The following is a 72089-nucleotide window of genomic DNA, read 5'->3' as shown; positions in this document are numbered from 1 at the left end:
ACATCTCCCCATCCTGACATACTGTGGTCAGGCAGTCAAATAGTCTATCATCCACAATGTCAGGGAGGGGGCCACACCCATACCTAGAAGCTTATCTTTCAGTATGGGAGGCCATATGGTGTTGAAGGCACTGGAGAAGTCAAAGAACATGATTCTCACATAAGAACCAGGCACTTCCAGATAAGTATATGCCCGATGCAGCATGTACAGAATCGCGTCTTCCACTCCTATGTGTGGTAGGCAAACTAGAGGGGGTCAAAATCCTCAGCAACCTGCAATCTCATGCGATGAACAAGAATGAACATGAACATGCTCTTGCCAAGTATCACTGTAGATGGGCTGCGCATCTCCCACATCAAAATTGTGTTCTATCAAATGTGTGTCAGTTGGAACATCATTAAATCAGCATAGATAGTCATTGATTAGAGCAGAAAACCCAGCACGCCGCTCGTTGGACAAGTGACCAAACAAAGCCTCTACATTACACAACGTTTCAGCTTTGCAACGTTACAACTTGAAACACAGGATTACCCACAAAACTCTCCCACGTGTGGCACCCGCTTCCTTACCAACAACCCGTTCTGAAGTAGAGACCCCTTCGCAGCACTCTTCACGTCAACATCTGAAAGCACCATATCAAACAACTCAATAAGTGTCATATCAGCCTGCTGCTCCACTGCCAAGTCAAGATCTCCCATTGATCCAGCCTAGTCTCTTAATAACAACCTGATCAATTCCACCTTGTCATCAGCCTCCTCAGTTTAAGCTGATGGTACCACCCAACTTGTTAATGATGTAAACCCACCGAGTGGTGGTTGAACATGTTATGCATAGTGGTGGAGGCTCACCACAATCTACCACACCAGGTAGACTCAGCGCCTTCTAAGGAAAAAGTCTGCGCCCCAACAATGAGACAGATTATAATACATGGCACACTAGTATTGAAGTTCTCATTAATGATCCTTCCGTTTCTGACCTGCACTGTGCACATCGCATACTTGATAGTCTGCTACCTTCTTAGATGATTAAACATTTAGGCCCACAGGCTAATCCCTCTACATACCTTGAGTTGCTTGACTCTGTATATGGTACGGTTGAGGATGGCGATGGCTTTATGCCAGGTTCATAAACACTCTTCAGAATGAAAGGGAGAAGCCATCTGTTTTCCTGCAGAGATTGCATACAGTGTTAAGCACCACTATGAGACATGGTGGTGTGTCTTCTCACGATTTTGATCAGCAGCTTTTAAAACAGTTCTGCCGTGGTTACTGGGAGAACGCCTTGATAATAGACCTCGAACTAGAACAGAGAAAAGGGAGCCCACCATCCTTCGCAGAGTTGTTGCTGATGCTTAGAACAGAAGAGGATAAGCAGGCTGCAATGATGAGCCGCATGAAGCAGCACTTTGCTAAGCCTGCCTATAGTGCTAGTAAGCAGCGTGCCATGTCACATCTGCAGACAACACGACCTAGATTTTGGACAAACTGACAAAGTCAAACACTACACTAGAAGTCCCAAAGTGCAGACTTTAGTCTGCAATGAAATCCCCCCCAAATGTGTGAATAAGTCTAACATACCACTAGCTGTCTCCCATTGTTGTGTAAAGAAGCCTAATTATTGAGCTGTGTCCCTTGCACCACCCCACCCCCACACAGAGGATATTCTGCAGGCCAGTAACTGTGATGTGCCCTTCTGTAAGAATCACTGGCCATAAAGGCACATAACCAAAATATTTGCCATTTTTCCACGATAACATTTGTAAGAAAAAACGTGCTGGCATTTGACAAGAGCATAAGACAAATTGTGATAACTGAAAAATAGCCTCTTTCAATTTGACTACATGGGTTTGATTATAGCTTTTGTAAGACTCAATCGGCATCATACAATTTAGCTTTGATGAAGGAAGGGAGGGGAAAGGAGTGTCGTAAAAGGTGTGAATGTTGTGAACGAGAAACAACCATAAATAGGGAATGCCTGGCATGCAGGCCCAGACTTCACAATGTCACAAACAAGGCAACCAAGAAAGATCAGTGCTCAGGAGGCTTGAAATATGCATGAAAATATTGTCACTGATTCGTCAAGTGACGAGGATGCAACTGCTCTTGCACCAGTAAATCCTCCCCTCCAAAGACGCACCAGGAGACGGGTACAGTTCAGACACAGAGGCCACGTCAGATGAGGAGGAAGACAACGCATGTCATCCCCCCTTGTAATAAAAAAACAAAAAGGTGCAGTTGTGGGCATAACACCTGGATCCACAGAGAAGGCAAAAGATAGCACTATGTGGTTTCACCACAAAGTTGGAGATTTTTCTGCTCCACAGACAGTATTCAATGGATCTGGAGGGCCAACAGAGTTTGCAACACACAAAATCACAAGTCGCCTTCAAAGCTTCCTGTGTTTGTTGGATATCAGCATGTTGCTGACGATAAGTGACTGCTTAGCCCAGGAGGGTTGTAGAACACATCCCAGCTGGCAGATGAGTGTCTTCGATCTGATGACGTTCCTCGCAATCCTTTTTCAAAGGGCTGCCAAGGGCTACATTGGTGCCATGCGACTCATATGGGCAATAGATTCGGCAACTCAGATATCAAAGCCATAATGCCCCATAACCGCTTTCTTGAAATAAAGTGTTCGCTTCGACAACAAAGACACCCGCAAGGAGCGCATACAAACGGACAAATTTGCAGCAATTTCAGACATCTGGCAGCGGTTTGTTCAGAATTGTGTGTCGTCCTACGGTCCAGGGCAACATGTTACCGTGGATGAGTAGTTATTTCCTTCAAAGGTTCATTGTCCCTTTCTGCAGTAAACTGCATCGAAGCTTGGCAAGTTTGGAATCAAGTTTTGGATTGCAGCAGATCTGGACACAAAATACATGTGTAATGCCATCCCTTACTTGGGAAAAGATCCCACTCATCCAATGAGATAGAGGCTGTCACCGAATGTTGTTTTTGAAATTGATGGAACCATTTATGGACCAGGGAAGAATTGTAACTATGGACAATTTCTTCACCTCTCTGTCTTTGGCTAACAGGCTTCTTCAACGAAAAACAACTCTGCTTGGCACCATCAACAAAAATCGTTGCGAGCTACCAGCATCTGCAAAGGAAACCTTGGAGCGCCATTTGTACTACACACAGGTGTTCACATCTGGAAGTGCCTTGCTGACGGTGTTTGCAACAAAAATCTGTTTGTCTTCTCAGTACCAGAAAGTGGAAATTGTGGACACCCAAAAACAAAAAACAAATACTGTTGTTGATTACAATAATTTCAAATGCGGCGTTGATATCATGGACCAGAAATCACGCAACTACTCGGTGCGTGCAGGAACACAGAGATGGCCCATGGCTGTTTTGTACAACCTGCTTGACGTGGCTGTCACAAATGCACATGTCTTGTACACAGCATGATCCAAAGAAAGACGGCAATTTTTCACGCTGGAGCTTGCATAGGAATGTTATAATTGGCTTTGATCTTAGACATTATAAATTTATATTCTGTATTTTCCTAAATAACCTATGTTCCTAGCTGGTACTTTTCCACTTTGCTCATACTGCACAACAGATGACCTTAAATGGTCCAAGACCTTAGAAGGACATAAACAACTGGGTCAGACAAAATATCTCTATTAGGGCAGATAGGTCTGGTACATTAGATCCACGCCTAAAACAGCACTCACACACACACACACACATTGTTTATCACATCCAAAGAACACAACAAGGACAGCAGCTGGCCTGAGCATGTCACCCAAAACTGGCCAATTATACTCTGACAAGTGTGAAAACAACTTCTGTGAGATAAAGCTGAATATAAATATAACATATTTCCGGATATCGGGGCTCGGCCTGACGGATTTCCTGCGGGAGCTCTGGCACTCCGAGTCCAGCGCTGCAATATACTTTACTTGTGACCACTAATAAATACTTTTTTAATAAACGATTTCTCCAGCTTGTTCTTGAGCTTCCAATGAAAAAATCGGGCTAACAGGAACTTCAAAACAGGCTTTTGCAGGAAAAGGCAAAAGTGGAAGAACACAAACAGCAGCGTCGTGAGATACGAGTTTCTCAGAAGAAAAAGATCCCCAAACTGCTAGATGGGAAAACTGCATGGTACATTTCTGTGCTTTGTCTAGCCTCCATATTTAGTGAGCCTGCTTTTCTTAATGTGAAATAAACATTTATTTTCTTCCTGAAGTTATACCATCTGTTTCTAGTTTTTCCAAGCTGAAACTGTTTTTTCGTGCACTAATTCCAGTCCTCTGTCCTCTGACATTGTTAGCTTGGCAGAGTAAATTGTCATTGGAATTGGGTTGTAACCTACAACCAAATTACCATTCATGAAGGATTTACTATGTCCCTTCCTAAAATGACAGGCCATTATTAAAATAAGTGTTTTTATGACAAATAGAAAGCGTTTCTCGGATCAACTGACAAAATAAGGTGAATGTGTACATCTGTTTGTTGGCTAAATAAAATTAAAAATGGTTACTCTTAGTACAACACACACAACTCAACACACAGTATGTTGAGCTGATCAGAGTTAATTCAAACAGCAGTTTGGCCTTTGTCATTACAGCCAGCAACTTCAGTAGTGTGTGAAGTGGCTGTTCACAATACAATGGAGATAGCTGGCACCTTGAGAGGAATACACAATTTTTGCAGAGGGGAGGGGGCATGCAGCAGAAGTGCAAATCTCTGGGCCTGCTTAGTGATGAATCACCTTTTAAACAAAGAGCATGCGGCATGCCCTATACATCCCAATGATATGGATGCTGTAAGAAAACATATTCAGGAAGTCATTGACTCTGAGGTCATAAGGGAATCTGAATCTCCATTTGCTTCCCCCATTGTCATTGTCGAAAAAAAGAATGGCTCAATACGCCTCTGTGTAGACTATCGGAAACTTAACCTTTAGGGTTACGGGAATTACGAATGCACCATCAACTTTCCAAAGGCTCATTGAGAGATGTGTCGGAGACATGAACCTAAGAGAGGTTTTGGTGTAGATTGACTTATAGTTTTTTCATCTTCTCTCGAGGAACATGAGCATGTCTTATGACAACTGATGGACTATGGCCTTAAGTTGACACCAGAGAAGTGCAAATTCTTTCAAACCTCGGTAAAATACTTTGGCCACATTGTCTCTGAAAGGGGTGTGAAGACTGATCCACAGAAAGTCGAGGCACTGAAAAATTGAAAAACCAACCTGAAAGAGGTCCTGTCCTTTTTAGGATTTGCTGGGTATTACCGAAGGTTCATTCAGGGGTATTCTAACATAGTCAAACCGCTTAATGAGCTAACATCAGGTTATGCACAGGCTCAGAGTATCACCATCCAAAGGAGCCTTTTGGGCAGCGGTGGACCCCACAATGCCAAGAGGCATTTGATCAGATAATCACAAAGCAGACATCAGCACCAGTCCTGGGTTTTGCAGATCCCCAGCTTCTATACATTCTTCATACGGATCCCAGTACCATCCGTTTAGGGGCTGCACTGTACCAGGTAGAGGGTGGACAGCCAAAAGTCATAGCTTTTGCCATTCGTGGGTTGTCAAGGAGCGAGAAGAATAATCCTGCTCACAAACTAGAATTCTTGACCCTTAAGTAGGCAGTAACAGAAAAGTTTTCTGACTATTTTATGGCACATAATTCACAGTGGTGACTGACAACAACCCACTAACATGTATGTTTTAACATCTGCAAAGCTTGATGCTATGGGTTATAGGTGGCTATCCAGCCTTTTGACCTTCTTGTTTCAACTCAGATATAGGGCTAGCAAACAAAACTTGGATGCTGACACATTATCTCGCCGTCCTAGTAATCCACCAGAGCATCCAGAAAAGAGAGTGAGAGACTCCGAACGTTTGCCCTTCACCACCTTGGTGATGAGGGAACTCCAGACATTGTCCATCCTGATGTGACCCACACTATCTGTGACCGACATATTGTCACCATTGTTGGAAATGCTGATGATGAGACACTCACACCTGGGTTGACATTAGTTGAGTCTCTTGCTCACCAGTCTATTGCTATCCCAGAATCCTTTCAGGCAGAGGAACTGGATGGGTCTACTCTTCATCTACTCCTTCATTTTCTGAAGATGAGTTGAGACAGAAGCAGACGTCAGATTCTTCAATCAATGCAGTAATTATCCAATTAGAAACTGACCAAAGTCACCCTCCAAATCTTCGAGCACAACTCCCAGAACTCCCTTTGTTCTTCCGTGAACTCAATTGTCTAGAAATGCGTAATGGAGTGCTTTATCACAGATGGCAAGATGGGCCCAACCTCACATATCAGCTAGTGCTCCTTGAGGGGCTGAAGTCAATAGCCTTCAAGAGTCTCCACAATGATATGGGCCACCTAGGAGTAGAGCGGATGGATTTGGCCAGAGTCAGATTTTACTGGCCAAAAATGTATGCCATCATTGAAAAGAATGTTAGAACCTGTGAGCGATGCAGAAAAATACCACCAGAGAGAGTTGCTCCACTGGTAAATATTAAGACCAATATTAAGTAAATATTAAGAGAAACTGCATAGTGATCAGGGTCCTGACTTTGAATCCAAGACTGTAATGGAGCTCTGTGAACTCGCTGGCCTGAGGAAGGTACGTATAACCCCATACCATCCAAGGGGTAATCTGGCTGAGCGGTTCAACCGTACTCTCCTTCAGATGTTAGGTACGCTAGGTCAGTCTGATAAACTTCACTGGAAAGACTTTGTTAAACCACTTGTGCATGCCTACAATTGCAGAAAGAGTCACGTGACTGGGTTTTCCCCTTACAAACTCATGTTTGGGAGAGAACCAAGACTCCCAGTTCATCTAGCCCCAGGGCTGCCAGTCAATGCCAACAAACAGACCAACTCTCAGTATGTCAGTGATTTAAAATCCCATTTGGAAGAGAGTTATAAGATTGCTGCCTTCAATGCAGGGAAGAATGCTAACCGCAATAAAATCCGGTTTGATAAACGAGTTATAGACTCAATCTTGGGAGTGGGTGATAGTTTTTAAGGTAAACATAAGAAATTGTGCTAAAAAAAAAAATTATAAAAAAAAAAGGACCAGACTCAGAGAATAATTCCCTATAATCCCTATATAAACCAGTGAGCAGTACTGGCCAACATGTCATTGGGGTCATCAGGTGGGAACGTTCTTTCATCGGTGTTACATCTAGTTGGGTCCACGACACCTCCAGGGAGCTAGACAGTGATCATTGGCATCCCAGAAGCGCTTTGAGTGGTCAGCTAGACTAGAAAAGCACTATACAAGTACAAGTCCATTTACCATTTACCAGAGTCACTTCCCTAATGCCAGCCATCACTGCTCCTCACACTATAACAACCATCTTTTTTTTTTTTCCCTACCAAAAACTACCCCAGCCAGTCATAGCTGGGTGGGGATACAAACCCTGGTTCGGGTAGGGGGTAGAAATAGAAGAGGTAAAGATAAGTAGGAATGGGATACAAACCCTGGTTTGGGTAGGGGGTAATGAAAGTAAAGAGGGTGCCAGAGGTGGAGGCAGGACAAGACGCACGAGCAGATTTAGCAGACAAATTCAACTAAACAGTCCTACAATCACTAAAAATGCCAGCAAAAACTAGGCCATACAAGTCAACTTACCTAAAATGGCCGCTTGGTTTCAAAAGGCTCACATGGGCCACACAATCCACTTAAATACATCCTGGATTTCTTCCTTGCTTCAACCAAGAGTCTGTTTACCCTAAGTGTAAACCAATCCAAATCCACTGACTGGACCTTACTGCCTCATCTAACACTTCCTCCACTATTTTCCTCACACTCTGTCCACTTATACCCAACTCCCTCAGCAATGAGACAACATACTTTGCAACAAATCCTCTACATCCTACCTCCACTGGACATATCCTAACTTTCCATCCTCTGCTTCTGCCCCCAACTCCAAACACCTAAGCTTTTTCCTTTCACATGCTTCTGCGCCTAATGCCTCCCAAAGAACAGTCAGCTCTATGAAATACAGAATAAAATAAATATTAGACATTCAAAAGACATTCAAAATAATTTAAAACAAACAAAAAAAAGATCGGGCTACAATTCTCTGGTAGGCTCTCTGGTAGAATAGCCTATACATTTTCATTTGATTTTTAAATATATCACCAGACTGGGATGATATTGTTTGATTTACTCAGAGGATGTGTACTGATGTGGATGTGGAAACAACATATCACTTCAAAGTTAATGTGATACTGGGAATTTTAACTCATGTATGAAATATAACAGGGATGTAATTTTGAAATTTAAAATCTTCCATCCATCCATCATCTGCCGCTTATCCGGGGGTCGGGTCGCGGGGGCAGCAGCTTGAGCAGAGAAACCCAGACGTCCCTGTCCCTTAATTATGTTTAAAATCATAATTACCATAATACTGCAATCCCCATATGTATGCACGCACAATAAAATAAAGTGAGGGCTGGCTTTAACGTAGTCATCCACACATAAAGTCAGCCACAGCCAGCTGAAAAGCACATATGAACGCACCTGTTCAAATGACAAGTTGCTTTATGCTATTCTCAGGGATAAACACTTTAAAACTGCTTATACATGAATGGGAGTTGCACTGTATCTTCTATGGGGAAGTTAGTGATCCTGCTACTAATATAGAATGTATATAATACTCAAAAAATCTGTTCCGGCAAACAGTAGTAAGAATGCTGATAAGCTGAACAAGTGACACTGAAGATGCTAAAGAAACTAAAAATAGCAGAAAGCCAGTTGCTCAACTCTTAGTCAAGATGAAAACTATTTGTGGAAGATTGTTGAGCTGAATAAAAGCTGAAAAAAAAATAGAGGAAAATTTTAAGATTTAGCATAAAAAAGATGCTGAACTCTTAGCAGGACTAAAAAATAAGATAAATCATAAAATCATAAAACTACTGAAGAAAAGAAGCTAAATGCAAAACAAAAAGTACAAATTTAGCAGAAAGTTTTTCACTGAAGTTTCAGCCGGGTGGCTGAAAGGTATTGTGGAAGAACCCAGAGCTCAATGAAAGTATAAACATTCTGAAAGAAAAGAAACAATGCTGAAAAAAAAGTGAAAAAAATTGCAGAAAGTTGGTTGCTAAAGTTAAAGCAGGGCTGAAAGGTATTGTGGAAGAACCCGGAGCTCAGTGAAAGCAAAAAATAGATATGAAAGAAGAGAAACAATGCTGAAAAAAATTGCAGAAAGTTGGTTGCTGAAGTTTAAGCAGGGCTGAAAGGTACTGTGGAAGAACCCAAACCTCAGGAAAGCAAAACAATTATTAAAGAAAAGAAACAATGCTGATAATATTTGCAGAAAGTTAGTTGATGAAGTTTCAACAGGGCTGAACGCTCAAAGATTAAAAACAAGTAGCAAGAACGTTGTCCAGATGAGAGAACAACATGATTTAAGTTATAGCAGTTATTTTTTTTGTATGAACGAAAGTGTTGTAGAGTTGGGAGAAAAGATTTCAATTAAAGGTAAATCCATGTGTGTTTCATATATTGTAGAAACATATTTGGTAGGTGAGGTTTATATGCCACAAGAATGTTTTGGATGGTAAAGCAGAAACCAGAACAGCTTATTCATGTTAACATTACATGTACCTGTGTGAGCTGTCAGTTGGAACAGCTTGTGTCTGTTCTGTCTGTCAGTTATGTTGCCATGGGGAACATTCTATGAGACTCTGGGCTCACAAATATATATATATATATGACAGTATATCGAATGGAATGGACTTGAATGTTTTGCTGAGGTTTTGCCGTTTACATTCACACAGACATTTGTTGTGGCACTGAACCCATCAGCTAAAGCATATGGCAAGCAGTTATGATGTAGCAGTAAAGAAAAATGTCACTGCTTCGTCACGTTTACCTCACATTCACGTGGTACAGCAGGCCGTGATGCCGTTGGCTTGCCCATACACGTAGCCAATCAGGTTACACATAGCGTAATATACGTAATACGTCCAACTTGAGTACGTTCCAGGCTGCATGGTATGTGATGCCACTGTGCTCTTGTGTTGTCTCTTGTTCTTCCACTCTACGTGGTACCTAATGGTAAAATGCTTTGGAACCTTGTGAGTGTGGCACGACTTTAATGTGGTCTGTGGTAAGAGTATACCCAATCGAAATATGTTATAAGCAACCCTACGACATATTATCAAGCTGCTAGCTACTTTTACCTTGTTTAGTGCGCTTGTTTAACATTATGGTAACTTTAAACTACCCAGTACGGTTTGTTGAATAAGCATTTAAAATATCAGCTAACTGTTGATCTTGCTGTTTAGTTACGTGCCTTTGGACATATTCGACTTGGAAAGCATACCACAAAGTTATAAACGGGGAGCTTGGCAGCCAGGGGAAGAGCTCAGTGACCTTCTCTGACAGCTGGGTGTGTGGCTCACCGCTTGACTGTGAATGGACAAAGAAATACGCCAGACCAGAGGCCTGCCATGACCAAGAATGTCACCTGCCTAACTACAGCATTGACAAGGACTCTCATTCGACACTTGCAATTGGCTTTTAGTTCACTTTTTGCCTGTGTTAACTTCGAAGAATGGCTCGCCGCTCAGTGGTGAACGTGTTTTGTCTTGGGAATCGAGTGGTTTGTTATGGCACTCACCACAACGCAATATGCAACTTCTCATCAAAACCGAAAATTGGATTTAAACCTGAAAAAGTAGCAGTGGTTACAAAGACTACACGGTACGAGTTTGAACAACAGCGTTATCGCTATGCAGGGCTGTCTGAAGAGGATTTGAAACAGTTGGTAATACTTCATTTAACTTTTACCCTAGCTTGTTAGCCCCTAGTGGTAAATATAATCGCTTGTTTTGTCAGTCGCCTTATTCTTTTTTACTTTTATCTGGTCTGTGATTTTCGTTTGTTCTTTTGTTCCCAGCTTGCCCTGAAGGGCTCCAGCTACAGCGGTCTGCTGGAACGACATAACGTTCACACTAACAACGTGGAGCATATTGTGAAGAGCCTGCAGTAAGATGTATTAGAGATTATCACAGCCCAATTCCTTAGCCAAACAGTGATGATTTACGTTTTTGCGGCTTGAACAGTTTTTGTTTATTACGTATTTACAGGAAAGAAGGCATTGATGTACAAGTTGTGAAGAGAGGAGAATATAATGAAGAAGTAGTGCGATGGGCAGATACGATTATCTCTGCTGGAGGTAGGAATTTCATAGAAGTTTAGTATTTGAATTGTATTAAATAGTTTTCCCTCTCGCTATGGACTCCTGTCTGATGGTTAATTCTCATTAGATATATTTAGATAGTCAAACTTAAGAAAGTCAAACTCACAAGCTTAGATGGCCATTATCCCAACCATTTGTTTTAACCAGTTAACGGAATAAAGTAATCATTCCTGGCATTCATCTTTTCTGTGCAGGCATGATTTATAAACTGACTTAAATTTATTCAGACCACAGGAGTGGCAAAAAAGTCCTATGTACAAAAGCTTCAGACAACAGATTAGCACACAATACAAGTTCTCTAACTGCAGTTTGTTTTGTTAGGTGATGGAACAATGCTACTTGTTGCCAGTAAGGTTTTAAGCAAGGACAAACCAGTTGTTGGCATAAACACAGACCCAGAGAGGTAAAATCCTTGACAGCACTTTTTTGGAAAGATTTTTATTGTTGAATTAATTAGGAACAAATGTAATGTAGCTGTTTGCTAAGATAAGAAAAATTCTGGGGAAGTTTTAATATATTGAGTAAACATAACGCATATATTTGGACTAATTCACATTGAGTTACAGCATTTTTTTATTTTCTATATAGGTCAGAAGGGCATCTTTGCCTGCCTGTGCGGTACACTCATGCCTTCCCAGAGGCACTGGAGAAACTCTGGCGTGGTGAGTTCAGGTGTGTATTTATATCTATACAGTCTTGTATACTATTGTGCCTTTCTTCTAGTTGGCATGCTGCCCATTCCACTTGTGTATGCTCTGACAATCATGGAGCTGTTGCTCTGTCATTAGCTTAAGGTTGAAGACAAGTTTAAAATGTGTTGTCTGTAAAAAGGAATATGCTATACTCTTAGCCTAATACACAGGGAGCTTTTCTCAAAATGGAACTTTCAGACTTGTGTAAAAGAGACCCAGACATTTTGAGCACTTGTTGGCAACTTTTCTTTCACCCAATGTTTAAACTCATCCCTAACTATCTAAGTTGGGCTAAGTTACATGACTGTGAAAGGCCAAGTCACTTAGCACTCCTTTGCTCCCTTTTGTGGTGAAATAGCCCTTGCATAGTGTTGAGGTGTGTTTGGTTAAGTCCAGTGTAAAAACAAATGAGGGCCCCACTAAGTGCAAACCAGATTTGGTGTGGTGTGTCACTGCAGAAAACCGTGATAGTAATTCTGGTTAAGTGTGACTTCGGTTTTAAAGAAATTGCTGACAGTTTTCCCAGGAAAGCCCCCAGACAACATCACACTACTTTCACCATGCATCTCGGATACATCCATTCTTAAATCTCTATCTTCAGTCCCTCACACTTAAATCCCTGCTTTTAAGAATAAAATAAATTAACAAAAATAATCATCAGTAACTGATATAACCATATAGGCTTAGGATTACTTTGTTAAACCTGTTACTTTGTCAAACACAGGGTTGCATTAATAAATGCCTTCTTTTTATGTTAAAAAAATAATGCTTAACCTTGTCAACAGGCAGTTATAAAATGCATGGACATCCCTTAAAGAGATGTCATTGTGAAGGGAGCATATGTTGCTCTAAAATCTCAGTTTACACACACGCACACACAGACATGTATACATATACAGTCAAGCCTGAAATGATTCATTCCCCTTGGCAAATTTTGACTTAAAGCTACTTTTATTCAACCAGCAAGTCATTTCTTGATTGGAAATGACACAGGTGTCTCCCATAAGATGAGACGATGTACAAGAGGCATCATTGTGGAAAACATTTTTTTCTCAGCTTTCATTACATGTGAACATAAAGTGGCATGTCCAAAATTATTCATACCCTTTGCAAACTGTCATAGTCTATAGGAAAATCCAAAGTTCTATATCATTCCAAATAGTCCAAGTTTTTCTAAAGGATCCTAATTACCCTGATTCATTGGGAACAGCTGCTTTAATCAACTCAACAGGTGAAAAACAGCAGCTCTCTGCAGTTGGTTTGTGGACAGTCGTGGCTAAAGGGGGATTCTCACTGGGGATGTAACGGCAGCGGAGAGCTGGCTTGCGAGCATCCGTATTCACGCGAGACCACCAGATCCCGCGATAATCCGGATCGTACGCGAGATCCCGCGATAAACTGTGTGTATAAAGGAAACAACAACAACAAACAGTTTAATTTGCTTCTCCGATGTGGAAGAACCTGTTGATCTGACCATCTATCCTCTACTTTTCTGCTTCTGTCATAAGTGTGCTAGTCCGTTTCTATATTTCTCTAATTGTAGTTTTATTTTGAAAGGGGGCAGAAGTTTATTTTGTTGATTCTGTGTCAGATTTCCTCTGCTGGTGCAATCTGCTCTGTTGAGCTTGACGCGGTTCAGCAACGGCTCCATCAAAAATAGAAGTGCAACGTAAAGATAGCAAGAGCCGCTGCTGAGACGTTACGCAGCGTGCCTGGGAGCGATCAGCAAGGGTGACCGCGGCGCAGCCGTTACGTCCCCGGTGGAAATCCTGGGTAAGACAAAGAAGCTCACTGAGGACCTGCGGCTGCACATTGTGGCTGCTCACAAATCAGGAAAGGGCGATCACGCCATATCTAAATGTTTTCAAGTTCCAGTGACTACAGTGCAAAGTATCATTAAAAATAAGACGTTCCAGACTGTAGAAAATCTCAGAGGACGTAGTCGGAAGCCAGAAGTGACACCTGTGCTGGCCAGGAGGGCAGTGAGAGAGATGAAAAAGAATCCAAGGATCACCACCAAGGCCATCCTTGTGAATCTGGGCTCTGCTGGTGGCAACGTCTCAAGGCAGACAGTCCAACGGACACTGCACACCATTGAGTTCCACGAACGCAGACCAAGGAGGATGCCACTTCTCCAGATAAGGCACACGAAAGCCTGTTTGACCTTTGCAAATGCTCATCTGGACAAAGAAGAAGACTTCTGGTCTTCTGTTTTATGGTCAAATGAAACAAAAATGGGGGGGGAAGAGCAATGCATCAAGATTCTCAACAACAACATCAAGCAGTCTGCAGAGAAACTTGGCCTTGGGCACCAGTGGACATTTCAGTACAACAACGACTCAAAACACACAGCTGAAGCGGACAAAAACATTAACGTTTTGCAGTGGCTCACCCAGAGCTCTGACTTGAATCCAATTGAGAATCTGTGGAGGGAGCTAGAGATCGGGGTGATGGAAAGGAGACCCTCCAACCTGAAAGAGTTGGAGCTCATTGCTAAAGATGAATGGGCAAAAATACCAGTTGAGACAAAAAGCTGGTCAGCAATTATAGGAAGCATTTGATTGCTGTAATAGCCACTAAAGGCTTTTCTATTGATTTATTGAGAAAGGTATGAATAATGTTGGACATGCCACTTTTTGTTCAAATGTAAATAAAAGGTGAGAAATATTTTTCCACTATGATGCCTCTTGTACATCTTATTATCTTCTGAGAGACGCCTGTGTCATTTCCAATTAAGAAAAAACTTGCTGGTTGAATAAAAGTAACTTTAAGTTGAAATTTGCCAGGGGTATGAATAATTTTGGGCTTTTTTTCCGTATGTTAATAAAGCCTATTTAAAAAAATCTGTTGAGTTCAATCAAATAAAAAATCTGTTATGTTTTAAGCCAAAAGTTGCTTTGAGACAGATTTTGTCTCCTTGATTTTCCTTGACTATGCTCAGGTGGCTGTGGCGTCAAAGAACTCGTCTGCACTTGGCGGGTACGGGAATAAATCCCACCCCAGTGGACCTGCATGAACAGCAGCTGAGCCTTGAGCAGCACAACCAGGCTCATCGCATCACCTCCATGGATAGCCAGCAAAGTAGGACCTGTCCCTGACCATCTCTTTGTCTGTCTCACTCTCTCTGCCTGCCTTCCCATGTGACTCAGTATTGATTTTGCACAAGATGAAAAATATTGGAGGAATAATTTGAAAGGGTATTTGCCTCCAATCTAAAATGTAATTATCTTGAATGTTTTTTCTTTATCTTCTATTCTCCTAATCCGTTGACCTTCTTCAGGAACAGGAGCATTACAACAGAGCTTGTCCGAGCCCAACCTCCTCCCTGTGCGAAGTTTGAATGAAATCTTCATTGGTGAATCTTTGTCCTCGAGGTACATCTATCATTCGAACTGCTTGAACTCCATTTAAACATGTTCAGTGCTTGTGTCTGCGTGCATGTTCTAACTCTCATTAATCCTCAGTCCCTGCAACTACATCCTGTTCATCTCTCTAGAACTCATCAGGTGACATCTCTGTCCACCACAGGGTGAAGTTAAACTCCTTCAAACCGCATGTTAACCTCTTGCTCCATAGGGCCTCCTACTACGAGTTCTCGGTTGACGATGGTCCATGGGAAAAACAGAAGAGTTCAGGACTCAGTATTTGCACAGGAACAGGATCCAAAGCTTGGTAAAAGTATAATTAATTTTCTAAGCATTAAATGTTTAACTCGTCCCTCATCCTCAGGTACAGGTAGCATTGTGGCTTATAGCTAATATCCTTATCAAAGCAAAGCCACTATTCTAAAAATGTTATGAAGAAGACTAAAGTGCATTTTAAAACATGTCAGAGGGAAAAATGAACTTACGGGCTTACAGGAAGACACCCACTGCACACTACTGAATGACTTGGTAGAAAAATGGCGTATTTCAATAAGGAATTAACCCTTTTGATTGTAACAGCCTATACATTTTTTCACCCCAGGTTCAGAACAAATTTTTTTAAATCCACGAAAAAGTAAATCTATAATTTCTTGATTCTCTACAGCCTTTATTTAACGGGCAAAATAGATAATTTTCAATGTCTTCAATGATCAACTTTATTGTATTTATAAAATGTAAAGAAATCTAAAATTCGTTGACAATGACGCATTGTGAGGTGTTTATGATGGAAGTTTATAGAACAGTAAGTGATACTCTTCTGCAAGATGCTACAAGTCCAAAAAGGTTGGGGCACTAAAATTTAAAAACAAAACCCAGAGATTTACTTTTTAAATAAGAATCATCTTAAATTTGCTAATCTTACATTTGATGGGACACCACGTCTCAAAAAGGTTGGGACAGAGCCATATTTACCACTGCATAGCAATCCCTCATCTTGTAACAACAGCTTATAAAGGTCTGGGAACTAAGGATACCAATGGCGTGACTTTTAGCTAAGGAACATTGTCCCATTATTGTCCGGTAAATTGTTCTAGCTGCTCAACACCTCTGAGTCTTTGATGTATTTACCATTTTATAATGTGCCAATGTTTTTTTCCATTGGTGAAAGATCTGCAGGCAGACCAGTCCAACACCCATACTCCTGTACTACAAAGCAGTATACTGTTTAGCACTGGCATGCTGAAATATGCAAAACCTTCCCTGAAAAAGTCCAGATGGGAACATATTTTTCTATAGAGTCTGTATATACCTTTCAGCATTGATGGTTCCTTTCCAGATGTTTGCGAGTTCAGTACCATTTCACTCGCATATCATGAAGAATACAGGCTTTTGAACTAAATGCCTGTAACAAGCTGCATGGCCCCCCTTGTACTTAGTTTGGAAGAGGCACTGTCCATTTTTTCCAAAGTGAATGTCAAATTTGAAATTGTCAATGTTCCTGAATCATGTTTACATAGCGTTGTCTTTCAATGACAAGCTTTAAATTAGATTCAATTAAATTAGGGGAAGAAAAGCATCATTGTTCCCAAAAGGAAATGATAATGTTGCAGTATTCATGCTTATATTATTGCTACTGGCAGGAATGACCTCCTGCACCATTTTGTGTAGCAGCAAAGCTGAGGAAGATTCTGACTGAACCACTTTTTTTTTTTTTTGCAACATGTTGGTGTAGACAATCTGATAAATATCCCGCCATGTTGCACAAAACTAGCAGTAGCAAACTCTGTGTGAAGTTAGCCGACTGTCACAGAGCACGGAGTAAATAAGCTGTGTTGTAGTGGCGTGCATCGACAAAGTCATCCCACTAGACGTGTGTGTAGAAAGCCGCCTATAAGCCACCCGATAGCCCCGGATAACAACAACATGGCAGCTTTCGGGTTCGGGGTTGCCGCCACAACACGCTTTGACCACCTTACGGCCACAGCTCCGGTCAGCCGCCTCAACAATGAAGGCACGGAACATGGCCCATTCGGACTCAATGTCCCCCTCCCTGCAAGAGCCCTCTCCAGTGCCTCCCCCAGGGACTCCAAAAAGGATGGGTACTCTGAACTGCCGTTTGGTGCATAAGCACAAACAACAGTCAGGAGCAGTCCCCCCCACCCGGAGGCAGAGGGAGACTACTCTGGGTAAACCCCAATGTGCAGGCACACAGCTGGGGGGGCAATGAGTACGCCCACACCTGCTCTGCGCCTCTCACCACGGGCAACTCCAGAGTGAAAGAGAGTCCAACCCCTCTCAAGGAGCCCAAGCCGTGCGTCGAGGTGAGTCCGACTACATCAAGCCGGAACCTCTCAGCCTCGCGCACCAGCTCCGGCTCCTTCCCCAACAGAGAGGTGACGTTCCACATCTCAAGAGCCAGCTTCAGTAGCCGAGGATCAGACCGTCAAGGGTCCGCCTTCGGCTGCAGCCCAGCTCACTCTGCACCCGTCTGGTCCCTCATCTAGGATCTGTTTGCCTTGGGTGACCATACCAGGGGCTTAAAGCCACAACATAGCTCCCAGAATCAGTGGGACACGCAAACCCCTCCAACACGGTAAGGTGACAGCTCATGGGGGGTGACAGCTCATGGGGGGACACTGAAAATAATTTCCCTTTGTACTTATGTCTGTTAGAAATTCAAGGAAATTAGAGATTTAAAATGTTTGAAAATGCCTCTACTACTAGCTAGATATGCCGTGTGTTCAGTTGTGACTTGGTTAATTTCCACTCACAACCTTTTTTTGGCTTACTGTTCATAGGTCATATAACATCAACAAACTTGCTGAACAAGCAGTGGAGGAGATTCTTAAAATTGGTATGTACATCTGCAGGTTTTTACACCAAAATAAACGTAGAACTAAGTTGTGAAGTAGATCAGTTTTGCTTTCAAAAGTCAACAGGGCATCACTGATCTGTTTGGGGTTTTTTTCCCCAAAGGGAAGTCCCAGACAGGTCTTGATATCCCACTTAACCAAGCATTTATTGAAAAGGGTGAGTTTAAACTTCTCCTATCATTGTTGGCTTGTACATCTTTGGATTCCTTTTTAATGTTATATTTGTATCTGTGCTTCATCAGTAACTGATCAATACAATGAGTCTCTGGTGTTCAGTCCAGACGACAGCCGCTTGTTCTACAGCATCAGGGAGCCTATTGTCAACAGAGTGTTCTCCAGCAGTCGTCAGAGAGGCTTCGCCAGCAAGTCAGTGATGCTCTTCAGTATCAGAACAAAAGTTTGATGATAGTTCACAAGTAAAGCAGCAGTAAAACTTTAGCTTTTGTCTCTTTTCTCTCAGGGTGTGTGTCCGCTCTAGGTGTTGGGATGCCTGCATGGTGGTGGATGGCGGGACTTCCTTTGAGTTTAACGATGGTGCTATCGCTACGATCAGTATGAGTGAGGAGGACCAGCTGCGAACAGTCATTCTAGAAAACTGACACACCACAACTTACTGGTCTTTTGTAATCCATCAGTGATGTGATTAATGAGAGGTATACATTTCTAGCTTGGTGCCTCTCCAGGTGTTGTTTATTTTCATACCAAACAAAATTTCTTTTTGTCAATTTTTGCACCTATCCAAATGTTTTTTTCTTTTTTTTTTTTCCTCCGTTTGCCTCAAACCGCCATGCCATTGCTGCCAGGCCATATCAGGTTATAATTCAAATTGTAGATACTGTGCCAGTATGTTACAAAAACCTGAAACCTGTAGCACAAGATGCAGTGAGCATCCAAACGAAACAATTTTATACTTGATTTGATCACAGTAGTGACTTGTGTAATCTTTTCAAATATATACTATTGCCTTCTTGATGATTAGGTATGTCTGTTTGGGAATGGGGGGGCCATTCACAGTATCTTATCATAGACAGTCCTACAAATAAGCTCAAAGCATCTGAAAGTTTCTTTTAAGAGCTTTTCATACAGCCTCTAGGAGATATTTCCAGTAAGGATTGAAGATAAAAGAGAAACTGATATATGACTGTTTTTTTTTTGTCACTAAGTTAATATTAATTGTGTGATCATTTACATGAAAACAGGACAATCATCTTGTGTCTGTTCTCCATGAGACCTGGGTAAAATGCACAGTTTAAAAGTAAATTGCCATTTCCAATTTAACTTGTTGGAGTTGATTTAAAAAGTCACGAAACCGGTAATTCAGTGAACTGGTCCACTGCTGCAGCTTACCTTGCTCTGATTCTTGAACAACTTTTAGAATTACTGTCTAACAAAAAAAACTGAAGATTGACAGGACGCTATAGTTTCACCTCTAACTAACTAGCAACGTGTAGCATAAACAGGTTTTGTGAATATGGCCCCAGATTGAAATGGACAAAAGATGGAGGTGGTTTCACACTAGTGCAGCCACTGGATAATGACTCTTACAGGTTGAAAATTAGTTCTTCAAAATATAGTCTTTCAGATTCAACTGAAGCCATCCGTGACCTGTTCTTTATTATTTTCTACATCAGTTGTGTATACTGCTCACAATCATCTAATTTCTAGAACAGCTTGTCACTCTTCTGTCGAATGTTACCCAGTATCTGATTAACAAAGAATGATATTGTGCATTTCTTTGAAATGATGTTCAGTGGATGTTTTATCCATATCGAGTGTTCCAATAAGTATTGGTAACAGCAGCACAGTGTATGTGGGATATGATGAAATAAACTTGTGTGTGCATGCGTGTTTATGGTGATGAAGAGGCATTCATTGGTGTTTTTATTTAATTTTTGAGTGCAGCATAGCTTTATAGCTTAAATTAGATCCTACAGGCTTTGAAACTGTCTGTACAATACTTGTGGGTTGCAATCATTGTTGGGTTGCATCTGTACATGAGATTTGTTAACGCATCTCAACAGAAAACAGTAGTCATAGCAGCATGTTTGGTGAATACAGATATTTTTGGAATATAGCTTTTATATTTTCTAGCTGTTTGAGCCATATAGAAATGCGATGCTTGCAAAATATAATGCTGGAGAAGAGCAAATGAAGTGCACAGAACTCCATGCTTTCAGGGAAAAAAAGTGTCTTAACATGACAGAAATATGTTTTGGAAAGTATTATCAAACTGAAAAATGTGCCTGAGGTGGAAATGCCAAACTTGTTCATGCACCTGATAGAAATAAAATTAATTTCATCTTGTAAAAGTACCAACACTGCTGAAGCCACTCGTTGATGAAAAGACTGTTACACAATTTTAAGTATTTAATTTTTTTTTTATAGATCTCTAGTAATTTTACTTTGTTAAAAAAAAAGGATTTGATTGAGCACTTTGTAATACTTACTGTATGGACTCAAAACAAAAGCTGTAATGCGTGCCATGGCCCTTGTGGAAACAGTTTTTTGTTTTGTATCTGGATAAAGTGATATGAAACAGCAATGCCTTTGTGTGCTTTTTAAGCAAATTATGGAGCCTCTTAATCCTCAACTATCCTATTTTTATTTATTTTTTAAAGTTGGAGATAAATTTGAGTGAAAATAAGGTCACTTCACTCATTTTATTTAATAAACGCTGGGGTGGCTCCATTTGCAAACATTTTTCACCGTCTCCTCACTCTTGGAACATGCCTACCTCAGATTTTCAGCTTGTGGGTTTGCAGATGGTTGTGGATATAGGATGAAAAAGCATTTCAGACAAGGGAATGGATTTTAACATCACCTTTACCTGTAATATAATTAGTCAGACTGAGTGTAGTGAGCATTAGTGTGTATTAACACTTTTCTGATAGAGGGTTTGTGACTCCAACATTATTACCTTGGCTGTTCCTGACCATCAATTTCCTCTCTACTGCACAGTTTGATGTTAAGATTTTGGATTATCTAGTTCTTCACAGATAACTGGACGAGACATTCCTGATCAGTGTAAATAGTCTTTCCATTGTACGGTGTATTAGTCTGGCCATTGAGTATTGTCAAATGTTTTTAGCGGTATAAAGAAGTTACCGATTGCTTCTGGGAATAGTTCATGTTAAAATTAAAGGCATTTTGAAACTTTCAGCACCATGTATTTAATAAGTGGATGTATACCTATAGATCTAAAGTCAACCCTGTAGTTCACCACCAGCCTGTTCAGGTTTCTAATCAATTTTCCCATCTCAGTGACACACCTGCTGAGAAAAAAAACTAAACATGGCAGCTCTAAAGTTAGAAACGTATTAGAGACACCAGTGAGCATAGCAAAATGTATTCCAGGGGCCAGAGCGGGATGTAGAATCCTGTTTGAAACTGCTGGCTAAGGATAAATGTAAATACAGTAAAACTGTTTTTCCACATCAGCGGTAATGACACCCGGTAACACCCAAATTTATGTTGCATCGGTGTGTAATTTGGCCACAGTAATGTCGGACTCCGTAGTTTTCTCTGGACCCCTGCCCAATCTGACCAGTGATGACATGTTTAGCCGCATGTTTAGCTGGAGCACACCAAAGCCAAGTTTCGGTGCAATCTATTGGTTTCCTTAGCAAGGAAATTGTTTTTGTTTTGCTTTGTATGTGTGAATTGGGACTATTATTTAACTTATTTTAACTGGATTACAATGAATTGGACTGTATCTTGGAAGTGCCCTGAGATAACATTTGTTGGGATTTGGCGCTATATACATAAACTTTAATTTAATTGAACCCTACGTTGCCTCCATTGACGGGTGAACATACTAGAAAAAAATTTTAAAAAAGCACATTTAGAACATCATCTGATGATAGACCCAAGAACACAACACAATTAGTCTAAATTTATCTTGTTTTCTGCTTAGAGTTTCAGAGGTAAATGAAATGCAGAAATGAAAATTCAAAACAGTTTTCAGTGGTTTACCTTTTCAGACTCTTGTATGGGTGGTAATAAAATAAAAGCATAGAAATCCAATTAAGATCAAAATAAAACAGGGATATGGTGCACAAACACTTGAACAGCAAAGATGTTCAGTTGTACAGGTCTAAATGTAAACTCTGTGACATGGTTTGGGTAAAAAGCTCTGAACACTTAAGTTCACCTTCCAGGATCACTTACAACAACTCAAAGCACACGTAAACCAGCATTTTAAAGTGTATCTTTTGCCATAGTTTGGTCTCCACAGTGACTCAAAACAGATTCATCAGTTTACATTTATAAAAATACACTTATCTATAAAGTATTACAGCAGAGAACAGAACCATTTACCATAATACTATTAAAATGCACGTATTTTCAGTCTTTGTACATCTGAAAAAAGTCTTTTCAACTTGGCCTGTTAAAACATGTTTCCCTTATAAATTCATTTAAATTAACACATTATTTGAACAGATTTAAAAAAAAAAAAAAAAAAAAAAAAGAAATTTCATTGAACATCACAACTCTCCCCCACCCTCCAAAAACTACAATTCTCTAAATTCAATCTAAACATAGTCAATTATTTGGGCTCTAGTACCATTAATACTTGCAAGAGCTCTGTAGCAGCAGCAAACACTGACACAGGGCCAAACCACCCGTGTCAGAACACTGTAGGACCAGACTCTGCAACAGAAACCAACTGCTTAAAAACAAGCTGTGGTAATTAGAGCCTAAATCTCAGTCGACACTTCCTGTTCCACATGGTGCAGTCGCTGGGGAAGCCGATGAGTTTACTGGCAGGTGTGGGCCGTGCAATGCTGGAGAACGGTCTGGAATTAATGCTAACATGAGGCATGTCCTTCTTCAGAGATGGCAGCTGGCTGTCCTGCACAAGGCCAAATGCATCCAGGAGACGCAGGGCGGGGAACATTTTACCCAGGTCTCTGAAAATATTGCACCAGTAAGATTTTTACCATTTAAATGAATAAAGTCATCACATGATTCTAAGTGTTCAGAATAAATCATCCAGAAGTGCATGTTTTAGATCAGAAGCAAGGAAAAACAATATGGGTGTAGCTTACATGAGAGCAGCGAGGTGGATGTGATAGCAGCGACTCAAGGACAGATGCTGCAGATTCTTCAGTTGTTTGAGAACAGGGAAGCTATCAGCTGTCAGCAGAGTGCTGTCACTGCAACACAAAATAAGCTGCGTGACCATGCAAGCCTTCTATCACAATCCTTGATTTTTGGGATCACTCAAAGCCAGATGAACAGTCAATTGTTTTCCCTACACCACACATGCAGATAAGATTTATATACAAATACATTTCTCTTTAAGATATCGTTTTGCAAGAGAAAATGTTTTTGAAAGCATAACTAATGTGTCTACAACAAAAACTAAAGCCTTTCTCACATATTGGCACAGTAAAGGGCAGTGTTCTGCTGTCTACTGACAGTTCACTTGTGTTACGTACCAAAGGTGTAACATATCAGCCCAGTTGTTGCTAAGCTACAAAAACGAGACCCCAATCCATTCATGGCGATCTCTGAAGATGTCTACCACACCTCTCCCTCTCTGCTATACTCCAGTTTCACAGATGTTTATCAGCAGTAATATACTAAGTGCTCAAAACAACCACGAGTAATTCCTTACCTTAGATCTAAAGTTTGAATTTGCGGACATCTCTCCACCAGCACCTTGACATCTATAAAATGAGAAATAACATCTCAGATTTTTGTTGCAAAGCAAAGATAAGTTTGAATTAAAAATCTGATTATATGGCTGAGGGCGAGCAAAAAAGTAAACCCGAGAACAAGACTAAGATTGAGGTGGATTTCATTTAACGAGGCCAGCTTTCCTTTGCCACATAGCAGCTATGAATGTCTACATCTGAAAGCAATGACGTGCAAGGCTCTACGATATGCCACCCAAGAGGTAGTGGGAACCTGTGTGCTCACTGATGAAAGAAACTGAATTTTAGATTAATCAGACTTGTAGTCATCATAGCAACCCCATGTGTGTCATTTTAAACAGTCATCAAGACCATTGTTCACTGAAAACCCCCACAAAAAACCCTTCTATCCACAAAAAGATGTGTATCCCTCCCCTGCCAGGCCCACATTACCACAGTCACATCAAAATAATAATCTCCATGTTTTGAGAACATTATGTTTTACTTTCATAAAAACTAACAGCCATCTTGAGCTTCCTCAAAAAGCCTGTCATGGGGTTTGTTTTAGACCCTTTAGCATGGAGGGGGCGGACATTTTTCATTGTTCAATGGTGCTTAAGTGCAGTGGATGGGAAGATAACGGAACTGTGCAAATTTTGTATGCATTCTTCCATTTTTTTCCTTTCACACCAAATCTTCTTGAAGGGGAATCAATGCATTGTCACAGCCAAGATGTTCCACTTTCTTGAGGCTAAAAATGTTGAGGTCCTATTCTCATTTGTTTTTATAAAGGATAGCATGAAACTAGATTAAATTTCCTCCAGAAGGATGGTCATATGCAGAAGAAATCAGTGTAAAGATGTTTGAGTAAGGACTCTACATCGGCTTGATGGTCTCAGAAAAAGGCAACCAATGTATTTCAGCTTGCAACAGCATCACTTAATCATTACAGATTTCTAATAATGCTGTATTTGTTTTAAATTACTTTGTATGTGTGCATCTGCAGCTTGATGCACCCATGTGATCCAACCAAGGGACTCCAGGGTGGGAACCAATAACCTAGACTTATGTCTGCAGCATATTGTCCTCTCACTTTGCTCAGCCCTTTGAACTAGTGTACTTTTCAAAAGAAGACCTGTGAAATGACAGCCTGAAGTCATCTGGCAAAGATCCACCTCTGACATGAAATGCTCATGCAGTGTATCGTGTAAAGACTCTTTGAGAAAAGAATGCTGTGCATTCCATGTACTGCCACCTGTGGAGTACATGAAAACTCCAGTGCATTACTGACAAATTCAGTAAACCCAACAATGTAAAGTAAGAGATGCCAATAGAATTTTACTCAGAAATATGACACAGTATATGTGTGTTTCTCCAAGTTGGTTGACACATCAGTGTCACAAACATTGGTAACGGAGTTTAGCCTCTACAAATACCAAATTATTATATTCTAGATGAAGAAATGATAAAGTAGTGAAAACAACAAAATATATTGAATGTAACATTTTTCTACAAGTGAAGTAATTTGCTATATATATATATATATTGTTTATGCATTTAGCAGACGCTTTTATCCAAAGCGACTTACAGGTAGGCATGTAGGGTAAGGGGGCCTTGCCTAAGGACCCCTACTGGAGGTAATACCTTTCATGCTGGGGATTTGAACCCAGGTCTCCCACATGGAAGGTGGCAATCTTACCACTACACTCCATATATATATATATATATATATATATATATATATAAAAAAAACCCAACATGGGTAATTGATTGAAGTTTTTGACAAAATGCTCAGTAATGCCGTAAAGATGCAAAGAAAAGCACACGTTGCATTAAAGTTGATTTATGCTCCTACATTTTGTGCTGATGCTCCTATTTAAAGGAAGGAACAGCAGTAAACCCTGCTGTTAGTGGAAAAGCTAGTTTAGTTGGAAAATAGATTTTTCAGGATCATTTTTACTACATACCCTCCACTTACCATCTAGGGTGAGGCTTTCTCTATAACCACTGAGGTTGAGCTCAGTAACAGTGGGGCTTAGATTATGAACGACACTCTTCACATGATCGTTGTTGAAGCTGCACCATGACACATTCAGCTGCTCTATTCTGTCAAAACACACAATACACTACATGAGTACATTGCAGGGAGAGAGTTTACGACAAACCATTCTGAACTTTACGACAGGGTTTTGACAAACAAAATGGAACAATCAGCTGACCTGGAGCAGGATTTGAGTACGTCAGCCAGAGCAGGTGCTGAGAACATAGAGCAGCCATTTAGACTGAGCTGCAACAGGTTGTGGTTCTTAGCAAGACAGCTAAAGATGTATAGAAGAAAAGAAAATTAATAGCAACCTTACAAAACAAACTCACATCGACTGTAATGTTAACAGTAATTTGAAGTAAGGAGGGATGAAGAGGCACATATTTTCAACCCGAGACCAAGCAGGAATTTGTTCCATTTCAGCAATGGAATCAGCCATAACGTCAAAAACTCACTTGAGGATGTTGTCTGAGAGCTGAAGACCTTCAAGGCTCAAATACTTTAGCAGTTTGCAGTTACACATGATGCTCTCCAGAGCCGAGGTTGGAATGATGGAGTTTGACAGATCCATTTCAACTATCTGCAGAGGGCTAGACAGAGGGAAGACAGACAGTACCATCAAATATTCCTTTACTCTCTGGACATCAATGGAGCTCTGCGGTCAGAGAGTCAAGCTTAGAATACGTTTAGTTCATTAGAATATGCTAAGTTTAAGTCAGAATCAGTTTGTTTACGTTGTTGGGTGTGCAAACAAGAAAAATACGTCACACGTCCAAGGATAGTATGTAATGCCAGAGTTTTAGACAAGAGACAAACACAGGACCATGTACAGCATCTACTGGACTCACCCTATGCCTTTGAGTTGAAGTTCTTCAACAAAGGCCCGAGGGCAGCGCAGCCTGCAGACTCCAGTCTTCAGCACCTGCTGCAAAGCTGGACCCATGTGGGTCAGCCCATCCAAATCCACACTGTGCCACAAAGACTCATCAAACCTGGTACAAACACAAGCCCGTATAGCAAGTCAACTTTGAGCCCACTAAGATTAGTGTGGAGCATGCATTACAATCAATAACATACAGTCAAATATTTAGTGGGAACAATTTTACACTTCAGATTCTTTGTTTCAGTTTTAGGCAGACTAAAATTACATTGATACATTTGATATTTTCACTCTGCCTATTTTGATAGCAAGGATACCTTCTCTGTCATATGTAAAAAAGCCGATAAGTATCCAGTACCCATTTTATCCAAGTGACATGGAGCCATTCCAGTATTTTTGAAGTCGACAACATCAGACCAAAGCTAAAGTTAAGAAGTTCTCTACCCATCTATATTAAGTTTGTAGTTATCATTTCTGTGCTATTATTTAGATGTCCAGACAACAGTAATATGAATAATTCATTTAATTGGGTGAAAATAAATGTTAGAAAATGAGTGTTACTGGAGACTCACGCCAGACGATGCCAGCGTTTGCAAACAACAGATATTCTCAGTAGGTCTTGAAGAGGAAGGCAGAAGTAGATCCTGAGGAGTAGCTCATCTGGCAAATGGTCCCATGAAATCCCTGCTAAGGGAAAGCACCAAGCATTAACCAAGCATGCTAGCATTTCACAGCTGAAAACCATACACTACAACCGCTACACGGTGCTTCAGGAGGTTCCCCACCTGATGTTGATTCTTTCTTTCTTGGCCTTCTGGCGAGAACAAAATGGTTGACTTCATTCTCCTTTCCCTTTGTCAGAAGCCGTTGGTACTTGTGTCGTGGTGAACACTGCTGAATGAGGTCTGTCGGGGTGCATTCACACTTCAGGCCCTGACAGAGGAAGTCTCGGGACTTGCGTTTGTTGACTCCGTTTGACTGAGACAACATGGAGCCTTGAAGACTCATGAAGGGCAAATCCTGCAATGGCATGCTGGATGGATGGATGGAGAAGCTCATTAGATGCTTTAATTACCAAGACGTTGGTATGATTGAACAGAAGGATATATTAGCGACATTGCTAATGAAATCGCATCTCTCCCTGCCCGCCATATTGATGAAGACGTCAGTGTCGCGACCGCGCAAATTTTAGCTACAAAGGAAATGCTAATGCTAATTTGTCCTTTGTCTTTCAAGATACATGTGCGTATGACTAAGCTGGCTTTTAGTGCTTATATTCCGAGGTTAACATACAGTTGATACTACGAAACAAAACGCTGACCGACAGAGGTATGGAAATATCAGCATGTGTTACAATAAGGCTACCCATAACCGCTATTCACATAACACCAGTCTACATAAACCCCACATATATTTGATGCCAAATAAACAAGAATAAATCAAACAGCGAAGCAGCCAAACCTGGGAAACATTAAGGTACTGTAGATCATCGTTTCATGCACGACGGTCAAGATGTCAAGTAATATTTGACATAACCTCTCGTGTAACAGCCTTTAGAAAAACGAAAAGTCAAAAAAGCATTCACAATCATACCTTTCATCAGGCGTCTCCTCCAACAAAGGTAATGTCCTGGAGACTGCACATGAACTTTACACTGTTCCTCTCCCACCAACACGTTTTAAATTCACCGCGAGCGGCGGGACGACCGAGTTTATGTACGTCATGACGTATCTTGTCACATGGTACTCATACGTCATACGTTTTCGATGACACATGTTACGTTCTTGAGGTCAGGTAAACCATGGACATTATAAACAGTAGACGCCGCATTGACCGCTGTGGCTCGAGAAATACGGCCGCCATATTGGACCGGTCATCTTACCCATACGCCAGCAGAGGATAGAACACTATTCAATATGCCAGAGCACTGTGTCGCGTATTCCTGTGCAAATCGGCGGACGATTGCGATCAGGAGTTGGGGGATTACTTTTCACAAGTGTGAATAGAATATTATTGTACTGTATTTATGTCTGCCAACGAAATTGTAGCCAAAAAACGTTAAACTAGGCTGTGTTTATAGCCGGTATTCACCCGGCTATTAGGCCAACTGAGACTTTATAAATCATATTGTTAGCCTCATAGCATAATTGCCTAAGTTTTATTTAACTGCTTTAGACTTTAGACAGGAAATTATGCTATGAGGCTAATGATATATTCCATAATACAGGCTTAGATTACAACTGACATAAGAATGCTATTGTAGAAATAATGCAAATATTGCTGATATAACATTGACCAGCAAATTTTTCTCCCGTTTTTATGTTGATGGTTTCCCAAAGACAAAAATTTGAGGAAGAACTGGGAAGTAGCTTTGAGGAGGGACGGATTCAACAATTGCCTACAAGGACATTGGAAGGCTCCCTTTGCATATTACCTCTCTGTCACCAGAAACACAAAGGGTACTTCTCAATCATGCTTTGGAGGAGCTGCATGCACAGGGCATTTGGGTGTTATGTGTCACAATGGATGTGCATGCCTCCAACGTCAGCATGTGCAACCAACTTGGTTGTTCGCTGAAGGGAAATCCACAGGAGCCACTTAAAACCAGTTTCCCGCATCCATCGACTGGTGACAAAGTATTTGTAATGATGGATGCATGCCACATGCTGAAGTTGGCGCGTAATATGTTGCAGGTAAATAGTGATTGTTGTAGACCTATTTCTACAAGTTATGTCCCTGCTGCTAAAAGTTACATCTAAATATTGTTGTGTGTTCATTTGCACAGTTATGGCTGGACGTGATAATCAACATTTTGCTGGTTGTACTTGTTTGAGTAGTGACTAAATCTTTCTCTGCAGGCGTACAGTCCAATTGCAATGACCGCCAGACAGATCAATTGGAGGTACATCAATCATCTCAATGATGTGCAAAAAAAGACGGACTGCATACTGCCAAAAAAATCACAGACAAACATGTTTACTTTGAGAACCACAAGATGAGGGTGTCCCTGGTTGCACAGACACCGAGTCTCTCTGTGTCAGTTGCTCTCCGCACAATGAGGGATCTTTGGTACTCTCAGTTTAAAGACTGTGAGGCAACAGCAGAATTCATTGAGGGAATACAATTAATAATCGTAGAACCAAGTATGTGTTTTAAAAAAAATAATTGATCAAAATGTGATATGAGCATAAGGAACAATTTGTTGATAATTCTGACTGTCTCTAAGGTCAACATGCAACTATTTTTAGAAACCATAATACTGCATATTCTTCATAAATACAAAAGTTTGTATATAACACATTTTGAATAGATGAGTATAGATTTCAATTATTTAGACTATTTAGATGCTGATATTTATTTATTCATAGATGAAAGGCTGTTTGATGCAATGAATGGACGCAATCCTCATGCCAAAGGATTCAAAGCTCCCTTGGGTGCTTTGAATTGGATGGAGAGGAAAGAATTTTTGTCAAGAGCCAGGGAGTACTTGCTCACTTTGGTGACAAGAGATGGAACACCACTTCACCGATCTAAGAGGTCTATTAAAATAGTGCTTGTTATTCATGCATGAAAAGTTCAGTGAGTTCAATGAGTTTCGTTATGCACCGAGTTCATAAGATACTACTGTTGCAATGTTTTTTCCTTGAGCTTTGTCTGCTAACGTGATGCTCTTTTATTTGAATGTTTTTCTGTGTTCAGTTTTGTTTGTTGGAATTCTCTTTTACTTAGTGCTTTTCAGGTCCTAGATGCTTTTAAATGGTATGTATTACACAACATCAAGTTTTGCAGGTGTCAGAAGGAGGGTATGTATGTTAAAATGATGTTCTCTTGTTTCAATGTTTTTCAATATGCAGTTTTGTTTCTATTTGGATTATCTTGAATTCAGTGTGTTTCAGATCCTAAATGTTTCTAAATAATATGTATTACACAACATCAACCACAAGTATTTGTCAAAATGGTACGTATTGCATGTGTTCTTGTTCTTAAGTTATCCCAGTTCTGCAATTACATTGTTCCCAGTTAGCTGAGTGTCCTGCAACTGTCCTGCGATGTGTACCGTGCCAGCTTGGTCAGAGATGCTCTACCATCTTCTAGCCCTGAAAAATAACGGTGGTCTAGTGATTCCATCAGAAGACACAGTGAAGGTGCTGAGAGCTGCAGAGAGGGTGATTCGCCAAGCTTCAGCAAGGCAAGCTCCAAAGAAGTCAACAGTCACCTACATCGTCCGGGAGGAGATTGGAACGGAGGATGTTTTTCAGCTTGGGGAACATATTGAGGAGACACAGTTTGGCATCGACAACCATTTTTCCAACTTGTTGTCATTGGTTGTGTCTGTGTTTCTAAAAATAAGGCTACACTACATTTCCAAACTCACCTCTCTTGAGCTGCAGAAAGGGAGCACGAGAAAGAAGCTCTGCAAAGAAGTACTCTTTCAGGGCTTTTAGCATATGTGTAAAATTTGGTGTGTGTGTACGTGCGTGCATGTGTGTGTGAGAGAGAGATATACATCTGATATGTATATCTATATGATATATGTATCTCTATATTTGTGTTTTTATATATATATATATATATATATATATATATATATGTATGTGTGTGTGTGTGTGTGTGTGTGTATTATATAAATATTTTTGTCTTTTGCTAAATAGCCTACCTATCATACATAGCATATCACATATCAGAATATTCTATTTTTGTATTATTATTATAGCCTACTATGAAAATTAAAATACGCCGAATCATGTGTACGGTATCATGCCTACGTGTATGACATTTGCAGATTTTTCTGTTGAGCTCACTATAAGGTGCACTACATTTATTTCCCTATATAGAGAGTAGGGAGTAGGGAATGAGTGAGTGATTTCGGACACAGCCTCCAACAATGCACAAGTTAGTCTGGTTCTTATTTGTTCCTTATTGTTGTTAATACGTTTCTGTCCTTTATTTCTCTCAACGCCAGGGGGTTAAGAAGTATGGTAAAGCGTAAAGCAATTTTTTTTTTTGCTAAACAGCACAAAATTATCTTTGTTTTATTCAAGAGTCACATTCGATTACCAATGACACTAGATTTTGGAGGGCCCAGGGGGGAACGATTTATGGCTGGCACAAGGCTTTGGTGTTGCTACTTTAAAACACTAATTTTCTGGAACCGTTGTACACTCTGTCTTTGATAAAGCACGTAATTTTATTTTACAAGTTATTACAAGTCATTAATTCTGATGATGTTAACATAATAATTATTAATATATATGGGTACAACTCCAGTCTTGAGAACGATCTTCTTGAAATGTTAGAGAATCAGATTCAGTACATTCTTAATAACTTTCCAAATTCCTGTATCGTAGTAGGCGGGGATTTCAATATGGTTTTAGACCATAACTTAGATTGTTGGCCTCCAAGAGACCCCACCTCGATAAATGAAAACTTAAAGACATTCATGTAAAAATTTGACCTAATTGATGTATGGTGGTATAAAAACCCTAACATAAATGCCTTAACCTGGCGCAATAGAAATGCCTCCAGGCAGTCTTACATAGACTTCTGGCTAGTTTCTCAACATATGAACATTGACCTTATATCAGTTAATATCATAGCAACGCCCTTAACAGACCACAGTGCAGTCTCCATCCCCTTACACTCAAGTAGTACTAAGATTGGCAGAAGTGCTTACTGGAAGCTCAATAATTCTCTGCTACAGCTTAAAACTGTCAAGACAGGTATAAAACATTTTTTATGCAATATTGGAATAAAACAGAAGCTGAAAACTCATTTTGCAGCAACTGGGAATTACTTAAATTTGAAGTTGGTCAATACCTGAGGGCATATGGCAATAACCTAGCCAAAGCTTGTAGATTTGAAGAAGAGAAGGTGTTTTCTGGTATACTTGCTTTGCTGCAAAAAACATTGCAAATATATCAGATGAGGATAAACTAGAATTAAATACAGAACAATTTAAGTTAAATTAAATATATTTGAATAAAGCAAAAGGTGTCTTTGTGGGATCATGTAAAAGATGGATTGAAGAAGGTGAACAAAAATGACTGATGATCCCAAAAAAATTGCTGAATATTGTTCTAACTTCTATAGGAATCTGTACAACTCAAAATACTGTCAAAAGTCAACAACAACTTTCCTGAACTCCCTCACAAACGTTACACAGATTGATCAATCTGACAAGGAACTATGTGATAGAACTTTTACTATGGAAGAAGTCATTTATGCCATTGAGCATTTAAAAATGTGAAGTCCCCTGGAGTTGATGGCCTTACAGCAGAATTTTACCAAACCTTTATTAATTTCTTATCTCCATTTCTGCTTAAAGTTTTTCTAGAAAGTATTGAAAAAGACTATCTCCCCCCTTCTTTAACCCAAGGTTTGATTACTTTAATTCCAAAGCCCAAAAAGGATCTACTTTTTATTGATAATTGGAGGCCTATTAATCTGTTAAATAATGATTTTAAAATGTTTTCCTCCATAATTGCTAAACATATTAAATCTTTTCTGGATCCAATTATTGATGAAGTTCAGTCAGGGTTCATGAGAAACAGACATATTTCCAATAATATCAGGCTTATTTTAGATTTGATTGATCATTCATTCTTATGCCCTAATGATGGCCTCATCATGTTTCTGGAGTTTTACAAAGCATTCGACACGGTAGAACACACTTTTATATTTCACGCCATGGATAAATTTGGATTTGATGACCTCTTTTGTAAAGGAGTCAAAACAATGTATGCTAATGGTAATAGTTCAGTCAGATTGAAAAATTGTACATCAGCTAGATTTGATCTAAAATGTGGGATCCGGCAAGGCTGTCCGGCCTCGCCATATTTATTCCTCCTTTGTACACAACGTCTTACTTGCCACATCAAAAATAGCACATATCCCTTGCGGACAGAGAAATTATAATCAGCCAACTTGCGGACGATACTACTTTGTTTTTAAAGAACTCAAATGAAGTATCAATTGCTATCAAATTAATAGAGATATTCCCTGCAGCATCTGGCTTATGTTTAAATCTATATAAATATGAACTTTTCTCCCTTAAAGACAAGGTTACATATCTAGAGATTACCATCATGAAAAATGAAGAAGTAAGGAGTACTGAGAACTTTAATGCAATTATTGATAAAACAAAAAAAAACTTAACCAATGGTTACAAAGAGATCTATCTTTAAAAGGTTGAGTGTTACTATCGAAGGCTGAAGGTTTATCCCGTCTGACTTATGCAGCATTGTCTTTGTTTGTAAACAAGAAAACATGTAACATAATAGATAAATTACTCTTTGATTTTTTTATAGAAAAACAAGACAAAATTGTTATGAATACCTATGATACTGGCAGTCTAAATTTCCTTGATTTTACCACGCTTGATAATACTTAAATTAATAAATTAATTGGATAAAACCATTTTTAAATAACCCTGCGTCTATTTGGAACTTTATACCCAACTACATTTTCTCTAAGATTGGAGGTCTTAACTTTGTTCTTTTATGTGATTACAAAATTGAGAAGCTTCCTTTACCTCTATCCATATGCTGCATAGTATGGAATGTATGGAAACTAATTTATAAGCATAATTTTTCCCCTGGAGGATGTTTCATTTGGAACAGCCAACAGATTTTGTTGGCTGATTGATCTCTTTTCTACCCAAATTGGTTCAATAATAATATGATTTTGGTAAAACTATTAATGAATGATAATTGTCTGCTGTTAAATTACTCTGAATTTCTAGATAAGTTTGGCATCCCGAATACCCCAAAGGATTTCGCCATAGAGTGCTGTTCCCTCTGGAATTTTGTCCCTATTATAGGAAACAGGAAGAATATGTTTACCAAATCTAGACCCTAAACTAACCTCAGTAGGTGGCGTTTGCCTGACTGCCTCTTCAAGAAGTAATAATCGAAATTTACGATCCTTGTTTCAAAATTATGTTACCACTAACCCTTGTTGTGTTTCCTATTGGTCTAGGTTTGTTGATAAACTGAACTGGAAAGAGGCCCGGGGCCTCGTGTACAAAGGGTGCGTACGCACAAAAAAGTGGCGTACACACTTTTTCACGTCAACGATCAGATGCAAGAGCGAAATGACCGTGGAAATGTGCGGTAGCTCACGTTAACTTCAGGGCTGACGTACGCACTTTTCTACTGCTGTTGATTTTTTTTGGCGACACTTAGAGGTGAAGTTGGCAAACTGTTATAATAAATAAATGTGAACACAATTTGTCCTCAGACGTGCACATTTGAGACACATGAACAATTAACACTGATGAACAATTAACACACCAATGTGTCTGCAATTACACGAGTGGATATAAAAGCATGTGCAAAGTGTTGCAGTCATGCCAGTGCATGCCATAAAAACATAAAAACAATGGCTGCTTTAGCTGTATTGGAAGACATTGGAAATGGTGCAATTGGAAGAGAGCGTGTGTTAAGAGACTGAGAGGATTTGCTGGCACATGATGACAACTGGCTCATCAGCCATTTTGAGGTCAATCCTCCTGGAACTGTGCGCAGAGCTGCAGCCAGCGCTGGAGCGCAACACAGCAAGGAGCCATGCACTGCTTGTGCCATAGGTAATGTGCACACTGGGGTTTAAGCAACCGGGGCATTCCAGAGGGAGCTGGCCAACCGATTGGGACTGTGCCAGTCGACCCTGAGCCGAGCCACGCCAGCCGAGTGGGACGGAATTATCTGCATCTCAGCAGGTATATCAAATTCCCACAATGCAGTTGAACAGGCTAACATTGAAGCGCAGTTTGAAGCAAGAGCCAGATTTCCTAATGTAATCGGAGCTATCGACTGCACACACAGTGCTATAAAAGCGCCATCACATGATGAATTTGTATATCAACAGGAAATGTTTTCATTCCATCAAATGTACAATTTAATGCGCAAATGCTTTGTGGGGGTGGCCTGGTTCAACACAATTCAACAAAATTGTTGGGAACAGACTACAAGCTGGCACTTTGCGCGATTGGTGGCTTTTTGGTGAGTAACTTTATTCGTGTAATTGTCCTAATATTATTCTCAGTGACGTGCATTGAGCATGTGAGCCCCCAATTTCTATCCCGTCTTCACAGCATCATAGTTGGTGGTTAAAGTTAAACTTGCTGTTTTTTGCTGGTTAAACAACAGCTTAAGATCTTTCTAACAAGCCCCTGATCGTCTCTGTGGGCAAATGTTAATAACCCTGTGCGTAAAGTATGAAATGTCTTAATTTACCTCACCTTTTCCAAGGCACACTTCTGCACTGGTTGCTGTATGAACACGTTTGTTGTGAGTTACACAAATATAGGTATTTACCTTGGGGGTAAACATAGTCACCCACACTCCCACACCCACCACCCCTGAGAGAGCAGTGTCACCCATAGTTATGCCGACTCTTTTGTTGCTTATATCATAGGACAGCGTGCCAAAGAGCAAATTTTTGCGGGCCTCCACTTCAGAAAGTAGTACCTCCATCTCGCTTTCCATTAAATTATTATTTTTTCCCGTCTTACTCATTCTTTTTTCTTTCTTTTCCGATTGTGCCGAGAGAGGAATCACAGGTGCAGGGCTCATTTAAATATGATTTGCATATTTAAGTAGGGACATGGGCAGGGAGGACTGGGGTACTTTGACATGTGCGCTCAATTCCACATTGATTGCTCCTTCTGTAACATGTCTCCTGAAACAATGGTACACCTATTTTGACTATGCCCCTACACTAACAAATTCTGGAAAGATGTGTTCCGTTATATGTAATTGACAACATTGACCTTGGTTTTTCGCTGTGTTGCAAAAATGTATTGTTTGGTTTCCCTGATGACAATAATAACAAAGCTAAACAACTGTATGAAATTAATTTGATCATTATAATGATCAAATTAATTCAACAATAAAGTCTCTATTCTGTTAAAAAAAACTAGAACAATGCAAGGTGAAAATAGAAACTCACAACCAGTGCCTCTAGAAAGAGAGTTACAACACTCTTTGAGCTAACCGACACACGGTCACGTGGTTCATGTAGCATTCAAAAGTTCCAAACATCTCAGCACTGTCAATACTTTTGAACGGGATGTAGCGCAAAAACTACACTGACTGCATTTTATCAGAGCATTATTTTTGGGAGTGGCAGAGACTCAACATTTATCACTCTTCTAAATTTTAGAGGAAAGCGAGACTGCAAACACATCATTGAATACATTTATATATTATGTTTAGTGATGAAAAATCAATGTTAGTTTATACAATATAGTAATCAATATAAGTATGTCTGAAGTGGATCGTAATAAGGTTATACACAAAAAGAAAACCAAACACGGGAGCTATAACACCCATTTTAAAGCTCTTTCTGTTGTTCTCTGCATGCTAACATGGGAATCCTATACCTTGTCCTCCTATATACTTAAACATGCCAGTGGTTAAGTGCTCTGCTCCAGCTTACCTTCAGATCTACATCCTTCAACAAAGCAAGTGATATTTCTGTCTGTTCCTGGGATTTACTTCCAAACACCCCATCTGTAGAAGATATCATTCAATCTGTCTGTTCTCTGGTGTTAGATGGAAAATGAGATGAATGGCAAAGCTGATCTAAATAAATTATTTTAAAGAAGCTTTAAATGACTTGGAGGAAAATATGTGGCTATAGATGCTTTGACTGATGAGCTGGGATGAATTCTTCTTTTCTGTTGGTATTTTTTTCTTTTCATGTTGTTTTCTGTAGGGCGCTCCAGAATGGGGATGGAGAAAGGCGCAGGAGTGTACAACAGGAACCTAAAAACTTTCAACGAATATTACAACAGGTTTGATAGTGTGGCTTTTTCCACCTCTGCTGCTGCTGCCTCCTCCCCCACCACTTCAGCTGCTTCCTCTATACTCCTTCCACTGCCCAGTTGTACTTCCACCTCAATGGTAACTCGCATCGCCAAGCTTCCTTTTCTGCCTGACTGCACCTCCACCTCTGCTGCAACTCTCACCAACAGGCCTCTTCTGCCCAGCTGTACCTCCACCTCTGCGGCAGCTTCCACCACCAGGCATCCTGAACCCAGCCACACCTCCACCTCTGCGGCAGCTTCCACCACCAGGCATCCTGAGCCCAGCTGCACATCCACCTCTGCAGCAGCTCCCACCACTAGCCCACTTCCAGCTGCACCCCCACCTCCATCTCTATGATTGATAGCAACATCACTCCTGTCGCCATCCCTCTACTACAACCTCTGTCTCTAACTATAGAGGAGGTTGGAGCTGAGCTCAGGAGACTTCTGTCAGGGAGGGCTGCAGGACAGATGGAGTCTGTCCAAGGCTTCTGAGGGACTGTGCTGGTCAACTAGCAGTCCCTCTTCAGAGGCTCCTCAATATGAGCTTTCCGATGGAAAAAGTTCCGGTGCTATGAAAAACTTCTTGTCTCATACCGGTGCCCAAATTAGGGCAACCGGTGGAGCTGAATGACTACAGACTGGTGGCTTTGACATCTCATATCATGAAGACCTTGGAGAGACTCCTTGTCCTTCGCATGAGATTGCAGGTTGCTGAGGATCTTGACCCCCTCCAGTTTGCCTAACAGAAACACATAGGAGTGGAAGACGTGATTCTGCACATGCTACATTGGGCATATGCTTGTTCTTTGACTTCTCCAGTATGACTTGTTGTGGCATGTGTGTACGGTGTACAGGAGAAAGGAGTAAAGGGACCTTGTGGAGTCCTTCAATGGCTGGACCAAAAATAACTGTTTGCTTCTGAATACCACCAAGACCAAAGAGCTTGTGGTGGACTTTAGGAGATCTAAAACTCCATACCAGTCAGTCTGTATTGATGGAGGGGAGATAGAGACTGTTCAGACCTGCAAATACCTGTGGGTGGTGCTGGATAATAAACTGGATTTATCTGCCAAGAAGCAGTGTATAGGAGGGGCCAGAGCCATCTCTTCTTCCTGAGACGGCTCTGTCTGCAGTGACATGATATGCATATTTTATCACACTATCACTGAGAGTGCACTGTTCTATGATGTTGTCTGCTGGGGGAGTTGCACTTCAGACAAAAACTGTAGGCGCCTGGACAAACTGGTGAAAAAGGCTGGTCCTGTGGTAGGCAGAAGGCTCTCAGTGCTGTGGTGGAGCAACAGATGAGGAAAAATATATATATTCTGTTTTGGAGAATAATAAACACCCTCTCCACAGCATCCTGGCAGGACAGAGGAGCAGGACTGAGAGGTTCAGGAGGTCCTTTGTCCCCACAACTGTAAGGCTTTTTAATAATGACTGCTGACATGTTCTTCTCAAATGTATTTATTTTGTAATTTATTATTATTATTATTAGTAGTAGTAGTATTCTATTCTATTCTATGACATAATTATTCTATATTTAATTTTTTGCTTTTCATGTGAACTGAATACAAAAGCCAGTTTTCTGGCTTGAAGCACAATACACAGGGCAACAGATATTCTGAGTGGTTCTGATAAATAAGTTTATATGCACGGTTTTATTACAAAAAAAAAGAATAAATCAAAATATATTCAACAAGAATCTGGTAGTTTTGAATTGCAATTTCCACGTAAACTGAGGGCAAAAACTATAAAATATCTACATGTCCGCAGTTATACTGAAAATAGCAAATCTTTCATGATGGGTTCAGGTTCAGACTTACAATGACGAAATTTAGTAAAGCACTCTCTGAGGAAACGTGCTCTTTTATTGGTGTAAATCAGCAACATACACCATCACACTACTCACCCGCAGAATGGGGAAGTGATAAGAATGAATACGACTCTTACTCACGCTGCTATCCTCACATTGTCAAAAATATCTAACATAGCAATCTAACTAAAAAGAACAAGAACAGAACAACTATGATTGCCATACTGAACTAACACCAAATTATAGCATTTTATAACACAATTAAAGGCAATTATTGCATAACAACCGTAAAACATATTAAAAGTCCTTGTGTTCTGTCCGTTTCTCTTGTCTTTTTTGCAAATCACTTGTACTCAAGTAAAGGAGAAGTTTAAATAAATCAAATGGTCTGAAAAACTGGTTCTGGACTATTCTATTCATCTTTACTTGTCCTTGACAGTGGGTTGCAAAAGTACCTCCCCACCAAAAAAACTAGTGAGGGTAAACAAGGGATGTGTGGTGAAAGCTTCTGTCCGTGAGACCTTAAACTTTCTTCAACTTTCACCGAGGTCGTGTCCTCGGTATTTTTTAATTTATTAATTTTTTTGCTTAAATTGGGTGATTTTATATTTGAAGAGCCAAGAGTAGCGCGACTGTTTAATAAAATGAGCACATCCAGCTAAACATATAGGTGGAGAGCAGTTTAAATGGTAGACGAGTGTGAGAAAAAAATGCATTTTAATGTGGAGATATTTTTATTGCAGCCCAGCGTCCTACTCGGACAGCAAGGAAACATGAATCAAAGTTTAATTTTGGTTAACTCTGTCAGTACCGGTCGTCAATCAATTTCCACCGGTTGAGTCAACATTCATTTTGCGATTGAAATGTCAGCGACGTCTTCGATTGTAAATTAAACGTTTATTCAGTGTTGATTTCTCAATGTTGGATGCTGAACCTGTTATATATTTCTGCTGGAGCACAACGCAGCAACACCGCACAGAGCTGCTCGTGCGGGACAGGAAGTCGTGCGCAGAAACAAAATAAAACACCCGGTTAGTTTTCAAAATAATAATGATAATAAATCATTTTCTGTGGTAACTTGCCCTTACTTCATGAGTCACCATAATGGTCCTTCAAAAAGCCTCTGAATGCCCCATTTTTACCTCAAATTTCAAAAGCTCCGCACCGCCCTCAGGGTTTTTTAAGATTTCTGACACATCTGAAAACATGATGTTTAAATGGAAATGGAAATGGAAATTGTTTTCATTTCTATCAGTTTAGTATTTGACTGTGTTTATAGATTCAAGAGTTTTATTTGTCACATACATGATCATACACAATGTGTTTTTACACAATGTGTTTACCTGCTACCAAGAATTAAGGATAAGAATTTAAATATAAATATGTCGAATAAAAAAAAAACCTTGGCACAATAATTCCACACAAAATAAGAAAATAAGAAAAATGCTTCAGTAAAAGTGTAGAGCATTAAAATATAAGTGTAAAAATTTACAATATTAAGAATATTATTTATGTTAGCATGAAGGTGCAGGTGAGTGAGATAGTCCAGTTTTTTATATTCTTCACTAAAGGGGAAACAGGACAGGGAGGACAGGGAGCTTGGTTTGGCTGAGAGCCAAACCAAGCTCATCTTTGGGCCAAGCAGCAAGAAGAGGAGCAGTGATAGAGGGAGAGCAGGTACTATAAAAGGAAGAGACTATGCCAGACCTGTATACGTTTTAAAAGTCAGATGTATAATGCATGATAACTAAAGTATTGTGTAAGATTATAAAAGAAATGTGTTCAAAAGCTGGTTTTCCTTAACAAGAGTGAGCAGATTAGGCAAGAATTTCCTTTAAGAAAATGGGCAGATTTAAATAATGGAATTAAAAAGAAATTCCAGGGGAGCATGCCCCTGAACCCGACTAGAAGTTCTGACTCATGACCTCAATATTTTTTGGGCCCTGCGTACGGCCTTGCTCCAATGTCATATTGAGATCTGTAAACCAGGGTGATGGTTCCCTTTTTTAAGAATGGAACCTGGGGAGTGTGTTCCAACTACAGCTGCAGGAGCATGGGGCATCAGAGTTACTTTTGCAGGCAATTCAGTCCCTGTTTACCAAAGAAAGAGCTGTATCCGCGTTCTTGGCACAAGATCAAACTCATTTAGGGTGCATGTTGGAATGCCAGGGCTGCCCCTTGCCACCAGTCCTGGTTGTGATTTTCATGGACAGGATCTCAAGGCATAGCCAGGAAGAGAAGGAAGTCTGATTTTGGAACACACCTCTGCTTTTTTGTGGATGTTTATGTTTATGTTTATGCATTTGACAGATGTTTTCATCCAACGTGACTTACAAATGAGGATATGACATTACAGCTTTCATCAAAGCTAACAATAAGCTACATAGAAGGAAAACCACTAGTCAGGCTCTGTTAGCGGTGACGGGTGACAGTGTAGAAATAAAGTGCAGGCATAAAGGGAAGTACAGAAAGAGAAAGTGCAGTAAAGGGGGTAGGTAGTATAGGGTAATTGCTAGGATGATGTGGTTCTGTTGGCCTCTCCAAACCATGACCTTCTGCGCTCACTCTAGTGGTTCGTAGATGAGTGGTAAGCGGCTGGGATGAAAGTCAGCTCTTCCAAATCCAAGGCCATAGTTCTCAATTGGAAAAAGGTGGAATGCTCCTTCCTGGGCCGGGATGAGTCCCTGTCAACCCTCACCTATAGTCACAAAATCTGGGTAGTGACTATGAAGAATGAGGTTAAACACTTGCTAAGTTACTTTCTTTTCAATTCAATTCAATTCAATTCAATTTTATTTATATAGCGCCAGATTACAACAATTGTCATCTCAAGGCACTTAAGTAATATAGTCCAATTCAAGCCAATTGGAATTCAATTCATTGTAATCATAATCCAATTAATTCATATAGAGCTAATTCAAAAAATTAATATCCTAGCTAAGGAAACCAACAGATTGCACCGAAATGTGTCTTCAGTCCAATCTCCCGTCCTGAGCGTGCCTGTGGCAACTGTGGAAAGGAACGACTCCCTTTTAACAGGAAGAAACCTCTGGCAGAACCAGACTCAGGAAGGGTGGCCATCCGCCTCGACCAGCTGGGGTTTGAGAAGACAGACAAGAGGGAAAAGAGGGGGGAAAAACACCATAACGCCATTCAAAGGATATCTGTTGGAACAGGGAAACATAGGTTAATAACCACAATAATGTCACATGTACATAAAATCAATTTTGAAATTAAACAGGGGGAAAAAGAGAGCAAAGTGAGGAAAGGTGTGACAGATGAGGTCCCCCAGCAGTCTAAGCCTATAGCAGCTTAACTATGGGATGTTTCAGGATTACCTGAGCCATCCCTAACTGTAAGCTTTATCGAAAAGAAAAGTTTTAAGCCTAATTTTAAAAGTGGAAAGGGTGTCTGCTTCCCGGACATTTACTGGCAGCTTATTCCACAAGAGAGGGGCCTGATAACTGAAGGCTCTACCTCCCATTCTACTTTTAGAAACTCTGGGAACAACAAGTAAACCTGCAGTTTGGGAGCGAAGTGCTCTGTTAGGAAAATATCTTACAATTAAATCTTTAAGATATGATGGAGCTCGGTCATTAAGAACTTTATATGTCAGAAGAAGAATCTTAAATTCTATTCTGAATTTAACAGGGAGCCAATGAAGAGAAGCTAAAACTGGAGAAACATGATCTCTCCTGTTAGTTCTCATCAGAACTCTGGCTGCAGAGTATATCAGTATTGTTTTTTTTAGTTGACCACTTTTACAGAACTATTTGTCATTATTTTTTAGATTTTTGTAGTGATACATTTTTGGGTAAACAGGATCTCACTTTTTAATACCATTTCTGTCTTCTTGGCTTAACTGATTGGTCTCTGACAGTGTTTGATTTAATTTAATTCAATTTAATTTAGTCATAACACAAAAACCATTGGATCATGACCATTTTTGGTTGTATGAGGAAATACCCAGGCCTAGTATTTTGGATGAGAACAAAATTTTTCTTCATCATAATATTGGTCTATTCAATCAGAAAAAAATGCATTATATTTTCTCATATTTCACATAATATGCATAGTAGTTTTATTTGCAGAGTAATAACTATTACATAAAAGCACTAAAGTTATACACACATTTGTAAGCAGATTAGATTAGATTGGATAAAACTTTGATCCCTTTGTGAGGTTCCTTCAGGGAAATTCAGATTCCAGCAGCACCATTACAGAAAAAAAGAGTAGAATAAAAATAGACATGTAAAGATAGATAATAATAAAATAAAGAAATAAAATAAAGAAATTCTATATCCAGCTAGTGCTAGTGCTCCTTCCCATCCCCTACCTGATACCCCTCCTCCCCCCAAGAGGAGTTGTACAGTCTGATGGCGTGAGGGACAAAACCTACCTACCTAATATCAGGAAGGTCCTCTTCATGCCGCATAAAAAGCTTTGATCAGTCAGAGTGTGGACGGGAATATCTGAGGGGATCTGGTATGGGATGTAAGCAAAATATCCTTCCTGGATTGTGTAACAGGGTCAAGGGCTGGTTCACAGGGGGTATGACACAGATGAATGGAGGTTGATGGGCTCCACAGATCCTAGCAAACTGCCAGAGGCCCATCTGTTCAGAGAGTAGCCATCAGAATGAACGGAAGTAATTCAAATCAACTCAGTTTTATCTATATAACGCCAAATCACAACAAATTTCACTTCACAGGCACTTGAGATGACAGTGATCAAGGCAAGAATACAGTTCAATTCAAGCCAATAACAGTCCAGTTAATTGTAATACAGTGATAAACCAATCAAATCAAAGCAATTAAATTCCAAATTAGTCCAATTCATACAAAACCAATTTAAGAAAAAAAAGTTGCCTAGCTAAGGAGACCAACAGACTGCACTGAAACTTATCTTCAATCCAATCCCCCATCCTGAGCATGCACAAGGCAATGGTGGAAAGAAGAAACCCTTTTAAGATGAAGTAAACTCTTACAGATCCAGAATCTGCGAAGGGCGGCCATCTGCCTCAATCAGCTAGAGGTAGAGAGGCCAGGAAAACACCATGAGAAACATGAGTTAACGTCAACAATAATGTTATAGGTATGTGGAGAGTAAAAGAGCAGAGTGAGGAAAGATGCACCATGGGAGGTCCATCTGCTGAGACCATGACAGAAAGAACAACACAGCAACTGACAGAGAAGAAAATTAGATCAGGCGTAAGAGTTGGCTATTCCATGTATCTCAAGAGTGTCTCAGAAACTAAGGTGGATAAGATGAGTGGTGATGTCTTTGCAGTCAAATGCAATGAAGTGTGTACAGACCTTAATATCGGGGAAAACTAAACAATCCCTTCAAAAGTGCATGGCACAACCCAGAAGCTCCTCAAGGCAAGAAACAGCGATTCATCCTCAACTGAAGGGGGGGTGATTTGAGAGAAGAGTTAAATAATCCCCTTGTGGATCCTATGACCAATATGTTGGTAAACAACAAAAGCAGTCAAATAAAGATAATTAACTTAATGTTGTTTATCTGTCCCATTCACCTGAGCCACTTCGTTCACATAATATAGCTCATAACAGCATTATAAACAGCATGATAAAAACTTATGAAACAGGAGAAATTCTACCAATTCAAATAGTATTTATCAAAATGTCTTTATTCAAAGATCACAAAATATGAAGACAAACAGGCAAGTTATAACTGGTTTTAACTGACAGAAATTAGACAGTTGAAGGTCAGTGAAGTCTGGTGAAGAAACTCCCGGCCCTATCAGCCAACTTGTTCTAAATTTACATCACTTTGAAACTTCTTTTTTAATTACTATTTTAAGTTGCTGTTTTCTTCTACCTGTAATGTAATGTAGTCAGATTAAAACATACAAAAAGTTGTTGTATTGTTTAGGTTTAGATATAAAACATAGTAACATGATAGTAACTCATAGTAACATGAGTAAACATGATGTTATTAAGTTATGACTTACAAAGTTAGTTACGGTTTTGAAAATATTATGGCCTTTGCGCAAACACGAGCTCTAATAGCATGAATATCTAGTTTTAATGGCTTGCCTGCTCTTAGCTAATGCCCTCTTTGCAAAAGACAAAAAACACACAGGAGTCACAAAATCTCCAACTGAAATATATCACTTTTATTGTTATGTTTGGTGGCACAAAAAAGTGAGAATTTTTTGTCCATCAGCACTAATACAAAGATTTATTTTTGTTAGTATTTTTGCATAGGGCTGGGTTGGTTAAAAAAAAAAACGTGAAAATATATCTGGAATTGTTGTAAAGATATGCTGTCAGTGACACCAAAAGTCTCCAAATCATACTGGATTGCTGTTGCAGGCATATCACAAAATATTTTACTTATCAATGCAATAATCAGTGTCCTGCACTGATAAGAATGCTTATAACAAGTAAACAAATACAAATATAACAAAAACATATAATTACCAGAATAAAAAGAAACATGAAGTCAAACAATATGGCTTCTGTCCCTTCTGTGATTAGGACTGAAGCACAATTGATCTATATCATAGGAAATATGTTTTTCAACTTTCTGAAATTGATTTTAATGACATCACAATAGGCAAACAGACCCCTGCCACACAAAAAAGCAAAGCAACATCACCTTTCACCAAATCAGGTAAGCACCACAATAATAATACATTTACAGGCTGTGGACATTAAAAAGACTAAGAATTAAGACTGTAAAGACGCAGTTTACACCAACAAAAATTTAGTTTCAAATGTCAAAAGGGATTCTTTTTCAGTCTCACATCGCAAGCCATTCAGCAGAAATGTATTTTGGGGACAGCTGTGGTGGAATAAAACAACAAAGCAACTCCAATTCGGAAAAAGTTGGGATGTTGTGTAAAATGTATACAAAAACAGAGTGTGATCATTTTCAAATCTCATGAACCAATATTCTGTCAATAGAATGTAGACAACTTAGAAGTGTTCCCAAGACCATTTAGTAATTTCCATTACATAATCATGTCTACTTTTAATGCAGTGGCATTAATGTAGAAGGCATTCAAAGACACAGGTTTTCATCTGTCTCCCTTCATTGACAATAATTTCTGTAAGTGTTCTGAGTCCATGCAGTGATTTCCATGGTCCAATCATGTCTGTATGTATTGCCACCAGAGGGCCCAAAGATCACGGGTATCAAATATTGATTTAAGGCCTTGTCCTTTGCATGTAGAGATGCCTCCAGGCTTTCTCAATTGTTTGATGTTATTATGTACTGTAGGTGATGGAATATTCAAAGTCTGAAAAACCTTATATTTAGAAAAATTATACTAAATTGCTACACCACTCTTTGATGTAGTATTTTGCAGATCTCTGAACTTCTGCCATATTTACTTCTGAGATACTCTGCCTCTCTAATGTGCTTTATTTATTCCCAGCCATGTTATTGACAATTTGCCAATTAGTCAAACTTAACGTGTTCCTCCAGCTGTTTTATTTTAGAACCACTCACTTTCCCTGCCTCTTGTTGCTCCATTTCAACTTTGGAGATATGTTGCTGCCTTGAAATTCAAGATGAGCTAATACTCATCATGATATAGTCAAATGTCTGACTTTAAATATTTGATGTGTTTTCTATGCTCTATTGTGAATAAAATATTGGTTTATGATATTTACAAATAATTTAATTCTGTTCTTATTTACATTTTGCAGAAAGTCACAACTTTTTGGAATATGGGATGTATTTTAGTTTGGATCAAAGTGGTGGACAGATGACTATTACCTTCTGTTTAGCCATCAGACTTAGCATAACATCATCTTTGTAAGGAGCACTTCTTTACTTAAAGTCCTACATTCCAGTTCACCCTATTTCCCAAAAAGTTAAAGCTCCAAAAACTAACAAGTGAATAAGGTTTATGGCTAATATGAGTGAGATTGTTAACAAACCAAAAAGTTAGCAAGCCTAAGGGAAGAGCATGCTTATACTCTATTACCGTAAGCCACTGTAATTGTAAAAGTCTAATTGCATGATAGTATGGTAAAATTACATCTCCAGTGACACAATCAAACGTTATTGTTCTTTCCCGATCAAAAAATCTAGCAAATCCTTATACTGCCACTGAAAAGCTGTGGGGAGATGAGAAATTAAACAGGGTTTGAACTTTTCTCTTTTTTCCCTGTTATCAAAACTATTTTATGTAATTTTTGTGTCTACAACTGTGTTCAACACCATCATTGAGTTTAAGGAAAGTTGATTAAATGTGTGTTTTGTGTGTTTATAATAAACCCTTTTTTAATCCAAACTGACCCTGCACCTGTGTCCTGAGTCCAAGGTCCCTGACAGTACATACTGGCACCAGACAAGGGAAACGCAGACTATTTGAACACATGAGGGACCAAGGGGAACAGGTGGAAACACTTGGGAATCAGGGAAGACAATGAGACGCTTGACACGGGAGGAAGGGCAAGATACCTGAAACGAGAGGGGAAGGTCAGTGATTCTCCTAAATAAAACAGGAAATGACGAGACAAGACATGAGACAGAACATAAATCGTGACAGGAGAGGGGATGTACATCTGTTATGTTTATGTGCGACATTATTCCAAAAATAGCTTAAGGCCCAGAAAAGCACACAGTGGTCTATGCGCTCGTTTCATTAGAACTGATGAAGTTTCACATTCATAGCACAATATTAAGGAGTCTAATATATAAATAATCATGCATACTTATTTTCTAATCGTTGTACTCTTGACAACTTTGTCAATTTCAGCTTTGTTTATTGCAGAAAAAGATCAATTTATTTTTGGACTTTACATTGCCTTAATATCATGCTGACTATCCATCTATAAATGTTTAATTGGAATACAGGAAGAAGCCATTATTACAACAGTTGCCAAGATAGGTTACGTACCTACTGGAGAAACTATAAGATGACCTATAACCACAAACCTCTACCAGGGGTTGTGTACCACCTGCTGCAACAGAATTTAATCTGAAATAATAACTGTTTACAGAAATCCTAGGACTGAATACTAGACTTCATTGACAGCCGTCTAGTTGGTATCTCCAAAAAGTTTTCCATATTTTCAGTCATACTAAATCTATAAGATTTAATGATTCTTCCTCATTTATATGTGGTGTCAATCTTGAATATATATATTTGAATGAATTTAGGAAGGAATGGAATGAAATTAGTGAAGTCTTATCATACCCATGTAGAAGGAGAGATTATTTTTGCAAGTAGACCTGCGAAAAAGAGTGCATCTTATTTTTTCATAATGGAATGGTAATAAGGTTCATACTCAAAAGCTTATATTGTAGCAACAACAAACAAGTACTGCATGTGCACTGCTCCTGGTAGAATGCTTTGGTCATTATTGAAATGATTTGCAACCGTGTTAGTAGATGCACAATTTTAGGGTATCACCCATCCATACTGTGTTTAATTTGTGACCACACTAATTTGCTGGGTGTAATAAATCTGGGTCAAATAATTCTATATGTGGTTATCTTGAAGAATGACTAAACTGCTCTGCAGAGGTTTAGAACACGTGAATGAATAAACCTATTTATACAAAGAGGGAGAGCAGCCAAAGAAATCCATGCCGATTCTGCGGGGGTAACCTTCCAGCACCTTCAGTGTCACAGGATTAAACTTCCAGTAGTACAGCCCACTCAGGAAATTGGCGTAGCCTGTCATAGGATGATAGTTCGCAAAAGTCAACAGTGAGAATGCAGGGTTAAACAATCTTAGCAGGTAGTTACAAAGTCAAAGAAAGAGAAAACTAATGTGAAACAGATTCCAGGCCTCACCATATCTGTCCCAAAAAGCTGCATCAATATGGCTGGGCACTCCTACCCAATCATGCAAGCTGTGAGGATAAACATCATCAACTCGATTCTCTTGAACATTGAAGGACCAGTAAGAATAGGATTTGAAGAGGTAGACTTTCTCAATATGATCCTCTTCCCATTTCAAAGCTGCTTCGATATCTGTTACAGGAAGACCCAGCAGCTGCACTGACTCTGGTCCTGTTATCCTCCTCTCAGCATCAAACACCCAGTAGCTGTCACCTGCCACAACAAATACGCAGAGATTAAACTAAAAGTGTCGATCTCATTTACTAAACAAACATTTTGCCTAAGTGGAATTTGTAAATAAAAAATAAATAAATCTAAAAGCAGCTTTGCAAAGTTTTTGGTGTTGCATATCATGAATTTCCTTTCACTTAATTTCTGATGTTTTTAACCAAAGTGACTTAGAAGTGACATAAGAGGAAATAAGTGCTTCAGTATCTTGCCCGAGGATACTCTTTAAAATGAGTTCTGTGGAAGCCATGGATCATTTTGGTCCATCCATCCATTTTCTATAACGGGCTAATCCAACTCAGGTTCACAGGGGGGCTGGAGTCTATTGGGTGAGAGGCAAGGTACACCCTAGTCAGGTCGCCAGTCCATCGCAGGGCCACACAGTGACAAACGAGACAAACAACCATCCATGCTCACACTCACTCCTAGCGACAATTTAGAATCACCAATTAACCTAACATGCATGTTTTTGGGTGGTGGGAGGAAGCTGGAGTACCCGGAGAGAACCCATACATACACATGGAGAACAAGCAAACTCTGTAAGGGATCAAACCACTGATCTTTTGATGAATGGAAAACCCCACAAACTCATGAGGCACAGCTCCCCCATAAACCAAATGAACAAGGTTCAATCAAGGATAAATGTATACATCTCTGTCCCACTTCAAACATCTCTTTGGTTGTTCACTAGAATTATGCAAAACGAGGTCCATTCTGGAATAATGCTGACCTGTTAAATTTTTTCTGAAACCCCATTACAACGCTGTCAACAAAGTTGAATTTTATAGTTGAATTTTATAAACCTGGTAAACCCTTTGAACCCTTTTAAAGCAGTTTTTGCAAGAAGGTATTTTCCTAACAGAACACTTCGCTCCCAAACTGCAGGTTTACTTGTTGTTCCCAGAGTTTCTAAAAGTAGAATGGGAGGTAGAGCCTTCAGTTATCAGGCCCCTCTCTTGTGGAATAAGCTGCCAGTAAATGCCGGGAAGCAGACACCCTTTCCACTTTTAAGATTAGGCTTAAAACTTTCCTTTTCGATAAAGCTTATAGTTAGGGATGGCTCAGGTAATCCTGAAACATCCCATAGTTAAGCTGCTATAGGCTTAGACTGCTGGGGGACCTCATCTGTCACACCTTTCCTCACTTTGCTCTCTTTTTCCCCCTGTTTAATTTCTCAAATGATTTTATGTCCATGTGACATTATTGTGGTTATTAACTTGTGTTTCCCTGTTCCAACAGGTATCCTTTGAATGGTGTTATGGTGTTTTTCCCCCCTCTTTTCCCTCTTTACTGTCTTCTCAAACCCCAGCTGGTCGAGGTGGATGGCCACCCTTCCAGAGTCTGGTTCTGCCAGAGGTTTCTTCCTGGTTCTGGTTCTGCCAGAGGTTTCTTCCTGAGTCTGGTACTGCCAGAGGTTTCTTCCTGGTTCTGGTTCTGCCAGAGGTTTCTTCCTGGTTCTGGTTCTGCCAGAGGTTTCTTCCTGTTAAAGGGAGTCGTTCCTTTCCACAGTCCCTCAGGCTCAGGACGGGAGATTGGACTGAAGACAAGTTTCGGTGCAATCTGTTGGTTTCCTTAGCTAGGAAATTGTTTTTGAATTGGCTCTATATGAATGAATTGGATTATGATTACAATGAATTGAATTCCAATTGGCTAGAAATGGACAAAAATAATGTTACGTGCCTTGAGATGACAATTGTTGTAATTTGTCGCTATATAAATAAGATAGAATTGAATTGAATTGAATTGAATTGAATTGAATTGAATTGAATTGAATTTAATTTAACTGATTGAAGACCCACTGAACTCCAGCTGGGAGATACTGTCACTGTAGGAGAGTTTTGTTATCATAAGGTGTTAATGGTCTGTAAAAATGTTTAGGTAGGTGGTGAGTGTGAAGTAATAGGCACGTGAATGTCAGGATGCAGGTCTTCCCAGCAGAAAATCAAAGTGTAACAATATGAGTTATGTTTGCAACATTATCTGTTACTATTTTCGATGTTGAAGCTGATCAGTGTATATCACAAGTATTTGGTCCAACTATTGCAAAAATGTTAAAATGTTATTTTGTAGTATTCTTGAGGTTATTTTGAATTGTCTAAATAAACGTTAAATGATTTTAGAAATGTTGATTAATCATTCTGCACGCAGGGCTTATATAATGTTACTGTTCAATTAACTGTTTCTCAAATTTCAGCAGAGCTGATGCAGAATGGTGGGAGGTGCCTGCTCAGGTCAGTGAAGCTAGCCACTTATAGCAGACTAGACATCTTTTTAGCTTTTATTAGCCATAAAGAAACAAATATGCAGAAGAAAATAGAAGTCATTTAACCATCTCATTAAAATGTTTAACAAAATTAAGTTTTCTAATTTGCTTTTGTACCTTGGAAGAACCAGATATTGCCAGACTTGTCTTCATATACAGCATTGATATAGTCAGGAAAACCTCTCCAGTGACGTGACGACAAGGCTGGATAGCCCGCCTGTAGCTGCCCATCACGGATACGCCAAACATATCGAGACTTAAAGAAGAAGAGCTCTCCCCTGATCGTAGACACAGCATCAAAGTCTGTTCTGCAGGCATCCGGCTGGGGTACATCAACATAGAAAATAAATATTTTCTGTCCATGGATTCATACGCAAACAGGACTTGTGAAAACTGTACACTGCATCTAGCTACAGGGGGCTCGGTATTATGGTTTCACCTGTTCAATATTGATCTCATTGGTCTCAGTAATCTCAGGTGGTGTGTGTTGCGGGGGTCCATACAAATACTGAATGCCCCTCTTGTCATCTTCACTCAGCTGTAGAGGGTATGAGTCACTGTAGAAAGGACACATCACGGCATCAGGCTCAAGGGAGTGCTGCAGGCCCAAGACATGGCCAAACTCATGAGCTGCCACATGGAAAAGATCAGTACCTTAATAAGGATAAAAGACAGTGACACCAGTTATTTAATTAATGCATTACTTTTTGACGGATTTAAATAAAGATCCTTCAATTATGTCAAATAATTTAATGTATACTCACCCACATTGTTGCCCTCTGTCCAGGGCTCATCATAATCAAAATGGACTTCACCCTCTTTCTGTGTACGGGGGAAAAAAGCATGGGCAAGTATTCCTCCTGGACCGTCAAAAGGTAAGTTGTCCCCATGCCAGTACCTACACAAGCATTAGCTTTAATGGACAGAAGCACATCTAATAACAAATATAATAAATATGAAGCTTTTTCTGTATGCTTAGCATGTTAGAAAGTGTATACATTGCTTTGTCAACTGTAACATTGCCTGACATGCTTTGTGCAACTTCTCTTGTATAGCGTTTTCAGTCAACCACAGGATATCTTCTCTTTGGTCACATTCAGAACAGAATGCCAACCGAGAGGATACCTATGTAAAATCATTGTTATTGTTGTTTCGTTTTGTTTTATTGATTAAAAAGAGCATTTGGCTACAATCCCACAGATTTACATTTTTAATGTTCATTGATATATGCTGTCCATGTTTTAAATAAATAAACTTCAACTTAATATTCAGTGTTCACATTGCTGGTATACAAGAGTTCAATCAACTCAGACTCATCATGAGTTACAACTATGCATTTGGTATTGATGGAGACGGAACTTAACTATACTAGGTTTTAGGCTTAAAACATACTTTTTTCATAAAACATTAAGTCAGACTCAGGTAATCTTTGTGTTTACCATCATTGTTGTCACAAACTTTGGGACTACTTTTTTTGTTCTGAACTCAAAGGCAGGTATCCCACTCCTAGTATTTTTGTGTTTGTTTGTTATGGTTTACATTCTGACTATTCATTGTGTGCTAAGTGTTGTGTTGTTTAATGTTTCACTGTTTTCCTTGTTTTCTTGACAATGGCAAGTATTCTCCATTTTATTGTCCTTCAGATACAATGATAATAAAGGCTTTCTTTCTTTATCTAACTTCCCTTTGTGATGAATAAAGTATATTCTCATATTTATTCTGATCTATTCTAGCTATAGCTTGTTTGGAGGGTCTTCAGTAGAAAATCTCCTGTATCTAAAAGAGCAGCACAGCTTAGGTTTGCAATAGTGCATCTGAACCCAAGACTTCTGTAACAATGTGTTTTGGACAGATTTGGTAATAATGCACAACGCCACATGTGCTGAAAACCAATCACATCATATAAGCTCAATCACATCAATAATCATATCAACCTCAACTCCATAGAAATGAGGCGACAGAAGCTTAAGGGAGCTGTGCATAAGTGAATGCCTTCAAATCTCAGTGAACTATAGCTACATTGTAAAGAAGATTGGGCAAAAATGTCTCCAAACCAATGTCAGATACTAATAATGTCCTACAAAAAATTATTACATTACGCTGTTGCTGCTAAAGGTGGTTCTACAAATTATTGAGTTTTTGGTGTGTACATATTGTTTCACACACTGCTTCATTCATGTGAAAAAGAAAGAATGTACTTGTTTTCACATGACTTTAGGCATGATGGAAAGATAAACTCACATGCATATAGATGTATAGATGTACTTTCAACAGCACAAAAATATACCAGCTTAATCCCACTCACTGTTTTCCAGGATAAAAGGAGAGTCAAACTGTATTATTTAATCATTTTATATATTTGAGGATTGAGGAGACAGAAATTTAGAACCTAAGCAGCTCAAGAGCAGTATATTCTGGCTAAATAAGTAACAGAAGTGAATAAATGTGTTTATGTCACCATGTATGTAAAAACAATTCTATTTTAAATGCACAACTTCACTGGTACCACTGAATGAGACAGTACTGTACTCAAGCTTTCAGCAATGAGATTTGTGTATTCTGATACTTAATTGAGTGCTTTTGGGCTGCATGTAGTGTGTTTGTTCGCGCTATTGCCTAAGTTTCCTGGTTCAAATCTGAGCTGGGGCATTTCTGTGAGGAGTTTCCATGATCTCTCATACACGATCTCTTTCCCAGTACTCCAGCTTGACCCTGTGAATAGACTAGCGACTTGTCTAGGGTGTACCCTGCCACTTGCCTGATTGCAGCTGAGCTAGGCTCCAACTCCCTTTCAACCATGAATTAGACACAGCAGGTATAGACAATGGATGGTTGGATGTGTTATCTTTGAAACTCCAGCAACACTACTCATGCTAGAGCTATGTCAAACATCTGATCTTGGAGCAATGTGGCAGCAACAGATTAATCTAATTCATATTCATTAGAGGTGTAAACATTTTTATGAAATACTCCTTTGGTGGTATACTGAGCACATTTTTCCTCAAAACTGATTTTTTTTAGCAATTTTTCTGTACTGGTTAGGAAGATGCCTAAGTAGATTTCCTCATATTTTTTTACTCTTTTCAACACCTGTTATGATGACTTACCATGACAATGCAAGAGTTGTTTACAAACAGGAGCAGCTAATTGAGCTTTCCAAATGCCAATTAAATACAGAAAAAGACTTGTCATGGATATCGAGCAGGAGCAAGATAGAGTAACAGAAGGAGGGCGTTCAGACTGGCTCTTCCCTCAATACTGATGTGGAACATCAGATTGCTAGCAAATGAAATGGACCAGATTGGAGTGATTAGGAGGACACCTTTGGGGTGGGGTGGTGACTCAAAATACTTAAAATGACCATTGCCACCGCTGGGATAGGCTCCAGCCCACCCGCTACCCAACCGATGGATTGACGGTATAGAAAATGGATGGATGGTTGGACCATTGCCACCAGGCGAAAGGTAGGGTACACCCTGGACAAATTGCCAATCTATCACATGACCAACACAGAGACAAACAACTATTAATTGACAATCATCAATTAACCTAACTCACATGTTTTTCAATTGTGGGAGGAAAATGGACAAAAAAGAGAAGAAAAACATGATTAAGCACAGTGGAGACCTCTGATTTGTTCTAAGTCACCTGATAAAATATATCCTATTCTTCATTGTTTGTTCTGAAGTTAGGTCCTTTGAAAAATCCTAGTTTTGTTGAGATTATTCTCTAGAATTTACTGTATCATAATGTCAGATCAACCCATCTACATTGTATGCCTTTTTCTGGTGATCATCTCTTACCTGTTGAAGTCAATTATGATATCAGCTTTCTCATTTGTGACCTCTCTGAAGCTTAGAGGAGTCACTGCACTCCATACTGCAAATGCCTCCCGTAAGATGCACTGTACTTTAGTTTCACTCATTTGCCAAGGGAAACGCATGATCCTGGTGGAAACAAACAGAAACGCAGACATACAAAATTTGAAATGTTTCATTGAGAACCAAAATCTGTGACGTACTTTCAAAAACACAACAAAATCATTTTTTATTTTATAATCTATTCTGTAACCTTCTAAAATTCTTTGAAAGGAAGATTTGTCAAATCTTCTATTGACTTCCATCACCATCTCATATAATATTTTCAAGTATCAAAAATAATATATACTGAAATGTATACAATGGTAGAAAAAGCTCCAGATACATCAATACAGAGAATACAGGTACATACATAAAGTATTCTGTATTTCTATGGCATAACCAACTAGTTTTTGCTTTATAGACTTATAGTTATCTAGAATATAAAGAATGATACTAAAAAGGTAGACTTCCCACAGACAATACATAAGATTATCGGGATCGGGAGCAAAAAGTTACCCTATACCAGGGTACATTACAACAGTAATATAGGTGAACAGGACATCGGCTTACTGCCCATCCATCCATCCATCCATCCACTTTCATCCGCTTATCCAAAGGTTGGGTCGCAGAGGCAAAAGGTCCAGGAGAGAAACCCAGACATCCCTCTCCCCAGCGACACTCCAGCTCCTCCTGGGGAATCCCAAGGCGTTCCCAGGCCAGAAGGGACATATAATCCCTCCAGCAAGTCCTGGGCCTCCTCTCAGTAGGATGTGCCCAGAAAACCTCCAAAGGGAGGCAACCAGGAAGCATCCTAACCAGATGCCAGAATCATCCGAACCAGATACCATCAACATTGAAAGGTTTTGTAGAAACATATAGTGCCACCAAGATCCTGTTTTTTTCATGGACAGCCTTGCATATTTCAGCAAGACTATGCTAAACTGCATCTCTCAGAACAACATGGCTTTGTAGAAGAAGGGTCTGGGTGCTGAACCAACCTGCCTGGTGAAATAACATTTTACAGCTGGAAACCTCTTTTCATGGGTAAAGTCAACAGAAAGCCAGGGATATACATGAGTGGATACAAATAAGTTAGAAATATCCATCCATCCATTTTCTATAACAGCTTAATCCAATTTAGTGTGGCTGGGGGGCTGGAGCCTATCTGTCAGCCCAGATGTCATTGGATGACAGGCAGGATATACCCTAGATAGGTCTCGCATCCATCACAGGAGCACATAGAAACAAACAACTCACACACTCACTCCTAGAGTCAATTAAGTAAGTAAGTAAAATTTATTTAAATAGCACCTTTCTCAGACAGCAGTCACAAAGTGATTCACAGGAAGGGCATCAGTAAGTACAATATGGACATTTAAAAAATACATTACAGCAACATACAGTCAATATCAGTCTTAGCAGCCCAGGGACCGTTGGGCTAGAATGCTTGCTTAAAAAAATAATGTCTTAAGTTGGTTTTTAAAAGCATCGACAGAGACGAGTGATCGCAAGTGAAGTGGTAATTCATTCCACATTCTTGGTCCAACAGCTTGGAAAGATCTGTCTCCTCTGGTCCTAAAGCAAGTTGGAGGGACCATCAATAGATATAGCTCAGAGGATCTCAAGTTACAAGCTGAAGTATAAGGCTGGATTAAATCACAAATTTAGGGAGGAGCCTGTCCATGCAATGCTCTGAATGTCAAAACCAAAATTTTATCATTTATGCAGTAAAATACAGGGAGCCACTGAAGAGATTTTAAGACAGGGGTAATGTGGGCTCTTCTGTCAATGCGCGTCAGGATCCTCACAGCAGAATTTTGTACAAGCTGTAAATGAGTCCTTCTTGCTTAGACAGGTGAACAGGCTGTTACAGTAGTCTAGATTAAATAAATGCATGTATCAGCATCTCAAGATTAGTTTGATTAGAGACGATAGTTCTTAGTTTGGAGATGTTACGCAGCTGGAAATAGCAGGGTTTAGTAACCGTTTTGTGTGATGTTCTAAAGACATGGCTTCCTCAACAATTACTCCTAAATTTCTGAGGCTAGTTTTCATGTCTGGCTGAGGCTGCCTAAGTGCTGTTTGATGGGAGGAATAGCAATATCTGGGTCAATGATGAGGGTCTCCGCTTTGTTTGAGTTTAACTATGGAAAGTTATCACTCAACCATTTATATTTGTGATAAATAGTTGGTCAGGGAGCTCAATTTATTGGCCTCAGATATCTTAAAAGAACAATGTAATTGGATTTCATCCGCAAACAGATGATAAGAGACATCACCAAACTAAGGGGAGCATGTACAGCAAAAATAGAATTAGTCCCAGGACAGAACCTTGAGGTAACCCATATGGGAGTTGATACCTCGTGGAACTGGCAGGACAGAATCAAAAAGAGGTCCGATGGAGTCTGTTGGTTTCCTTAGCAAGACAACTTTTTTTGGAAAAATTGACATTGTATGAATTGGACTAATTAGGAATGAGTTTGATATGATTGACTTGAATTGGACTGTATCTTTGAAGTGCCTTAAAATGACTAATGTTCTGCCTAATGTCTCACTGGACATTAGACAGAACATGAGTCTCTCAGGCCAGAGTCCTATCATCAGGTGGAGCCAAATCTCCCGAGAAGGCATGGACCAAGACAGATTGTGGTCAGACCACTTGGCCCTCTGCAGAGACAGGGGCACGAAGTGACTGAGGCAAGCCCTTCTCATGAGTATCCTTCACTGGGACAATGCAGGCAGCGGAGGCTCTGGAGACTGATGTTGTGGTGACTGAAGCGCAGATGACGGAGACTGTGAGGACAGATGGTGCAGAGATGGTACACTGACTGAACCCTGATCCTGTGGAGGCTGAAGCACCGAGGGTAAAGGCTGTGGAGACTGATACTGCAGAGCTTGATACTCCAGAGCCTCCAGCTCTAGTGACTGATGCTGCAGAGCTTGGTCCACTGGACACATGACTAAATCAAATCATAAACCCTAAGAAAAACAGAATTTAATTTCATGAAAAACACAGACCCCCGACCCCCCCTGCTACCAAGACCTCAGTGTCTAATGGTGTGCTGTCAAAATTGAGATGCAGGCAATGGTACTACCCGGCACGCCCACCCCCCAAAGCGACATTTTACACACACATAAGTGTATGTGTGTGTAAAATGTCAGTGTGTCATGTGTAGAAATCCATCCATCCATCCATCCTGGCTTAGATAACACAGTGCTTTTTAGGGGTGCAACGGTACAGGTAACCCACGGTACGGTCTGTAGCTCAGTTTCTGGGCCACGGTTTTGGTTCACTTTCAGTATGTGTTTTGTGCGTAAAAAAAAACCATTTTTTTTCTCCCAAAATTCTCTCCTTATCTTGCTTGTCAGCAAAAACTGTAAACATGCCAGTATCACTGGTGTACTGAATAATATAACACTTTTTTTTCAAGTTAACAGTTACTAAACACAACTTTCAAACGGGCCTCTGAGTGCGCGCTGCAATGTAAATTAGTCTCACTAACGGAACATTACTCTGCTGTTAGACTCTGTTAGCCCAGCGGTCCAGACCAGAGACCAGCCCCCACAAGACGGCCCATCGACCATTGGCAATTGCCGAGCGGGCCAGTTCAGCGGTCAGGCCACCAGGAAATGTCCTGGTGCTCCCGATGGCTAGTCCTCCACTGCTCTCAACTCCTTTGCTAGTGCTGGCCATGCCTATTTGTTTTCTTTTTTCAACTTCCGTGTACGAGCTGCACTTTGAACCTGCCTCCAGTTACAACAATGTCACTGACAGGGGGTGTGTAGGTGGAGGCATAACAGTGATTAGACTTTAACTCATGTCTTGTGGGGAGGGCTTTTCACCTGCCTGGACAGGCACACACAATGGCCTGTAAAGCATCAGCGCAAAATGAATTGCAAAACCGAAAACCCGCAGTCCATAAGGCTGTATTGTCCCGTGCATAGTGGACCGAATGGTTCAATATTTTACCGAGTACCGTTGCATCCTTAGTGCTTTTCTAGTAGTTCTGTCTTATTCAAACTTTTCTTTTATTCTTGTGGCAATATTTCATTCCAAATTCTCAAAAAGTTAGAATGCTTAAAACAGGTTTTTTGGGTTTACGAATGTCAGCAAAACCAAAAGTAGATGGGATAGGGCCATATTTGTCACTGGGTAGCATTACCGCTCAACAACGGTCTGTAAACATATGGAAACTGAGGACACCAGCCACTAGACCTTTAAAGGAGGGATTATGTCCAATTATTGTCTGATATGGAATTTGCTCAACAGTCCTGGGTCTTCTTTGTCATATGCACCAGATGTTTTCAACTGGTGAAAGGTTCTGTCCTGGGACCAATTCTATTTTTGCTGCACATCCTCCCCTTAGTTTGCTATGTAAATTGCATATCAACGTGGCCTACATAGATAATTGGCAATATTTCTGGAGAAAATCTGGTCTGTTAGGAGAGACAGCATCCATCCAACTTTGGAAGAAGCGGCTTTTATTTCTAGAAATATGGATGACTTTATTAGACATCCAAAAACATGACAGCCCGGGGTTCAGCCCGTGGTTCAATAAACACAAAAGGAGCAAATCATCTTTTGCAAAAAAAGAATTAAAACAAAAAAATCAAACTATTAAATGTGGTATGCTGAGTATTAGATCTCTCTTTTTGAAGTCTCTGTTATCTGATTTGATCTGTGATCATCATATTGATATATTTTGTCTTACAGAAACCTGGCTGCAGCAGGAGGATCATGTTAGCATTAATGAATCAACTCCCTCTGACTATTTAAATGTTCACGTTCCTCAAACCACAGGCAGAGGAGGAGGAGTGGCAGCTATCTTCAGATCAGGGTTACTAATCAGTCCTAGACCCAAGATTAGTTTTAGCTCTTTTGAATCTCTGATTCTCAGTTTTTCCCAAAGTGGAAATCACAAAAACCTCTTGTGTTTGTTGTTGTGTATCGTCCACCTGGCCCTTATTCTGAGTTTCTATCTGAATTCTCAGAGTTTTTATCACAGTTAGTGCTGAGTACAGATAAAGTCTTTGTAGTGGGTGACTTTAATATTCATGTAGATGTTGAAAATGACAGCCTAAATATTAACTTTAATTCTACATTAAAATCTATTGAATTTTATCAAAGTGTTCACAGACCTACTCACTGCCTTAATCATGCCCTTGATCTTGTGCTGATTTATGGCATTGAGAGTGAAAAGTTAACAGTGTTCCCTCATAATCCTGTCATGTCTGACCATTTTTGATAACTTTCGAATTTACATTACTTGACTTTACAGCTTCTGAGAAGAATTTTACAAATAGAAGGTGTCTATCAGAGAATGCTGTAACCAGATTTAAAGAGTTAATACCATCATTAGTTTTTCCATTGCCATGTGCAAATATTACAGAGGACGGCTACCTAAATTTTACTCCAGCAATACAGTTTCAATGCGTACAACACTGGACAATGTTGCTCCTCTGAAAAGGAAGGTAATCAGTCAGAAGAGGTTGGCTCCTTGGTATAATTCACAGCTGCTTTAAAGCAGACTGCAAGAAAGCTGGAGAGACAGTGGCATTCCTGTAGTCTGCTTCTATTCCCATCAGGTTGTTTATGTGCTCAGTACATAAGCCTCTGCTATGCAGCATGCGGACATTTCACATGAGCAAACTGAAGAAGCTTATAGGATAAGGCTGTCATAATTTGATTTTAGACTACACTTGCTTTTGTGGGACTGACCATTCTTGTGTTTACTTTGTTATGTAACATAGTGACATCACAAATTACATTGTTTTGGCAATTCTAGCAACTTTGCTGCTTTGGTAAACTTAAACTAAATTCTAGATCACAAGACTATGTATAATGCACATACACAAACATTAACATGATTTCTTGTGAGTAACCATATGCTCAACTTCCTAACTTCCTTGTCACTTTGACTCAGACCTAACATCCATATAAACCTGATAACATGGGATTTTAAATATTTCTATATAGATAAAGAAACAAGAATCAACAAAGCACAACACACAATATGATTCTTAATACATAAGAGGAAAAATATTTTTTGTCATTCTGCCTTTAAATTCCCTTCATAACATTCATGACTCTATTCATGATTACAAACAATGGTAAACAATTTCACAGCTGAATAATGTGATGTGCTTACATAAAAGAATGATTATATATCTTACTTGTAAGTGAGATCGTTCTTCTCCCAGCGCCCTCCGAAGAGTGCAAATCGCTTTCTGCGCTGGTTTCTACTTAGGCCTCCCTTTTTATTCTTCAGCCAGTGGTGTGACATGTCCAGCTGCATCAAGTTGGGATAGTCTGGGACTCCACAGCGGGGACGCTTCCAAAATCCTGTGTCATTTTTGATTGTCACTCCAGTCTTAAAATGTTCATCTTCATTTAGTGTGTCTCGTGTGTGCCTACCCCACTTCTTCAGACCAGCATGACTGTTGCTGTGAGACCATCCCTGTGAACGAACAGCAACATCGTTTATGTTATCACACAGAAACGAAGGATCAAAAATAATTAGATACAATTCTCTTGATTACAATCCTGTTGTGGCCTAATTTTTCTATCCATCCATCTATTTTCCACACCTGCCCAATCCAAGTCAGGGTCACAGGGGGGATGGAGCCTATCCAAGCTTTCAGGTCACCAGTCCATCACAGACCCACATAGAGATAAACAATCATCCATACTCACACTCACTCCTAGGGACAATGTAGAGTCACCACTTAACCTAACAGGCATGATATTGGGTGGTGGGAGGAAGCCAGAGTATCCAGAGAGAACCCGCGCATACACTGGGAGAACTCCACACAGAAAGTCCCCAGCCAGGATTTGAACCAGAAGCCCTTTTGCTGTGAGGTGACGGTGCTGACCACCACACCTCCGTGTAGCCACCTAATTTTTCAGCCTAAGCGCTTTTCTAGTCTAGCTGACCACTCAAAGCGCTTTCACAGTACATGCAACATTCACCCATTCACTCACACAACACCTCCATTAAGGCTACACAGTGCTTCCTTCTAAACATTCATACACTGATGGACGTATCGGTAGGCAACATGGGCTTCAGCATCTTGCCCAAGGACAATTCAACATGGGGAAGCCGGGAGTCAAACCACCAACCTTGCAATTGGTAGGCAACTGCTCTTACTCCTGAGCTATAACCGCCCTGTGTTTGGTGTGTAATTTTTGACAACAGTAATTCAATGTTTCCATCAAAATTGAGAGGTATTTACCATCCTCATTTATGCTCAAACCTAATAAGAATGATGCCAGAATAACAGGATAGATCAGTGTATGTTGCCAGTGCTGCACTGTAATTTTACTTACCTCACCTTATCTGTTTGAACAACAAAAAGTAAATGAGTAAAAAGATAATAATGATACCCCCGTCGTTATTACTATTAAGATTATTATCAATATTATCATTATTAATAATATCATTTATGATAATGTTGTAGGGCTATTTTCCTACATTTTATGTGTGTAATTGAAATTATAGATATAATGAGATATAAATTGTGGCATGCCTACTAAACTAGACGTTAAAACAGTTCTGCTCATGTACAAGTCTCTTCATGGTCTAGCACCAAAGTACATCTCTGACACGTTAGAGCCATATGAACCAACTCGGACTCTGAGAACCTCAGGGAGGGGTCTCCTGCTGGTGCCCAGAGTCAGAACTAAACAAGGTGTTTAGTTTTATGCTCCTAAAATCTGGAACAGTCTTCCAGAAGATGTGAGACAGGCCTCAACTCTGATGTTTCAATTCAGGCTTAAAACAGTCTATTTAGCTGTGCATATGAAAACTGAAAGTATTTTATCTGCACTCTGAGCTTTTAATTAATTAATTAATGATTATCTTTTATATTTATGGAATGATTTTATTTGCCTTCTTCTGATTTTATGTAGCTGTAAAGCACTTTGAATTGCCTTATGTATAAATTGTGCTCTACAAATAAACTTGCCTTGCCTTGCCTTAAACTCTTTTTTTCAGTCTTGAGCACATGTGATGGAACATATACACATATGAGCTAAACTTTACAATCAGTCTTACCCAACATGCTTCTTGTTATTTCCATCCTTCAACTTTGAAAGAAAAAAGCCATTACCTTTACCAGCCGACCCAGGCAAGATCTTCTCTACTTATCCATACCTTCCACATCCAACACACTAGAACTGATTGTTTTACAACATATTCAAAAGCTTGCTGTGTGTGATTGCCTTGCCTAATGTAAAAATGTTTTCAAAAAATGGGTTATAGAAATTTTACACATGAAGGCACTGGGATCAAAATTTGATGAACTGCATCAGATGTCCCAAATCAGATACACAGTGATGAATATGGTGTGGTATTGTAATACAAACCTGGCCATCAGACCGCTCCCCTCATTGCACTTCAAAAATGTCAAAAACTCTTTACTTTGTATCCAGATTTTTGATGATCAGCAACAAGAAACCACCCATACCTGCTTTATGTCAGGTCGTGCAGGGGCTGGAACCTATCCCAGCAGTCATCAGGCCAGAGGCAGGGTACACCCTGGATAGGTCATGGATAGTCCATCACAGGGCCACACAGAGACAAATGAGACAAACAACCACACTCACTCCTAAGGATAATTTCAGAGACACCAATTAACCTAATATGCATGTTTTTGGATGGTGGGAGGAAGCATGCAAACTCCACACAGAAAGGCCCCAGCTGGGAGTTTAACCTAGAACTCTCTCACTGTGAGGCAATGGTGCTAACCACCACACCACCGTGCAGCCCCAATATGAAACCAAAACCACAAAATAGTGACCAAAGAAGAGCCCTAATCCATCTGATGACATCAGTTTAGAAACATAACAAGGTACTGGTATTGTAAATGGTAAATGGACTTGTACTTGTATAGCGCTTTTCTAGTCTAGCTGACCACTCAAAGCGCTTCACTACATGCCGCATTCACCCCACTCACACACATTCATACAGCACGTCTTAGGATATAACTACGTGCTTTCTAAGCATTCACACACATTCATACCCCCAATGATACACTGGGGGAGCAACGTGGTTCAGTGTCTTGCCCAAGGACGCTTCGACATGTATCCTGGGGAAGCCAGAGTCGAACCACCGACCTTCCGATTGGTGGGCGACTGCTCTTACTCCTGAGCTACAGCTATTGTGGCACTTATACATGATCCTTACTCACTGCAGTCAGCTGACAGATTATTTGTTTGGTTTCTGTTTTGCTGAACTAACAGCATGGACAGCTGCTCCACATTAGCCCAATATTGTTAGTGCAGTTCTCGCTGAGAGTTGCAGAGTTGGCTTTTCTGAGAAAAAAATGCCAGAGCAATAAACTACCATTTGTAGCCAAGATCAACAACTAGGTAGTAAGGATTTGATGCAGGTTTCTTACTGGTTTGCTGCATATCTTTTTTTAGATATACAAATCCTGGAGAAACATATGGAAAATTTTGCATATTATGTCCTGTAATTGAACAAAATAGATACTAATCTGGCTTGGTACACACTGGTCTGGCAATATGTAAACTGTGGGTTTTTCATTGTTTAAACTGGTTGATGTCAGTGTATGAATGTTTGTGATTTATATGATTATATGATTTATCTTTCTTCGTAGTTCCTTATATTCAAGCAAGGAAATGTCAGCGTCTTAAGTATATGCTTTAATATGAACCACTGTGACGTGCATTCAACTTTAATCATACATCTGGTCTGATCACTCGTAATTGAGAAAGACAACTTTTTGAGTTAATTGACACTAATTGAGTTAACGAGTTATCTATTAATTTTATTGTCATTTATGTACAGTTTCATGCAGGAAACTGTAGAAAGTCCAATTAGCGATCATTATTGTCTGACTTCAATATTGTATATGTTTCCCCTTGAAATGGCTTAGAGTCAATACTATGCATGTGTTTTTGCTGGTGATGGCATAGATCTGTTTCTGGTACATGCATTCACCTGTGTCTATGTCATCTATCACATCTATGTATGTAGTGTACCGTTTACTGTGCCACCTGTGTTTGGGGGTTTGCTGGATTTTCTTTGTGGTGGTTGAAGCTTACTACTTTGACTTCATCTGTCTGCTCTTTTTATAGCATCTTGCCCAGTAAACGTTAATGCGTGGTTTGAGACTTATACTACAGTTTTTGCATGTTCGTGCTTGCTTCAGTGCATGATTTGTTTTGTCTGTGACAGACCAAATTGTTATAACTGTTCATTTCCTGCTAACAGGTCTTCATATTTCAGCTAAGGAAGAGCCTTTGGATTTACTGTAAATGTTGTTACTCAAGGCATCATGAGGCGTGCGAGCAGTTGATAAGCTCTTTTAGATATTCATTGAGCACTTCATCAGAAAACTAACATTTCTTTGCAAGGGTTCTGGCCCTGATCACAAATTCATTGATGTTCTCATTTGGTTCTGTCTGTATTGCATTAAGTGGAGCCTGTAAATCCTGAAGTTTACATTAAACTTAAACTTACATTAAACTGGTTCTCAAATAACTTCTTAGATTGGCAGGATTCTTCTTGTCATCCTCTATGAGACCACTAGCATTCAGACGTTCTAGGTGTTCCTATGCCTCTACATATTTTCCTGGCTCGTTTGGCTTCAACTGTTATTTCCCCATCATCTAAGGGAAATCTCCAGCTTAAATAGTGATATATCCTCAGTTATATCAGGATCGGATCAGTTCCTCGTTGATAGGTGTGATGCAATGACGCTGTCCATTCTTGTTTTTGCAGTTCAATTTGCAGTTGTAATGGGCTCTTAATTAGTTTAGCTAACTCTGCTGCAGCACACACCTACTGCTTTCACTGAGGACAGTAGTTATACTCTCACATTCCTGTCTGCATCCCAGCAAGGTGTGGCTCTTTCAGTGTATAATCGCTTGTTATTGTCCACAAAAATGAGAGCTAGGTAGTGGAACACCGAACATTTATTTGATGATAAATCCATGATAAGTATTTTTCATGTTACACACATATCATGCTGCACTACACAAAATGTACATGTATACCACATAATAAATCACTGCAGGAAGGAGCAGAAAGAGAGACCCACATTACATACTACAGTACAGCAGCGTGGTCCAAAGGTGAAAGGTCTGATGCAAACCTGGAGCCAACAAAGCCAAGGCAGAACTCATTCCAGCTGGAAAAAACGCATCATTCCAGGGGGTACCATTGCTACCTGGCGTGTGTTATCCTTTTCGTGACCCAGGAGTCATCAGAGTTTGAGTAACACTGTTCAACTGCCACTTTCAGCAGGAAAAATTGACATAAGCTCTCATGGCGTAGGGCCATTGCTGTTGGCAGATATGATAGCATGTTGGAGAAGCCTTTAATGGACACACTTCTTTATTTCTGTTATGGTTCAAGATGGAAAGCAGACCCTCAAACAAAAACAGGCTCAAAATTGACTCAAGGCCATTTCATCTTTGTCACGGCCCTTTAGGTGTCTTTCAGGGCCTTGTGTGTGTGTGTGCGTGTGTGTGTATGCGAGTGTATGTGTGTGTATCTCTCTCTCTCTCTCTCTCTCTCTCTCTCTCTCTCTCTCTCTCCTAGATCCTGAGCTGACTGGAGCACCGGGCTCTGATTAGTCCAACTCAGTATACCTGGCCAGTGTTCTGCGAGATGGTGGTTAGAGCTCTGTCTCTTTTCCATTTGGCTCTTGCTACCTGAGGACAGCAGTGTATTTTGGTTCTGTTGGTTAGGTTTCACACACTTGCAGCGCATTTTCCACTTGCAACATTACTGCACTACTGAAAACTGATTGCCACTCCTCACATTTATTCTTTTCTTGGACATTCAGTTTAGCTCTTGAATTACTTTAATAAATGAAATACTTGTTTTGTATACCTTTTGAACCATGTCCTTCCTCCTTATTTTTGACACAGGCTTTAAGCCAGGTCGTGTCACCTTACAGCATCTCTTCTTAATCAGCCAGGCAGTTAATCTCCATAGTGATATCATGCATTCTTCTGGATCTGAACATCATTCATGCTTAGCATATAAGATCACCTCAGTTATAAAATTATGAATTTACCTTAAGTCAAATGCTTGTGTGTCAAGCGGTGATGTTTGGAAAAAAAAAATTTTTATAATACAGTGACCCAAATGAATCCCTTATTTCAATGTTCAAATTAAGGTAGGAAAATGTGAGTGTGTTGACAAGAAGACATTTTCATCTGAAAACCCAAACACAAAGTCACCTGCCACTCAAAGAAACCTGTGTGCATGTTGGGAGAATCCTGTTAAAAAGAACATGTTGCCACAGGACACAGTGGTTGCTGCATCTCACCCAAGCTAAGGTGTTGTAGCTTTAGCAATAATTAACTGCTAAGAATATCAACAGAGTTGTGCATTGTAGTTTTATCCAATAGGTGGCATCTGTTACGACAAGGATACTTTGCTGATGACAAACATCTCACCACAATGAGCAAATGCAGGTAGGAACATGTGCAAGGAAAAATGTGTGCACCACACACACTCACAGACTTATAAATCAAAGCTACAGTGAGCAGATGTCTGGAAATTCCCTATTCCTTATTGCATCAGAGCATCTTCAAAGTAACACAGGGAGTGTGCTACGGAATGTTTTCAAGAATGCTGATGTAATATTACTGTGTTTTTCTAGCTTGATGGCATAGCTTGATGCTATAACACACCATTAACAGTTTGATTTGACCTCCCCAAAACACCAAACAACATATTTGATAAGACCTACTTCCAAAGACATTCCTTGGTAAAATGCAGTCCAAACTCAGCCGATAAAGAATCTCTCAAGGGTAAATATTCAACCACACAAAGTCCCAGGTACCCAGGTTGGCTGATTACTTTCAGTCAACAAGTCCCATCTAAGATAATGTCAACTGTTCTGCAGAAAATACAAGTATGAAAGCTACTGCTGCTTAGATTGGTCACACATTCAATTGATAATGTCTTTTCAGTCAAAAAAAAATTATTCTTTTCAGTATACTACATAAGATGAAAGTCAGATATGTTGAGATGAACAATGTTTGTGATCATGTAATGACATCCAGCCAGCAGAAGTAAGCTTATTATATGTGTAATTAGATCAAGTGAAAGGATGTCCTCCTATTTACCAAAGGAGGACATCCTAACTGAGGATACATATAACCAATATTAACTAAGATTCCAATTGTCTCCCTCAAAACATTTAAATGCACCAACAATTTGACTGAATAACATGCATCAAGGTCAAGAACAAATTCATTTGTCACTGAACCGCACAACATTGCATGTAGAGATGCACACTGGGATTGAAAATAGAAATGTAGTCCTGAAAAATCACAATGACAAAAATACTTATAAAACTATCTAAAAAAATCATTATGGTAAGTTGGTTGGAGAAGCAGGAAAACATGGTCCAACAGATCAGAATGAGAATGTGGGGGATACAACAAACGCACCCTCACAAGACTGAGAACCAAACATTTCTTCATGAAAGAGACCCACAGAACAGTCAGCACAGAACATTGAGTTTTGATGGAGTCAGGAGTATGCAAAAACAGTTACAAACAGTCTCTGTTTTCAATGTGCCACACCCAGAGCCTCACCTCTTGAGTGAAAGATTGCCACCTTTCTTTTGGGTAACCTGGGTTAAAATCCCCTGCATAAAGGGTACTACCTCAAGACCCCCTTAATAAAGGGCAAGACCCCCTTAACCTACACACCTACCAGTGTAAGTCGCTTTGGATAAAAGCGTCTGCCAAATGCATAAACATAAACTTAACTCTGTGGTCTTATATGCTCTTTTAGTTTTGACAGCTTTCTGATACTTACTTTCTTAAATATTTTTAACACTTTTGTTTTATATCAAATTCCTGATTTTATTGCTGTTTGTAATAATACTTTACTGGTATTTGGAAATTACTTTTACAGATGCTAAATTTTAGTCTTTTATCTTTTCTAGAATGGCGCTGTCATCGATGGCAGCAATCTGCTGCAGTAGCTCTGGACATATTATTTCTTTCTTTGCATCTTCTTGAGATTTTCTAAATAGCTTTTTTTCTGTGAAAACAAAGTTTCTTAAAACAATATTATATGCTGGCTTAAATATTGTGCTGCTGAAGTGATTTTTGCTGGTAACTCTGGCACTTTTTCACATCTGTTATGATGCAAACCGATGCAACAGTGGTTTGCATGTAAGAACAGCTGATTGAGCTTTCCAAAGCAAAAGTAATGTCTACAATAAGACCATAAATCCAGGTGAGTTGAAGAGGAGACATAAAGGATGCAGAGCAGCAAGTTTAAATCATTTCTTCCCTTGATCATCATGGGAAATGTAAGAGCAGCGGTGGATAAAAATGGACGACCTTGGAGCACTGATGACTAAAGGAATATCAGGATGGCAGTTGTTGTTTTTTTTTTGTTGTTTTTTTACTGAGACATGGCTCTAGGAACATTAGTTACACCTCTTTACTCAACTTTAAGACTATATGGACAGAGTGAAACTGCAGACAGTCAGTGTTTTACAGAATTACAGCCTGTTTACAGAAAACTTGAATCCAAATAAAAAAATTAACAAGGTTATATCATTCAAGGTGAGTAAAGTAAGCTTGTCTAGGCAAACAATGCATAGGGTCTCATTTAAATATGTATACAAGAAATATGAAATAGATGTTTTCAAAAGAAAAAAGAAGTGTTTCCTTTCCCAGACTGTATAAGTTGGTAGTTGTTGACCAAATGTAGTACAAACCCTGGCAGCCAAATGTGCTTGTCAAGAAATTCTTTAAAGAAAATTAATGCAGTAGTGACTCACGAACTGAGTTATGGGATGGCTTAACAGTCATTCAAAACAAACTGTCAGAGCTTGACAATATGTTTGAAAGATGAATCTGTCAAAAATAAGTCTCATTTCACTAAAAGCATTAAGCTCTTAAATAAGGAATTATAACATCAATAGTTATTTTGCTCTAAGTTGTAGTTTTATGGTGTTTAGCAGGGCTGGTTGTTGTCTCCAGACAGTACACAGAACAGACAAAAGCCTAGTGAAGATACTCAGTTGCTCACTGTGAATTTGGCTGATTTGTATGTCTGTTTTCTCCTTTTCCCCTGAGTCAGCACACAAGCAGAGTTTTAACTCCCACCAACTGCCAAATAACTTGCCTCTGCCTGCCTGCCTAATCTCATTCACCCACTGCAAAGGGGTCTGGCATCCATCAAGATGCAGGTAGTTTTAAACCAATGCTGTCTTTACTAAGTACAGAGTATTATGACCGATATGTTTGGTAATATTGTAGACGGGTATGTCTGATGACAAAACACATGTGAAGTCTAGAAAAGATGAAGAAGTTACAAGAGTGAGACTTAGTTTTCCTGCATTAGAAATTACTTGTAGTTTCACTGAGGAAATTAATATACATGATCACCAAATCATGAAAGAACGTATAAACGCATCTACTTAAAGTGTAGATGTAGCCACGTAGTTTTACGGTTTTTTTAACGTCCTTCAAGTTATTACCAAAGCCATTGTAAGTAGTAACTATAGACTTTACTACCCAGCTCTGACAGGGCAAGAAACGCACGCATAATAAATCATAATAGAAACCATTCTGCCTCGTGTGACTTATCACATTTACATTTTTCTGCTGGTCGTAATTTTTTAAATCGTACATGGCGTGTAAAACCACCATTCAGAGACTTTTCTACCTTCCTGCACGGGTACTTTCAATTCATTGTTTGACTCACCTGCAACTGCCTCACAGTCTCTCGGTCTTGGAGCGGCAAAGAGAATACACAGAAGAAAAAATGTAAAGCCAAGATGCTGCCACAAAACACGACGGTCTGCATCACAGACATATTTTAAATAGTAACTGTGCAACTCTGCGGTTGGAGCTGACAGACACAAAGACGTAGTCAATGTTGCGCTTGACGGGGTGGTGTGGGGTGGGGACGCTGTTCTTTTGGGATGATGGCAGAGACTACTACAGTCTACTACAGGTTAGTTTCTTTGTCCTTGATGTATACATACATATATATGAATATATATATATACACAAACACACACATATAGTATATATATATATATTTATTTTATTTATTCATTTTAATTTTTTTTAATTATATTTTTTTCAGTTACAATTAAAAAGTAGTTTATTCATGAGACAGACAGTTTTATCCAAAGCGACTTACACTGGTAGGGTAAGGGGGTCTTGGCTGAGGACCTCCACTGAAGGTTGTACCTTGTACATAGGGGTTTTGAACATAGCTAACCCACAGGAAAGGTGGCAATCTTACCACTACACTATCCAGTTCACTAATCATCCCAAAGGGAAAAGTAATATTGCACTACAACCTCATAAACTCTGATTGAGTAGGGTCATAGCTGCTGACAGATATGACCTCCTGTACTGTTCAGAGTGATAGCAATTTTGGAAAAGCCTTTTAATGGACACACTTCTTTATTTCTGTTATGGTTCAAAAAACAGACTCAAAGCAAGTCGTTTCAAAAGGTTTATTTACAAGACTTGTTGAAGTATTTCCCAAAATTATGTCCAGATGAGTAATGAAAGCAACCTGGCAAGTAAGCATGTAGAAGCTCTCCTAGATTCTCCT

General features: G+C 39.7%; 3 protein-coding genes across 7 annotated transcripts; 1 reads left to right on the top strand and 2 right to left on the bottom strand.

The window, feature by feature from the left end:
- Positions 1-9946: 9946 nt before the first annotated feature.
- On the top strand, positions 9947-20672 carry nadk2 (NAD kinase 2, mitochondrial). Of its 4 annotated transcripts, none has more exons than XM_072371645.1 (13): positions 9947-9995; positions 10289-10770; positions 10903-10991; positions 11093-11181; positions 11527-11608; positions 11794-11877; positions 14839-14978; positions 15178-15271; positions 15426-15569; positions 18061-18116; positions 18239-18292; positions 18378-18501; positions 18596-20671. In XM_072371645.1, exons 2-13 carry the CDS (start codon positions 10558-10560, stop codon positions 18732-18734), a joined length of 1308 nt encoding a protein of 435 aa, XP_072227746.1. In that variant the 5' UTR covers positions 9947-9995; positions 10289-10557; the 3' UTR covers positions 18735-20671. The 4 variants fall into 4 exon arrangements, with proteins under 4 accessions (XP_072227746.1, XP_072227745.1, XP_072227744.1 ...); XM_072371644.1 differs by having other exon boundaries at positions 9992-10078; XM_072371643.1 differs by lacking the exon at positions 9947-9995 and adding an exon at positions 10002-10110.
- Positions 20673-22649: 1977 nt separating this feature from the next.
- On the bottom strand, positions 22650-28384 carry skp2 (S-phase kinase-associated protein 2, E3 ubiquitin protein ligase). 2 transcript variants are annotated; one of them, XM_072371741.1, is made up of 10 exons: positions 28292-28384; positions 27484-27731; positions 27271-27385; positions 26667-26810; positions 26274-26408; positions 25994-26092; positions 25753-25880; positions 23756-23807; positions 23184-23291; positions 22650-23045 (listed from the first exon to the last, which is right to left on the bottom strand). In XM_072371741.1, the coding sequence occupies exons 2-10, from the start codon at positions 27728-27730 to the stop codon at positions 22826-22828; spliced, it is 1248 nt and encodes a 415-aa protein (XP_072227842.1). In that variant the 5' UTR covers position 27731; positions 28292-28384; the 3' UTR covers positions 22650-22825. The 2 variants fall into 2 exon arrangements, with proteins under 2 accessions (XP_072227842.1, XP_072227843.1); XM_072371742.1 differs by having other exon boundaries at positions 22651-23045; positions 27271-27382.
- Positions 28385-47855: 19471 nt separating this feature from the next.
- On the bottom strand, positions 47856-71462 carry LOC140276795 (stromelysin-3-like). Its single transcript, XM_072371604.1, has 8 exons — positions 71223-71462; positions 61678-61961; positions 55447-55590; positions 52408-52541; positions 52083-52297; positions 51761-51965; positions 49105-49365; positions 47856-48984 (listed from the first exon to the last, which is right to left on the bottom strand). Exons 1-8 carry the CDS (start codon positions 71331-71333, stop codon positions 48857-48859), a joined length of 1482 nt encoding a protein of 493 aa, XP_072227705.1. The 5' UTR covers positions 71334-71462; the 3' UTR covers positions 47856-48856.
- Between the last annotated feature and the right edge of the window lie 627 nt (positions 71463-72089).

The sequence above is a fragment of the Leuresthes tenuis genome, unplaced genomic scaffold, assembly GCF_036924035.1.
Source record: "Leuresthes tenuis unplaced genomic scaffold, fLeuTen1.0.hap1 SCAF_19, whole genome shotgun sequence".
NCBI classification, from domain to species: domain Eukaryota; kingdom Metazoa; phylum Chordata; class Actinopteri; order Atheriniformes; family Atherinopsidae; genus Leuresthes; species Leuresthes tenuis.
The sequence above is the reverse complement of the archived record's forward strand: the minus strand, read 5'-3'. Positions and strand labels throughout refer to the sequence as shown.

Bases quoted from the DNA above. Each gene is read 5' to 3' on its own strand.
- nadk2 (XM_072371645.1), top strand. From the start codon at position 10,558: ATGGCTCGCCGCTCAGTGGTGAACGTGTTTTGTCTTGGGAATCGAGTG. The intron at 10,992-11,092 runs GTAAGATGTATT...ACGTATTTACAG, and splicing joins CATATTGTGAAGAGCCTGCA to GAAAGAAGGCATTGATGTAC. The intron at 18,293-18,377 runs GTGAGTTTAAAC...GTGCTTCATCAG, and splicing joins CCAAGCATTTATTGAAAAGG to TAACTGATCAATACAATGAG.
- skp2 (XM_072371741.1), bottom strand. From the start codon at position 27,730: ATGCCATTGCAGGATTTGCCCTTCATGAGTCTTCAAGGCTCCATGTTG. The intron at 26,409-26,666 runs GTGAGTCCAGTA...CCCTCTGTCTAG, and splicing joins CTTCAACTCAAAGGCATAGG to CCCTCTGCAGATAGTTGAAA. The intron at 26,093-26,273 runs GTGAGTTTTTGA...ATACATCTTTAG, and splicing joins CTCTCAGACAACATCCTCAA to CTGTCTTGCTAAGAACCACA.
- LOC140276795 (XM_072371604.1), bottom strand. From the start codon at position 71,333: ATGTCTGTGATGCAGACCGTCGTGTTTTGTGGCAGCATCTTGGCTTTA. The intron at 55,591-61,677 runs GTAAGATATATA...TGTTTCCACCAG, and splicing joins AAGAACGATCTCACTTACAA to GATCATGCGTTTCCCTTGGC. The intron at 52,298-52,407 runs GTGAGTATACAT...ATCCTTATTAAG, and splicing joins GACAGAGGGCAACAATGTGG to GTACTGATCTTTTCCATGTG.